Source organism: Mastigoproctus giganteus, chromosome 14 (assembly GCF_048544385.1).
Source record: "Mastigoproctus giganteus isolate SK-2022 chromosome 14, ASM4854438v1, whole genome shotgun sequence".
Classification (NCBI taxonomy): Eukaryota; Metazoa; Arthropoda; class Arachnida; order Uropygi; family Thelyphonidae; genus Mastigoproctus; species Mastigoproctus giganteus.
This window is the reverse complement of record NC_143588.1, coordinates 107,446,094-107,518,182: the sequence shown is the minus strand read 5'-3', so window position 1 is coordinate 107,518,182 and position 72,089 is coordinate 107,446,094. Positions and strand designations below refer to the sequence as shown.

At 37.3% G+C, this 72,089-nt stretch overlaps 1 protein-coding gene across 1 annotated transcript; it reads right to left on the bottom strand.

Moving 5' to 3' along the window:
• Positions 1 to 15,736: 15,736 nt before the first annotated feature.
• On the bottom strand, positions 15,737 to 46,794 carry LOC150075508 (uncharacterized). Its single transcript, XM_090388522.1, has 5 exons — positions 46,705 to 46,794; positions 41,528 to 41,742; positions 36,629 to 36,785; positions 25,781 to 26,403; positions 15,737 to 16,051 (listed from the first exon to the last, which is right to left on the bottom strand). The coding sequence occupies exons 1-5, from the start codon at positions 46,727 to 46,729 to the stop codon at positions 15,737 to 15,739; spliced, it is 1,335 nt and encodes a 444-aa protein (XP_090244648.1). The 5' UTR covers positions 46,730 to 46,794.
• Between the last annotated feature and the right edge of the window lie 25,295 nt (positions 46,795 to 72,089).

Genomic DNA, 72,089 nt, shown 5'->3' with positions numbered 1-72,089 from the left:
CAGGGTGTGTGGAGGGTGGCGATTCTACCAACTGTGTTGTTACTACGAGGGCTGTATTACCGTTAATACTTTTAATTTATAATACTATAAATTCAATAATTTTAATTTATTTTTTTTATTTAGGTACTGCTGAAGTACAAGGTACTTCAGAAGCCTATGGAGCCGTATACAGGTAAATAATAGCGTCAACATTTTATTTCTCTGTCGCGCTCTCTTTCACACCAAGTATTAGCTAAAAGAGTGCCGAACTAGCCTTCAAGTACAAGAAGACTTCATTTTTCACTGTGATGAATCGCGTGTGTTGGTATTGTGCCACGTCCCACTTACAGTTTGAGAAAAGACAAAGTTATTGCTGTTCGCGCATGCGCGCACACACTCCTAGTTTCAGTTACAATGGGATATAGATTAACATAGCCGGAACTGCAAATTATATAACTTCCGTTAAATGTTTGTATACGGGTAAGAAAACCTCTTGAGAGAGAGATTTGGGGGGGAGGGGGGAAGACTTTAAAAATTATTAAAGAATTTCGTGTCCCTTCAGCTTCCAAAAAATTAAATTTTTGCCTTTGTTTAAATCTGATTTTTTATTTATCTTTTCTTTGAGAACTTGGCGCTGTTACAGTGCCAAGTTCTGCATACAAAAATTTTTGAAATTCAATCTATTTAACTTCAACGTTAGTGTTGCTTTCATTACAGTTAACTTTCTGATTTTAAGCTGTTAATCCTAATTCATTTCATTTTATTTTATTTTTTTGTTAAAATTCAGATTAAAAAAAATGCGATTTGATGTCCTGGTGGTCATTAAAATAAATATATAAAACTTAATTTAATCGATGCGCTATCTATATTTCTGGAGAGAAAACAGTAATAAGAATTAATTAAATGAAATGATGAATTTATGTAATTACAGTACTAATTTAAATAAATGAATTTATAGTTCTCTTATAATGTTCATTAAATTATAAAATAAAATACTGTATTACTAATTTAAATACTACTAATTTAAATAAATGAATTTATAGTTCTCTTATAATGTTCATTAAATTATAAAATAAAATACTGTACTTACTAATTTAAATACTACTAATTTAAATAAATGAATTTATAGTTCTCTTATAATGTTCATTAAATTATAAAATAAAATACTGTACTTAATTAAAATTATTATCCAAAAGCCTGCACCTTTTACATAAAAGTTACATATTGCAAGACGTGGAAGATCTTCCTAGGATATACTAGGAAGATCTTCAAATCAAATAGCGAATCAATTTTAAAACTAAATATTTATTTATGATTTTTTTTTTTCAAATTAAAAAAATACTGCATGCACTTAGTACATATCCGGATCGTAAGATGCAAGGGAATTTTAGGTGACATTTTCTAGGACATAAGTGCGTCTTATGATCCAACAAATACGGTATACAACAAGATTTTTTCTGCTCCGATTGTTCACATTATTATTGTTATTATATTTGTTTAAGTTTAAATTTTATTCTGGAAAAAAAAAATATTCAAGAAACTACAGGGAGAGATGTGAAGAGGACATGATACGAAACCAGATCAATCTAGTTCAATACTCCTGGAACCAGTTTCTCCGCTATTCGTTGCATGATGAGTATGATAAATACTTTCTCAAATTACCTCGCTAAGTTATGTAAGATTTTTATCTGATTTCACCATGAATGTCCTTTTATTGAATTTCACAAAAAATTTTCTATGCTGACTAAAAATTCAGAAAGTTTTCATTTTGCTTATTGCTTACTCTCCAGAAGCCATCTTTAACATTTGTTTTAGAAGGATTTTTTTTAAAGAACTTGGTGCAAACTTGCCTTCCTTATTAATCCATTACCTCAGTAAAATACAGCAGTTGGGTATTCAGCTGCTGTTATTTGGTTTTTAGGAGCATTAGCAACTAAGGCCATACTGCTCCGGGGATATGCGGTGGTCATTCCCTGACCTTTTCGCACCCTCCGTATTTGGTGGTCACGGGCTCGAACCCCGGTCTAATCAAGAAGCGCGTGCTACGCACTGCTGTTCCTGCCCACCTGGCTATGGAGGTGCCGGGTATTCAGCACAAGCTTATTAGAAGTATGCGAAATAACACTCAAACAAGCCAATTAATAGTATTGGTAGCAACCAGTTCAACAAAAGCACACTATCATTGTCTAGTGGAAGAACTCCAAACTGCCATGCTGACACAATAAAGATACTTCAGAAGTGTCTGGACTTTCCTTACTTTGGCAACATGACATAAGTTTTTATTAAACCTTTTAACAGCTTTAAACAACTTTAAAGAAGTAATGCCGGACAATCTAGACAAGGTACATCGCAAGTACCTAGTTTCCAGCTGTTGTTAAGGCTCGATTGGATTGAGTAAGTAAACTCAATACTGATGGAATTCTTCTTCTTACTCAGACTACGCATATGAGTGAGCATAAATTCGAATTGAGGAAGGATGGTATCAGAATAGAGTGTGGAAGTTTGCCTTCAGTCAGCGGGTAGGACCTAAATAACTCATTCACACTGCGAAAAAAAACACAAAAATTCCATGTTATTGACCGTATTTGCACTCGGGCCTCCATCAATCACGGTGGGAAGAAACTAATTGATAACTAGTGCGTTATCCAAGAGAGCTTGGCTTACATGGAAGCATAATTTTTATGTCCCACATCCCTAGCTTTCAAATCACGCAACCTAATTTAGCGGACCTTTGGTTATGAAGATCTTTATGTTCACAGCAATATCTCTTCAACTCTCAGATTTAATGGACAAAATTCGTCAGGCGAAAGCGAACATTCTATCAGAAATTTTGAAGGAAGCTGTGAGGAATAATATAATGCCCCATCTTTAGCATTAGCATTAGTACAGGCATACGACGCAAGAAAACAAGCTTATGCAGTATCAGCCAAAAAAAAAAAAAAAAAAACAAAGAAACCTCCCATTTCACCCCTCCATTCGTTCCAAATTCCTGTCCAGCCCAGCCTTAAATTTATTTAGGCTATCAAATTCCACAACAAAAGACGGAAGTCTGTTTCACCAATCAACTTCCCGCTGGTTAAAGGCAAATTTCTGCACATCTATCCTACAACTGTCTTTCCTCAATTTGAATCTGTGTCCCCTCAGGTTCTTAGTCTGAGCAAGACAAAGAATCCCATCAGCATTCAGCTTGCTCAACCCATTCAAGGCCTTATACACCTCAATCAGATCACTTCGCAGATGCCTACTCTCCAGGCGCTGCAATTTGCAGAACTTAAGCCTTTTAAATTCTGTACAGTGGGATCAACTGACGATGTTACCAACAGTAAATTCTAAGTGGGAAGCATTCAAGGAATTAATTGTGGAAGCTACTAAAAGTTTCATACCTATTAAGAAATATTGTTCAAGGTTTAGGCCTAAATGGTTGTTAAATGAACTAATGAGACTCGTAACAGAGAAGAAAAATGCATGGGATGCATATATATTATCAAGCGACTCAGAAGCCTATGGCAGATATAAGTTAATCTGTAATCAGGTCACAAAGGAGGTTCGGCAGGCGAAGGCAGATTACGAGAAATCCTTGGCAAAAGATGCTAAGAAAAACAGCAAGGATTTCTTTACTTATATAAACTCTAAAAGGAAGGGGATGAATCTGATCGGTCCACTTGACATCGATGGTTCGACTGTTGATGATCCTGCTCAGATAGCAAACAAACTGAATGAGTATTTTGCATCTACATTCACACGTGAGGAATTATTAAGGTTTGAAAATGGCAGAAGGTTATCAAATTGTAGCAAGTACTTAATGATTTTGTAATAACCGAGAGCAAAGTGGAAGAGAAATTGTTGAAGTTAAACGTAAGAAAAGCACCTGGGGTGGATGGGATCTATCCAGTTATATTAAAGGAGACGGCAAAGCAACTAAGCAAACCCTTAGCCATAATTATGAAAGCATCCTTGGACTTAGGGGAGGTTCCCACGGACTGTGAAAATGTATCCCCAATTCAAAAAGGGGGATCGAAGGGTGACACGAGTAATTACAGACCAGTTAGTTTAACTTCTGTTCCGGGTAAAATAATGGAGTCGCTGATTAAAGATGCATTGCAGGATCATGTAGACAAGACTGCAGCAATAATTCAGACACAGCATGGGTTTGTTAAGGGAAAGTCTTGTCTGACAAATTTGATAGGATATTATGATGTGGTTACAAAGGAACTGGATGCAAAAAATAATTTTGATATCATATATTTGGATTTCAATAAAGCTTTTGACACTGTTGCGCATGGAAGGCTATTGTACAAATTGGAGCAGAATGGTATTAAGGGTAAGTTGCTACAATGGATAAAAGGATGGTCAAGTGGGAGAAGACAGAGGGTGGTAATCAATGGGTGCTGCTCTTCTTGGACTAATGTTATTAGTGGAGTCCCACAGGGTTCGGTGTTAGGTCCACTGTTGTTTTGTATATTTATCAATGATATTGATGAAGGTATATCAGGCTTAATGTCGAAGTTTGCAGATGATACAAAGGTTGGCAGGGTTTTTAATGACAGTAATGGCAGTGTGCTACTGCAACAGGATCTAGATAATTTGGGCAGATGGGCTAAGAAGTGGCAACTGAAGTTTAACCTTGACAAATGCAAAGTACTGCATATGGGTAGAAGTAACCCCAGAGAAACGTACCAACTGTGTGGTACTACACTTAAGGTGGTAGAAAATGAAAAAGACCTGGGAGTAATTTTGCAGGCAGATATGAAGTTTTCTGAGCAATGCAGACAGGCTGCCAGGGCATGTCATGGGGTTTTGTCAATGATATATAGGAATTTTGCTAGCAGGGAAAAGGAGGTGATTATCCCACTGTATAAGGCAATGGTCAGGCCACGGCTTGAGTACTGCGTACAGGTCTGGAGGCCTCATTTTAGGAAGGATGTAGATTTACTTGAGCGTGTACAGAGAAGGGCAACAAGATTGGTGAGGGGAATGAAGGGATCCTCTTACCAAGAGAGGCTTAAGTTCTGCAAATTGCAGTGGCTGGAGACTAGGCACCTGCGCGGTGATCTGATTGAGGTATATAAGGCCTTGAATGAGTTGAGCACGCTGAATTCTGATGGGATTCTTCCACTTGTTCAGATTACGAATCTAAGGGGGCATAAATTCAAATTAAGAAAAGACAGATGTAGAATAGATGTGCGGAAATTTTCCTTTAGCCAGCGGGTGGTTAATTGCTGGAACAAACTTCCATCTGTCGTTGTGGAAGTTGATAGGTTGAATAAATTTAAGGAGGAACTGGACAGATATTTGGAGGGAATGGTGTGATTTTTTTTTTTTTTTTTTTTTTGGCTGATGCTGCATAAGCTCATACATTTGCTTTCTTGCATCACATGCCACTACTACTACTACTACTACTACTACTTTCTTGGTAAGAGCACCCCTTTGTTCCTCTCTCCAATCTTGTTGCCCTTCTTTGCACTCGTTCTAGCAATTCTATATCCTTCCTAAACTGAGGTCTCCAGGCCTGTACACAGTACTCTAGGTGTAGCTTGACCATTACCTTGCATAACGGGATAATTACATCCCTGTCCCTGATAGCGAAATTCCTATATATTATTTACAAGACTCCATGACATGCCCTGGCTACCTGTCTGCACTGCTCAGCGAACTTCATATTTGACTGCACAATTACCCCCAGGTATTTTTCACTTTCCACTTCCCTGAGTGTAGTACCATAGAGTTGGTAGGTTTCTCCTCAGTTATTGCTACCCATATGCAGTACTTTGCATTTGTCAATGTTAAACTTCAGTTTGTCACTTCTCAGCCTATTTGCCCAACTTATCTTGATCCATTTGGAGTAGCATACTGTCTTTACTGTTGTTAACATCCCTGCCAACTTTGTATCTTCTACAAACTTCGACACTAAGCCTGATATACTTTCATCAATATCATTGATAAATATACAAAACAACAATGGGCCCAACACCGAACCCTGGAGAACTCCACTAATAACTTTTGTCCACGAACAGAAGTGTCCATTGATTATCACTCTCTGTCGTCTCCCACTCAACCATCCCTTTATCCAATGTAGCAACTTACCCTTAATGCCATACCTCTCCAATTTGTACTGCAGTCTTCCATGTGCAACAGTATCAAAAGCTTTCCTGATATCCAAGTATATGATATCAAAGTTATTTTTGGTATTCAGTTTCTTTGTGACCACATAGTAGTATCCCATCAAATTGGTCAGACAAGACCAATTTGATTGGATCCCTTTAACAAACTCATGCTGTGTCATAACTATTACTGCAGTCATGCCTAGATGATCCAGCAATACTTCTTTAAGCAGTGATTCCATTATTATCCCCGGAACACAAGTTAAACTAGCAGGTCTATAGTTACTTCTGTTACCTTTCGAATCCTCTTTGTGAATTGGTGACACATTTGCACACCTCCAGTTCATGGAGATCTTGAATGGTTATTAGGAAATAATGGTTACATGGTGAAAATACACGGAAACACTAAAGATTGGTCAAAACCTGTTATTTTTGTAAATCGCATTGTGTACTGACATTTCTTAACCTTAGATGCTTAGGCGTTTAACGCACCAACCAACCATATGTACAATTATAGCCCAGTTCATTAAATATCTTTTAAATCATTGAGCTCTGCATTTCACAATTAAGTTTAATGGATCAAAAAAAAAAAAAAAAAAAAATATATATATATATATTATCAGGAACAAAGTAGTGAGGAAGAGTTTTTTTTTAGTGTGCGCCATGCTTACTCGAAGTAATGACCTCGAATTCTAGCAATGCCTAGTCAAAATCTCCACCGGAATAATACTTTAAACCTCTCAACTCAAATAGCTTTAGATGTGAAACTCGATATATCGACACTTTTTTTTTTTGGAAGCTTTCTCACGTCACTGATGGGATTCAAACCCGAGCCATTCCCACTATGTGGAAAAATCTAGTAGGAATATATCCACTGTGCTATCTGCGAGTCTGTTTACCATTGTTATCCCGAGTATACAAATTATAAATATGAATGGACACGAGAGTGAATGTATGAGCCAAAGTACGTCTAAATGTGTATATGTTTTTGGGTACATGAGTGTCTGTTGTGCTATACTACGTGTGTAGATGAAGGAATAAATTTATATGTATATACACTTCCCTACCATTAATATCTGGACACCTGCCTTTAGACAAAAAAAGAGCTTTTATTGTATCATTTAATATTTTGTGTTGAAACCTTTTGCTTTTATGATGGCCTTTAATCTTCGCGGCATACTCTCAACTATATTTTTATAAATGTCAGGTGATATGTTCCTCCACTCGGCATTTAATGCAGCCACCAGTTCAGCCTTGTTCTTTGGGTGATCTCGATGTGCAGGTCCTAACAATCCAATACATCCCAAAGATGCTCGATAGGGTTCAGATCAGAACTCTGGGATGGCCAGTCCAACTTTTCCATACCCATGTCCTCAAACCACCCTGACCCGAGCAGAATGGCATGGCTCGTTATCTGCTGATACAGGTATGAGCTTCCCTGAAGTATTGTCATAATGTTGGAAGTGCATAATTGCCTGGGTTGTCCTGGTATTGCACAGCATTCATGGTTTTGTCGATAAAGACAAATGGGCTTAAAACAGACAATTGCAAAAGTGGGAATGCAAAGTGACACGTTCAACAGAATTAACAGACTTCTAACTTGGAATGATGGTAGGATGCCACATAAGCAAGCGTTCTGTATGAGATATCGCACCCAAACCATGAAAAGCAGTCCCATACTATGACACTGCCCCCACCAAACTTCATTGTTGGAAGGATATAATCAGAAAGGAACTGTTCCCCTGGCATTCGCCACACCCAGGAACGGCCATCAGACTGGTAGAGTGCGAACCTCGACTTATCTGTCCATAGGACTGTTTCCCACTGCTCTACAGTCCAGGATTCGCACTCCTTACACCATGTTAATTGGCATCTAGCAATTGTTGTTAGGTGATTAATGGCTTGTGAATAGCTGCACGACTATTGTAACCCATACCATGGAGTGTCCGCATTGTACTAGTGTTGACATTATTCCCAATACTCTCACATATGGTTTGTGTGACTTGAGACAATTTCAAATTACGACTTGTGCTCACAGTTCTTTACAGAATTCTCTTGTCCAGTTCTGTTAGTTTTTGGGGTTTATGAGCCGTTTTTTGTCAGATTCAGTCCTACTCCTCTTCCATTTGCATATGACGTCACTAACCATTGACCTAGGAATCACCAGAATGACTGTGATATCTCATACAGAACGCTTGCTTATGTGGCATCCTACCATCATTCCAAGTTAGAAATCTGTTAATTCTGTTGAACGTGTCACTTTGCATTCCCACTTTTGCAATTGTCTGTTTTAAGCCCAATGTGCATATTTATAGCAGGTTCTGTGTTGCATGCATAGAACCTGTTTTTCCATCCATGGAGGGATGTCCGGATATTAATAGTAGGGCAGTCTGAGTCAATGTAGGTATGTTGTACATGTCAATACTCGTGTCTTGTGCTGGGTGGGAAATGAATCCACTTAACCTGGAAAAAAAAAAAAAATTGCATGCTGTCCTAATTAGGGTATTATATTGAGTGGGATGAGTGTGGGAAGATGGGGAATGAATGAAAATATCCTACAAGTGTTAACCTGCAAAAAATTAAATTAGCTATTCTTGCAGGTTGTCATTGTAGGGTTTTCTTAGCATTATCAACTAAGGCCATATTGCTTCACATATACTGTTTGTAAATTGGATCAATTGCACTGTGATCAATTTTCTGTTCGCTTGATGAAAAACCCAAGTTTCCAGGACAAAAAACTATTATGTCCTCACTGAGACCAACTCAGCCATGTTGAAAAATGCCCATAAAAATTCCTCACGTCATCGATGGGACTCGAACGCAGGTCTTTTCCACCTGGTGTGGGGAGAACGGCGATTCTACCAACTGTGCTACCCATGAGGGTAGATTAAAGTTGTATAAACGTTAGTGAATGTCAGGTCACCTGTCTAAACTATGCACTGACCAAATGAATGTTCATGATTAGTGTAAAAAACAAATAAAAATTTAAAAAAGTAATGTTTTAATAGTTTTTTTTATGAAACCCTAAACACGAAAGGTATCAAAACCTATAGTACTTAGCATCATACGTGGGTTGAAGATGGATGGGGAAGATTGTTATATTCAGGTGGCACCTATGTCCTGTTTGTCTGTATGATGAAAGAGGATAAATGTATGAGTGTTTTGCTATTTTTCAGTCTACCCCTAAATATGTATATAAAAAAGTGGGGAGTGTAACTGTGTAAATGTATGACGGGTGTGCAACTCGACTGAGTGCACGTAGATTATATTTTTCTAACAGGCCCTCCAAAATTAGATGCAGTGGGGGGGGGAACCTAACAGGAATCACCCCCTTGCCTTGCTGACATCATGCCCCCTATTAGGCCTATAACACACTCCTACTCTCATTTTTGCTTTCCTAGTCTATCACACCACACTGGTCACCCATGTTAACTGGATACACTGCCTTACATTTAAACTTAATGACCTCCTGTCCTTCCCAGGACTGTACTTACACTTCCCGGGGCCCCCCCAGGTGCTAAGCTCTTGTGTCAGCCCCCTTTTAAAGATACCAGAGACCTAATAAAAAAAAAAAATTGCATATATAATCAGAAAAAAACCGATTATTTTTACTGATTTGTTTTGTTTTCGAATTTGATCTTTTTCTTGTTGTGTCTTTTGTTTAGATGCTCCAGATTCATATTTTCACGGCATTATTAACTGCTAAAATAAATTCGATTTCAGCTTTCGGATCTCAGCTTATATAGATTCTGAAATCTATGGGTGGTTCAATTAAGTTTCCATAGAACGAATAAAATTTTAAAATTTCCATATAACAAATGGATTTCAAGAGACCTGGGTACACATTGTTTGTACCTCTGGCATTCAGGCAAGATTCCACATTTCACAATTTAGTAGTGTCCTTAACACATTTACAACGGACTCCCACATACTGTACCGAGAAGTCGTAGAGGTCAACCAACTGCTTTCTTGTGTTCATAGCCAGTGGAAACGATTAAGGCATATTCTCATGGATAATACACCATGGTCAACCCATGTTCTACTGTTACATCCTATTAGACAATTAGGAGTGATTTTCCTAAATTTATTCTGGAAATTAATGTTCCTTCACAGCAATGAGTCATCCACACTTTTAGTTTCACCTGTCTATTTATATGGGAGGCCCTAGTTTAGATCATGGTGTTAAAAATAGAAATATTTCCACTATCCCTATATCCGCATTTTGACTTAATCAGTACATCAAAGTCAAATTTATTGCACCTCATTGTCATCATGTCCATCTGTATGTAACAACTCGACTCCCGGCGTATGGATTTTCATTTAATTCTACATTTGAGCCTTTTAAAAAGATTTCTGGAGCCATTTCAATTTCATTAAAATTGGACCAATAGAAAACTGGCAATTGTTTGTTTTCTGTCCTCATGACTACTTTACCCCCCCATACGATCAATTTTCAAGAAATTTTATTTAGTGTTACATCCTATTAGAGATTGCATTTTTGATAGAGAGATGTCCCAAATTTCATTAAAATTGGATTAATAGAAATCTGAGTTATTATTTCTTTGTCTGTCTGCATGTAATAACTCAACTCTGTGAATGGATTTTCCTGAAATTTTAAATTTCACTAAATTTCATTAAAATCAGACCAATAGAAATCCAGCGATTATTTTTTTCATACATATCATATAAGGCTAGCCATATACTTATTTTGTAGCTGAAGCACTGGATATTGTTTGCTGCCATGCACTATTTGGGGAAATGAATGGACAACGTGGCAGATGTTCAGAAACAAACTGTTTTCGGTTTGCATTTAAAAGTACTTTTTTTTGCTTTTTGTTATAAAGAATGAATTATTCTGTTTTCTGACATGCCTGAAATGTAACATACTGCATACATTAAATAATTTGTATATTATCTGTATATCTTTTATAGGATGAAAAACCCTAGTTTCCATGTGAAAAAATTTGTGCAACCTGTGCCCAAGACTCAGTCATGGTACAAAATAAGCCCATAAAAGTTCCTCCCTTCCAAATCAGTGGTGTTTTAGATCTTCAACAGTAATTCGAAGTGAGGCCTTTTCCACATTGTGAGAGAGCAGTGCTGTCCACTTCAAAACCTGTGAAGGCCTTCACACTCCACAATTAATCCACATAAGTGATGAGCAGTTTAAAAGTGCTAAAAAATAACAACATAAAAATCATTATTGCTTATGAATTGGAAAGTACCAAATTCCAGACCTCACAACAAAACTAGACAATAGGAATGGCACACATGATAACAGAAACTTTATTCAATTATATATTTATAAAATTATTACAAAAATAAAAATTCTGCACCTCATATTTAAGAATTACAGTATATGATCCTACTGAACACTTTGTAAACTCTATTTCATAAAATAACCAAGCCGCAGCTGTAAATTGGCTAACAAATCCCGTAATACATTGACCAGATATAACCAACTAATGAGATCTAAGATGGACACACACACACACACACACACACACACACACACACACACACACACACACACACACACACACACACACACACACACACACACACACACACGGCAATATTTGGTAACAAAAAATTTATTTTGGACAATTTGTATTTAGACTGCTGCAATTAACAGTATAATTGAAGTGGCCGTTTCTATACATCCCTTTGTGGAACTCAACTCAGCATCGGGAGTGTTGAAAGTCAGCACCAGTTCCAAAAAAAATAGCCACCCCAGAATTTATTTTTTTCCTTCCACTTCCTCTTTTCCAGTTTTCAAGATCACTTACATCTGAATAAATCCCTATTCTTTTTCAGTCAGCACAGGGTTGTCACCAGTGGAAGAAAAACACAAAGAATCTCAAAAATACATCACCCAGAACATTTTCAACAATTATTATAATGCTAAGGAAGTGATTTCATTCAAACTTTTTAAGAGATTAACTAAATATCTCAGATGTAAATGCAAAATCAGTCATGTCTGACGTTCCGCTATACTGATTTATAATTATAAGAGCCTTTTAGAAAATCAAAATATTTTATTGAAATCAATAAACTATTAATTTTTATTTTTTTTTCACAAGCAATGTTCAAATGTAAGGACTGGCAGGCTTCTCACATAATCAAAAGAAAAATACCCAATACATTGGGGGCGATTAAAATTCGAAAAGATATATTTTCAAAAAATCATTGAGGTAATGCTTTCACCAGTCTTATGAATAAAAATGGGACAAATTGTTGCATAAAAAAGGATTCAGTATATAAAGATATAGGAAAATACAGGACAAGTAGATAAAGATGTAGGAAATACAAGACATAAGGCAAACACACGAAATGAATGTTCAAAAAAAAAATTTTTTTCCCTTCTTTAATTTACATTGTGTTAAATTAAAATCTATTATTATACTACATTCATTAAAATCAAAATTTGAAAATTATAGGAAATACAGGATAGTCGGTTGGAGTTTTGATGCATCGGATATCGGAAAATGCATTGGAGTCTAAGGAAATATAGGATAAAACAGGAGTAGTGGGACATAGAAATGAAACTTGCCATTAATTATTGTTGGGACATTGTTAGGACAGAGAATTTCTGAGTTTTCTATGAATCATACAGGCCCTCGCTACGAGACCTCACAACAGATGTCAATTTGGTACTCCATTTTTTCTCAGCCCTTGTCCAATGTCTGCAAAATTGATGACTTTACCTCAGTGATCTTTTCACTTCAGGAATGTCTTGTGGCAATGGTGGCACAAACACAGCATCCTTTATAACAAGGATTTGTAAACGGGCAGTGAGAAGGCCTCCCATTTTTTTCTTCACTTGCTCACTTTCAAGTTGTTGAAATGCCCAGAATATGGCCTTAAATGACAAGGACTTTTTAAAATCGAATTTTCTGACCATACTCATTTGCAAATTTTGCAACTCAAATAAGGGAAGTGAAGCAGCAGGGAAAAACTGGGAGGCGACTGTACAAAAAGGTTATGAACACCTGCTTTATGCGATCCCACAAAAAAAGAAGTGAGATAATGGCAGGTCCACACCCAGGAAGGGAAGTGATACATGCAATCTTTGGTAACTCATTCCATCCATCACTGAGGTAACGTTACCAAGATTACAAGAAACAACAAAATTTACTCTATGAACATTTGGAAACAAATTTGGCATTATTTTAGGAATACTTCCGATGTTAACAGCCACACCAAACATACACAATGATTACTTGCAATGATTCAAGTTGTCACTGGTCTTTATCATAAAAGTGCTGAGAAAAAGTTATTTCAAATAAAGGAATTTTAATAATTACAAGGAAATCGAAGAGAAACACAGCTCTCACTTTCCTAGTTTTTACATTTAGTATTAATTCTTCTACAACTGAATTGTCAATAAAACTATCTAGCATCAAACAAACATTTTACATCTTGCCGTTAACATATCAGTTCTTTTATTATTCATGCACAGTATGAGACAAATTCCATACAACTTTTGTCACTATTATATTCATCTCTTAAATCAATCTCTAATTTACCAGTAAATTCTACTAAACCTGTTAATTGTTAGAATCACCACCTCACCTCCTTTATTCGAGTTTCAACCCTGTTCTAATAATTCTAATTTTCTAAAGTTAGAAAATGAATTCTCTAGTAAGGCCATATGATGCAAGGAAGCAGACTTTTTTTGTATCAGCCAAAAAAAAAAAATAATAAATAAATAAATAAATAAAACAGAATACAGAATATATTAATACTATTCCAATGCCCACAAGGTCCAATTCTACTTCAAACTCGGCCATATTCATTGCCCGTGCCACTTTGGGAGGCAATTTATTCCATTGTTCAACAACCCACTGCCCATAGGTGAACTTCATGAGATCCAATCTTTTGCTATTCCCAAAGTTTTTATATTTGTGCTCCATGGTTCTTGTCTCACCTATGAGGAGGAACTAACCTTCCTCATTCATTTTACCAATCTCTTCAGCACATTATATTTTGCAAATAATCAGGTCTCTTCTTCAATGACTAGTTGTTAAATTTTGCACTCATCTGTAATCTGATTGCCCTTCTTTATAAAGACTTTCTAGAAGTCTGGTCTTATTTTAAGGTTTTTGTTTTGTTTTGGTTTTGTTTTTTATTGGCGCATTAGCTACTGAGGCTTATTTTAAGGTGTTATCTTCAAGATGTGAATACAATATTCCATATGTGGCCTAACAATCACCTTGTAAAGAGAGATAATTATGTCCTTCTCTTTACAAAGGCTCTACAAATCATAGAAAAGATAATATGGGCCTTTCTAGTTATCTGTTTACACTGCATGGAAAGACTGAATCATAACACCTTATTAAGTCTTTTTTGTCTTGAACCTCTTTTAGCTTTTCCAAACCCCCCTAGCTTTACGCTAGGATTTCTAGTCTTTGATCAGTTGCATATATATATCCAAAGAGTTTTTGAAACGTGGCTTGGCTCGAGTTAACCACCCCACTTTCTGCCTGCTTCCCTTTGATTCCTTTGTCAATATCATTTATGAAAATTAAAAATGGGATGAACTCCCTTGTTACAATGATTCACTCTGAAGAAAGACCATTTACGACAACCCTCTGTCTCCTATCTTTTAGCCAGCCTACAATCCAGTGTAGGAGCTTACCAAAATAACTCCATCTTCCATTTTATATAGAAGTCCCTTTCATGAAGGATAGTATCAAAATGCTTTACTAAAGTGTAGATATATAATTTCCAGATTGCTATTTGCATATAACCGCTTAGTGACTACATAATCTGCCGGATTGGTCATGCACGACCTCCCCTTAACAAATCTATGCTGGGATTTGTTTAAGATACCAATCGTTGAGATGGCTCTGAATATATCCTTGACCATAGACTTTATGACCTTTCATACCATAGAAGGTAAATTCACTGGCTTATATTTCCTTCAGTCAAAGGTTGATTGACTATCGGAATAAAATCCACCAACTCTTATGGAATTTGGAATTTTAGCTAAATTTAGGAAGAGATTGGATAAATATTTAAAAGAAACAGAAAAATGAAGATAACACTGGTTACTTTATTTTGTTTTTTAATTTAATTAAAATTTTATTTATTTCCTTTATTATTATAATTTTTTTGGCCAGTGCTACATAAGCTTATTCCCTTGCATCCTTTTGCCAATACTAACAAGAGATTATGACAAATGTTAGGTTGGTCCAAATCAGTAACAATTATAATTCACCCGCATATGCAAATAAACATTTGCATATGCGTGTGAATGTATAAAAACATTCACTATGCTATATATTTACAAAATACTTATAAAGCAAAAGCAAACTTTTTGGCACTACCCATTTTATAATTCATCTTACTGAACATGTCATAAATTTAGACTTAAAAATAATAACAAATAAGTGACTAACAACTCAAAATTGCACTAACGTTCCAAACAAAAACAATATACTTTCCAAAAAAAAATTATTAAAATCTAATAAGTCTACTTTTGTACACTACACTTTACACTTTGAAAAATACTGCTGTATATACTGATTAGCACACTTTTTCAAAGTGTCATCCTTGTTTTACAGATAGATTTTGTTATTGTAATTACATTCAGTTCTTTTAGGGGCATAATTGAATGAATGTATGTGGTGTGTATGATCTAAACTAAAAATTTAAAGAGATATTTTTTGAATTTGGTTTTGCATCATCATCAGTTTTGTTTCTCTTAAAATCTTAACAAAATCATGTATTTCGGCCCAAACCTTCATGGAGTACTTCAAGATAACATACTGTTTAATATCTTTATATTCAACGCCTCTTAACCATAATGGACGAACACGATAATTCAAGCTTGCATTGCTGTGAAATTCTTCATGTATAGATGTATATATGTAGCGTACATTCAGAGCAGTGAGAGAAACATCAGTTGATGGTGTTGAAATCTCTTCCATATAGGATTTAGTAAGAAGTGGAACGATGAAATCTACCTGAAATTTGATAACAAAATATTAAATTAGATAAAATTAAATATTAAACTGATTTTATGCCAATATGTAAACACATAGTTACTTTAAATGTAATTTTTACATGTGGTGTTGTTGTTATTTGGTTTTCAGGAGCATTAGCAACTAAGGCCATATTGCTCCGGAGATATGCGGTGGTCATTCCCTGACCTTTCCGCATCCTCCGTATTTGGTGGTCACGGGCTCAAACCCCTGTCTAATCAAGAAGCGTGTGTTACACACTGCTGTTCCTGCCCACCTGGCTACAGAGGCACCTTTTACATGTGAAAGGATACACACTATGTCAACAGAATAACTCTCAAAAGAAATCGACTGAAAGTTGAGTTCAAAAGTCAATAAATGTTCAATGTAAGTTCCAAAAATTGCGATATAAATAGTTCCACATGATATTCCAATTCTTCCCCCATTTTGTAGAGTGTTATCCTGATCAACATATGCAACAACATGACAATTATTTGGATACAACATCTGCTGGAAAAAATGGACTATTGATTTTCAAAGAATTTTTCACTGTTCAGCTCTCTTTGTTAACTTTGTGAACACAGCTTCATCACTGATGCTAAGCTTGCAATTTCTGCATAATAGCAGATTTTGTTATTTGGAACAAGGCACAAAAAGCAAGCACAATGTTGCTGAATGAAAATGAAATTGACAAACAAGACAGAGTAGTCTCAGAAATTTTCTTTCAGGGTATACATAACATGCTGATTCAGAGTATGGTATATATTTTTATTGTAATAAATTTACATAGTTGATAATTTCATTTATAGTAATCTTGTGCATTGTCATACACAATATATAAAGAGAGTATCAATAAACACTTCCACATTCATACAAAAGACCGAGGAAGAAACAAACAATCTTTTTTTTTTATTATTATAGGTAAGATCAAGGGATCTGAGGGTTTTAAAAAGTTCAGAACAATGGTGAAAAAAAGTTGCAAGTTAAAACTGAAAGTGCCTGCAATCATGCCCAACCATAAGAGGGCGTACATTATGAGAGCCTTGTCAACCAATTCTGCCCTGGAGAGACCAGGCATGACAAGTGGAATAGAAATTTACTTGCCATGGTCTGTGCTTATTAATAGGAGAGAATTTCTCAAGGGAGAAATTCTCTCCTTTTAACAAGCAAGAATATTTGTGGATACTACAAGGTAGTGTTAGATGGATCAGAAAACTGCTAGCCTGGGGACAGCGCTGGACCAAGGTATTTCCACACCCCGGGCAGAATGATTTTTCGGAGCCCTTTACTAAGGATATAGATATTTTTGCCTCTTTGTTCTTCTGTTTTTGGTGCCCCAGGCAAGACCCTGCTAGCCCATACCTTAATCTGGCACTGCCTGGAGAGAGGAGAGGGATACATAGATTAATAATTAATAGTAGCCATAGGCAGAGATGAAAGTGATTTTTGCACTGCTACTATTAGAACATGCAACAGCCTGGAAAGAAAGGTGTTGGGGATTACAAAACCTGATGAGGATCATTGTGGAAAAAGTGAATACATGGGCTGTGTAAGGGTAATTAAGAGTAAGAACAGGTGCATGTATACTTGCATGTACACCAATTATAAGAGTATAGTAAATAAATTTGAATAATCTGAGGTGCTGGTCAGGTCATTAAATATAAGGGATCCTACATTTGATTACTGTACTCCACACATTCATATTCTGCAACCCTAATATCTGTCACTCAGATGTAAGATATCTGTCACTCAGATATCTGTCACTCAGATGTATACATTGTATTCCCCATATGAATATGGGGAATACAATGTATACAGAAAGGACAGACAAGGTAGGAGGTGCTATCCTCAGTTAAGAAGCACATAAATCTAAGGCAGTGCATCCAGTTTACATGGATGGACAGTGCAATGTTGGGCCAGTGGGGTATGATATTAGTACTGAAAAAGTAAAAATGAGAGCCAGAGAGTGTTATAGACCTAATGATGCTGATGAGTACAACAAACAGCTGTAGAGAGAAACAGAGTGGGCCAGTAAATCAAAATGTCTTATAATAGAGGATTTTAACTTTCTAGATATTAACTGGAACTTGCAGTTTGGTCACTCACACACTAGCAACACTTTTGTAGATTTACTGGATAACTGTTTTCTAGAGCAGTATGTTAAAGAAGCATGTTTTCTAAAGGCATGTTTACAATTTAAATTAGGAAAACCACTAATAACACAGTAACATTTTTAGGCATTGATTTAAGATATCTAACAAGAGAGTAATACTCTTGATCTGATTATCAGCAGTGATTATTCGTGCATTACAAATCTGAAAGTAAAAGAACCACTAGGTTGCAGTGATCACAGAGTATTGATGTGGGATATACTTAAAGATATAAATGCCATCAAGAGTAAAGAGAAGGGTTATTCCTTTCATAAAAGGTGACTACAGCGGTCTCTAACAGTTTTGAAATTCTATACAGTGGGACCAACTGATGTTGTTACCATCGGCAAATTCTAAATGGGCAGTATTCAAGAAATCATAGAAGCTACTAGGCTTTTTATACCAACTAAGAATTACTGTTCACGGCTTAGACTTCAACAGATGTCAGACGAATTAATGAGACTTGTGGCAGAGAAGAAAAATGCATGAGATGCATACAAATTATCATGTGATACAGAAGCCTATGGTATATATAAACTCGTCTGCAATCAAGTTACAAAGGATGTTAAGCAAGCCAAGGAAGATTATGAGAAATCTTTGGCAAAGGATGCAACAAAAAATAGCAAAGACTTCTTTTCTTATGTAAACACTAGAAGAAAGGGGGGGGGTGAATCACATTGGTTCAACTGTTGAATCCTGCTCAGGTTGCTGACAAGCTGAATAAGTATTTTGCATTTACATTCACACAAGGAATTCTTTAGGGGAGTAGATATCATAAATTTACCAATCTCTAACAGGGAGCTAAATACAGTAGAATGTCCATTATCCGGAATGATTTGAAAGGCTAATCTTTCTTCTTTTTTTAATGGTAGTACAGTAAGCCCTGGTTATAGTGATCATGTTTGCAAACTGAATTTTGATTATAATAAGTGAAAGATTGAGTTTATTATGTGTTTATAACAGATTGTATAAACAAAAAGCCCAATAAACTGAAAACTGCAAATTGTTTTTATTGTTTTATGGTTGTGACCTCTAGAATTCTATGTGACCTTTAGAAATGTGCTTTAGAAAAATATCACAGAGACTACAGGGTTTTCACGGAAACCATGACTGAATTTCAGATTAATTTAGCTCCAGATTCGGTAAGAATAATATCAGCCCGAAACTGTGCGATTTATTATTTTTCTCAATTTTTTATGGTAAAATGTGAATGAAAAGAAAATGTGGTTTTAATATTGCAACAAAAACAGAAATTATTAATAGAATTTTAGAAGGTGAAAATTTAGGAAATCTCTCCAAAGAGTTTGATGTGGGGACTGCAACAATTTATGACAAAGAAAAATTCCAATGCTATAACAGAATTTGTGTCAATTATGGATAGTGAAGGAGGATCTAGCAGGAAAAAGCTGATGTCAAAACCTGAAAATGCCGCTTTAGAGAGTGCACTTACTCTATTTTTTTGTTTTCTTCAGAGCGAAGTTTAGGTGAGCCAGTGTCTGGCCCAATGTAGTGTGAAAAAGCATTGGATTTTCATCAAAAATTAATAGGCAATGAAGATTTTAAGGCAAGCACAGGTTGGCTGAAAAACTTTAAACTGAAACATGGTATAAGTGAACTAGATATTCAAGGCAAGAATATCTAGTTATGGAAAGCATTACCGAGAAAAAAACCTAGTCACTAAAAGAGATGTGCCTGCACCAAATTTTAAGATGAGAAAAGAGCAAATTACAATTGCTATGTTTGCGAATGCCACTGGGATGCACAGATTGTATGTGCTTGTTATCGTTAAGTCGAAAAAACAGAGAGCATTTAAAAATGCCTGGATGGATGTTTCTGTTATCCAGAATGAGAATAGGTTCATAATTTTTTTTATTTAATTAATCTTATTTAATTTAATTGCAAGGTAAGATTAAATTTATTTAATCTTACCGGAAAAATTGGCTATCCAGAAGAGGTCTGACATCAATTATTCCGGATAACTGACGCTCTACTGTAATTTTGTAATAACCGAAAGGAAAGTGGAAGAGAAATTTCTGAAGTTAAATGTAAGAAAGACACCTGGGGTGGATGGGATCTATCCTATTATACTAAGGGAGGTAATGAAGTAAGCAAACCCAAAGCCATAATTATGAGAGCATCTTTGGATTAAGGTGAAGTCCCTGCGGACTGGCGAGGTATGAATGTATCTGCAATTCACAAAGGGGGGATCAAAGAGTGACACAAGTAATTACAGACCTGTTAACTTAACTTCTGTTGTGGGTAAATTAATGAAGTCACTGGTTAAAGAAGTATTGCAGGCCCATCTAGATAGGAGTGTCATTACATTTCAGCCACGGTATGGGTTTGTCATGGGGTGAATTTGTCTGACCAATTTGATTGGATATTATAATGCAGTCAAAAGGAATTGGATTCAAAAATAATTTTAATATCATATACTTGGATTTCAGGAAAACTTTTGATACTGTTACATATAATGGACTGCTGTACAAATTGGAGCAGTGTGGCATTAAGCGCAAGATGTTGCTATGGATAAAGGGATAGTTGAGTAAGAGAAGACAGAGAGTTGTTATCAATGGACACTGCTCTTCGTGGCCACATGTTATTAGTGGATACCCCCAGGGTTCAGTGCTGGGCCCACTATTGTTTTTTATATTTATTAATAACACTGATGAAGGCATATCAAGCTTAATGTCCAAGTTTGCAGATGAAATGAAGGTTAGCAGTGTAGTTAACCATGGTAAGCTACTGCAACAAGATCTAGAAAAATTAGGCAGATGGACTGAGAAATGGCAGTTGAAGTTTAACATTAACAAATGCAAGGTTATGCATATGGTTATCAGCAATCCCTGATTAATGTACCAACTGTGTGGTACTACTTCAGGGTAATGGAAAATGAATAAGACTTGGGGATAAAAGTGCAGTCAGATATGAAGTTCTCTAAACAGTGTAGATTGGCTGCCAGGGCAGCTCATAAGGTTTTGTCAATGATATACAAGAATTGTTTGTTTGTTGTTTGGTTTTTTTTTAAGGAGCATTAGCAACTAAGGCCATATTGCTCCGAGTCATGCGGTGGTCATTCCCTGACCTTTCCGCATCCTCTGTATTTGGTGGTGACGGGCTCGAACCCCGGTTTAATCAAGAAGCGTGTGCTACGCACTGCTGCTCCTTCCCACCTGGCTACGGAGGTGCCATATATACAAGAATTGGTAGGCTGCAAAAAATGAGTACTGTATACTGGTATGGAAGCCTCATTTTAGGAAGGTTTGTTTGTTTGTTATTTGGTTTTTAGGAGCATTAGCAACTAAGACCATATTGCTCAGGGGATATGCGGTGGTCATTCCCTGACCTTTCTGCATCCTCCATATTTGGTGGTCACGGGCTCGAACCCCAGTCTAATGAAGAAGTGTGTGCTACGCACTGCTGTTCCTGCCCACCTGGCTACAGAGGCGCCTTTTAGGAAGGATGTGGAGCTGTTCGAATGGATGCAGAGAAGATCGACCACATTTGTGAAGGGAGAAAAAGGGTGCTCTTACTAGGTAAGGTTTCAGTTTTGCAAATTGTTACATCTGGAAACTAGGCACCTGTGAGGAGATCTGAATGAGATGTTTAAGGCCTTGAATGGATTGTGTAAGCTCAATGCTGATGGAATCCTCCCACTTGATCAGACTACACACGAGGGGGTATAAATTCAAATTGAGGAAGAATGGTTGCTGGTCAGATGAATGGAAATTTGCCTTCATCAAGGAGTGGTTGATTGTTGGAACAAACTCCCATCTAGTGTTGGGAGGAAGAACTACATAAACTGTTAGAGGGAAAGGGCAGTTGAATGTGAAGTGTTTTTTTTTTTTTTTTTTTTTGATAATGCTGTACAAGCTTGCTTTCTTGGTTCATTTGCCACTACTACTACTACTACTACTATTACATAAGCCAGATTTTTTTATCTATATTTTGTTATTAAACTTAATAACTCCTTCTAGAGCTACATCTAATAGTTTTATGGTCTTGTAAATCAATGAGATTTTATATAATGATTGCTTTAACTACTAGAACTATCCTTTAAAAAAGTTTTTTTTTTTTTTAAGTTCAATAACAAAATATACATACAAATATAAAAGCAGTATAAATAATCCTCTCCATCTCTGATGGCAGTTTTATTCATGGACAGTATTATAAACTTTGAGAAAGAAGCATTTAATCAGCACCCTAGAAGCCACTAATCTATTCAACCTAAAGGCGCTGGTGTTCATTACCTTGATTAAGTATAAAAAATATCATTTGCATATATCCTTTGTTATTTCCATGCGTACGTTCTTATTAAAGCTGAAACAATGGCCTTTTTCAGAATATCAGTGTTGATAAAGTGAGCCTGAACTGCACTATTTGCCTCATCCTTTCCATTTATTAAGCACAACTCTTCCACCTCTTTCCACTTGTTCTTTTTAATTAAAATTTAAAAAAAAAAACCTTTTGGATTCATCCAAACAAAAATTCATGTATAATTTTTAAGTAAAAAATTTCACTGTTTTTAGACCTTTATGATTAACTGTAATTTTCACATAATTTTATTACAATACACAATTATACACAGCCAGCTATGGTCTAGTGATTAGCATGCATGGACCCAAGTGAGGGAGGGTTGTGGATTCAAGCTGAACACTTCCATGAAAAATGCATGGCCCATTATGAACTGTGAGGTTGAATACCTGGCTGCCCATAATAATTAACTCAGCATACTGCAAAAATAATGAATAGATAAACTCTTTTGGCCTTGGCTGTTTAGAGAATAAATGGAAATTTATTTATTTAGGCATTAATTTACACTTATTTTTAGTATGGTTATAACCCTTCCTCTCTCTTTTCTAAAGCCACCAGGGACTTTTTTTTGTGTGTGTGTGTGTCCTTGTATCATGGTGGCTCCTAGGCATAAGCACATCTCCACCTAGTTCATCTGTGATGGCACAGAATCTCTGCAAAACAGGCCTGATAAAAGTATTAGTGTGTGTGTGTTAGTACTGTGTTTGGTGTGAAGTGTCAGGCCACTTCACCACCAGGGTGCAGCCAACATCTGGTCAGTTACTGCCTAGTGCCCATCCCTAGGCATGAGGAGCCAGGCTAGAGTCTACTATTCTCTGTGAGTGCTGTAATGCACAACTTCCCGCACCCACCAGTAGTGCGATACCAGTGGGTGCAGCTACCAGGAACTAACTGCTTCAGCCAATAATTTCCTATCAATCAATTTTCTTTATCAGTCAGGGCGGGAGACACTATCCCTCTCACATCTCATTCAGCCATCTTTCAGAAATTTAACAGGAGAATATTTTTGTGCTTAATCAAGGCAACAATAAAAAAAATCAACCAGTGCCCATTTATTATAATGACTAGGTTTTCTTCATTTAGGAACAGGAAGGGAGAATTAAACTTTAATAATTTCATGAATAACAGAAAAATTAAAAAATTTAAATTAGAAACACCACTAATAACACAATAACATTTTTAGGTATTGAGTTAAGACATCTAACAATAAATGAATAATATAAGAATGCAGGAAGTATACTAATTCAGGTAGATATATTAACCACCAATCAAACTAACCAAATCACAAAACCAAAGGTGTGATTCAATCAATTTTCAGAGTGAATAAAATTCACTCTGAAGAGTAAATGTTAAAGTTCTATTCCAACAAAACTGGAAAATATAATTTTAAGCTTATAATGACAAGATACCCATTAATTTTAAAACTTTTTATCGTTTATTAAAAATACAAATATTTATTAATTATTTTATTTGATTTACTGTTTAGTAAAAACTACTGATTACCATTTTTTAGATATCAAAAAAGAAAACTGATAATTTATTAAGAAAAAAAAGTTTTCATACTTCTATATGTTCAAAACAATGGTGAAAGACTAAGAGAGAAAAAACATTTATCATATATTGCACCTTTCAACCCATTTACAGAATTTGCAATCACAATACGAAGTATATACCCCTAACTGGATCAATATGATCAAAATATGAATAATATATAAGCGCTTACAAATAAATAAAAATAAGTGCCGTGCAAAGAGGGGCAAAATTACGAACTAGAATACTGAAACACTTTAAAATAAGCATTTTAATAATTTTATTGTTTCATCAAAAAAGCTAAAATAAAAAATTGGAAATTGCAGAACATATAAACACATAGTTATAAGTTATCTTAAATGGTAATGAATAAAGTGCATTGTTTTTGCTTTTCCAGTGATATTCACATTGACATAACACCATATGGTCAGAGCGAAGAAGCAAAGAACTATATCTGTGAAACTTATGCATATGAATCAATTTCTTTCTTTCTAAGTTATTTATGAGGAATGTAAAATTTATTTTAAATTTGTGCTTTAATCAAGCACTTTATTCATTATTATGTACACATATGAGGTGTGGCAATAAAGTTCCCAGATTGGTGCTGTTGCACTGATGTTCGATAATTTTAAAATAAACAAAAGTGGTATGCTGTAATTCAAACTTCCTCCAACAGAAATGTATGAAATGTTAAAAACTGTTTCTGGCGATGAAATGGTAAGTCATACCACTGCATTTGAATGGTATAAATGGGTTAAAGACAGACGTGAGGATGTTCAAAATGACCAAAGAAGTGGGTGTCCGTCAACTTCTCGAAATGAGGACAGAGTTGCCAAAGTTCAGGAAATTGTGGCAAGATATTGTTGCTTGACTATCACAATGATAACTGATGGGTTGGATAGGAATAAGGAGACAATTTGTCAAATTCTACATGAAGTTTTAGGGAAAAGAAAGGTCTGTGCAAAATTTATGCTGTACAGCCTCATGAATGAGTAGAGGCAAGAAAGTCATCATATGAAGACTTCATCCAGACTTATCAAGACAATCCTAATTTCCTTGATGGTACTCTCAGTGGAGATGAGTGTTGGGTGATTTAGTATGACCCAGAGACAAAGCATCACAGCACGTAGTGGATTTCAAACTCATCACAAAAAAGGCCTAAAAAGTTCTGTTTACGGAAGTCAAAGATCAAGATGATGCTGATCACATTTTTCAACAAACAGTGTGATTCACAAGGAATTTGTATCTGAGAGAGAGAGAGAGAGAGAGAGAGAGAGAGAAAGAAAGTGTGTGTCATACTGCATTCTATGCACAGTGCCTTAAAGACTACTGAAGCATGTTTCCTGTGTGAGACCACAATTTCGTGCAACAGATGGTTCTTGTTGCATGACAATTCCCCAACCATTCAGTACTTGTTATGAAGAAACGCAACACTGTACAGATCTAAGGTGAAAACTGCCCTCAAAGGAGAGATTTTAGAATTTTGAGGACATAAAGAAAAACATAACTGCTGAACTGAACACCATCTCTTTGGATGCCTTCGATGACCCTTTTCAGAAACTTTTAGGACTATGTGATAAGTGCATTCAATCAAGTGGTGATTACTTTGAATAAAAATAAAAACATTTTTGAACTCCTTCACTTTGTGTTCTTTTATTTCACCCATCCAGGAACTTGACTACCACAACTTGTACATAAAAAACTTTACAGGAACAACTATGAACATGCTGAAACAAACCTTGCTGAGTATGATGTCTAAGTGTTGAGAGCCGTGTATACTTTCCAAAAACTGTCTGTCATGAGGGAGAATGACTGTTATATCAAAGTAGTCATGTAACACTTGAGCAATTTTCTCTGCATTATTTCTATCACATGCTGTATGTGTTAGGAAGGCCTTAATTTCTATTCTCTTTTCAAATGATGGCATTAGGAATTTTGGAACAGGAGCCTCTCTCTGTGTACTGAGCATATCTTGCATATTTCTCCTGTGTGTTTGGCAGCTGATTAATGGCAAATCATTTAAAACTTCTGAAGTAGGTCCAACAGAAAGAACTCTATTATCTGAATTTAAAGGGAAAAAATCAATAATACTGCCAGGCCTTTCCTCTTCTTCTCCCTGAATTTCAGGTGATGATGTTGACACTGATGCTGAATCACAGTCTGATTCATTTTTAAAACCAGTCCCTATTTCAGAAAAGTCTATCAATGAATTAAATGTTTCACACTGGTCAGATATGCCTAGAGAAGCTTCTGAAGAAGCTGAAGATAAATGTCGTTTTCTGCAAACAGAAGAGTAATCAAAATGTTCATCTAGCACAGGATGTTTAAAAGATTTGTCTTGTTTCCTTGACTTCAAAACTTCTGCAAAATAAATAAATTATACATCATTGCAGATATGAAATCAAAATACAGCATTAATAAGATGAAAATGTTTATTTTGTAATTTTCACAAATATATACATACACTTACAAATACACTTACAAATAACTGTATACAGGATAAATACAATACCAGTTAAAAACATAATAAAATGTTTAAAATATACAAGGTTAAAAGTGGTAAAAAAAAAAAAGTAACTAGTAACAGATCTTGAAATCATGTGCGCTATGATATTATGAGCATCATTTCATAAGGGATTATGCCCCTCCTGCAATGACAACGCATGGCTATCACTAATCGGACAAAATTAGCATTTGCAATGGAAGAAATATGGTCTTTTTAAGCAGTTCTCCAGATGACAAATGACCTCACTAATACAGATCGCATCACAGTTTTCCTACACAGCATGCAGTAAATCATCCAACTTTTTCACATTAATAGTACAATAAAATCTCATTACAATGAATACTGTTTTATGAAAATTTCATTATAACGAAAATATTTGTACGTTCAGGCTGACTTCCCTTATTAGTAGTGCTTTGTAAGTCTTGTTTGAACAAAATAGTTTTGAAAAAATTCAGTACAACTAATTATTTTAAGTCCCCTATGCATAAATTCACTGGTTAAAAAAAAAAAAAAAAAAATTATCCAAAAATTATGAATTGGCGCTGTGTTGCCACATTATGGCTATAGAAGCATTAGCTTAAAGGGGAGAGAAAAAAGAAAGTTTTAAAATAAGTGGCAAAACATTTTGTCATCACAGCCTTTACTGTTTTATATCCTTTGAATGATTCTGCTTTTTACCTCTTTGGTATTCTCATATTTTAATTGCACTAAAATTGAATTTTTGTAGTAATGCATGGAAAAAAGTTAAACATTAAAAACAAAATCTACATATTAATATGTGAAAGATAACAATTAATTGTTTCTAATGGAGTATATTTTTGAATGTATGGTATTTCTTATAAATAAAATATGCATTCTGCCTTGGGGGTTGTCTCTGTGTCACACTTGCACTTGGGCATCGAGTGACACAGAGACAACCCCCAAGGCAGAATGCGCTGGTCCCGAAGGAACTAGTAGTTGTTGGTGACTCTATTGTCAGGGAAACGGGGAACATGCTTTGTAAAAAAGATAGGTGGAACAGAACCAGGGTATGTCTGCCAGGGGCAAAGGTTGATGACGTTGTAGAGCGAATATCATCTTTTAAGGGCACAAAAGGTGATATAGTTGTACACGTTGGCACTAATAATATTAAGAGTAGGAGACCGGCAGAATTACTTAACAAGTACAGGTCACTGTTGAACAAAAGCCGAGAATTAGGGTTGAATTTGAAAGTGTCTGCAATTCTGCCCAGACACGATAGGAGGGAGTATATGATGAGAGCCTTGTCGATCAATTCGGCCCTGGAAAGATTGTGCAAGGCTCAAGGGGTAGAATTTTTTTCAGCCTGGACTGTACTTGTTAACAGGAGAGATTGCTTCTACAGGGATGGGATACACTTAAATAGAAAGGGTGCAAGAATATTTGCTGATGCTATCGAGGCAGTGTTAGGTGGGTCGGAAAACTGCTAGCTTGGGGGGAGACAAAGACCAATAGATTGACAGTAGCCACTGGCAGAGGTGAAAGAGATTCTTGCACTGCTTCTATTAGAATGAGCAGAAGCCTGAAAAACAAGATGCATGGTATTTCAGAGACTGCTGGGAGCCATTGTGGTACAAATAAACACATGGGTTGTGTTAGGGTAGCTAAGAATAGAAACAGGTGCAGGTATACTTGCGTGTACACCAATGCTAGGAGTTTAGTAAATAAATTTGATGAATTTGAGGTATTGCTCAAAACATCGAAGGCAGATATTGTTGGGATATCAGAGACGTGGTGTCACACAGATATAAGGGATGCAGAACTGCAATTTGGGGAGTACAACGTCTACAGAAAGGATAGACGGGATAGGAAGGGGGGAGGGGTTATGCTATTAGTTAAGAAACACATAAAAACCAAGGAAGTGAAGCCAGTCGACATCGCTGGACAGTGCAGTGTTGAGTCAGTTTGGTGTGACATAAGCATTGGGAGATCAAAATTGAGAGTAGGAGTGTGCTATAGGCCTAATGACTCTGATGAGTATAATAAGGAACTGTACAGGGAAATAGAGTGGGCCAGTAAATCAGAGAGTCTTATAATGGGAGATTTTAATTTCCCAGATATTGACTGGAATTTGGGGGCTGGTTACTCACACACTAGCAGGGCTTTTGTGGATTTATTGGATGATTGTTTTCTACATCAGCATGTTCAGGAGGCAACTAGAGGGAGTAATACTCTTGATTTGATTATCAGCAGTGATTCTTCATGCATTAAGAATCTGCAGATAAATGAACCACTAGGTGGCAGTGATCACAGTGTGCTGAAGTGGGATTTACTGAAAGAGGTAACTACCATTAGGGGTAAAGGGAAGGGTTATTGCTTCCGTAAAGGCGACTACGATGGACTGAGACAGTATTTAAATTCTATACAGTGGGACCAACTGATGATGTTACCAACAGCAAATTCAAAATGGGAAGCATTCAAAGAACGTATCTTGGAAGCTACTAGGCTTTACATACCAACTAAGAAATATTGTTCAAGGTTTAGGCCAAAATGGATGTCAGATGAACTAATGAGGCATATGGCAGAGAAGAAAAATGCATGGGATACTTACAAATTAACACATGACACAGAAGCCTATGAAAGATACAAGTTGTTGTTGTTGTTTGGTTTTTAGGAGCATTAGCAACTAAGGCTATATTGCTCTGGGAATATGCGGTGGTCATTCCATGACCTTTCCGCATCCTCCGTATTTGGTGGTGACGGGCTCGAACCCCGGTCTAATCAAGAAGCGTGTGCTACGCACTGCTGCTCCTTCCCACCTGGCTACGGAGGCGCCTAGAGAGAGAGAGATACAAGTTGATATGCAACCAAGTTACAAAGGAGGTTAGGCAGGCGAAGGCAGATTACGAGAAATCCTTGGCAAGGGATGCAAAGAAAAACAGCAAAGAGTTCTTTACTTATGTAAACTCTAGAAGGAAGGGGATGAATCAGATTGGTCCACTTGATATTGATGGGTCAACTGTTGATTATCCTGCTCAGGTAGCTAACAAACTAAATGAATATTTTGCATCGACATTCACACATGAGGAGTTATTCAGCAAGGGGAATGCCAGAGGTGTATTCAACTCTAGCAGTAAGCTACAGAATCTTGAAATAACTGGGAGTAAAGTGGAGGAGAAACTGTTGAAGATAAACACAAGAAAGGCACCCGGGGTGGATGGGATCTATCCAGTTATATTAAAGGAGGCAGCAAAGGAAGTAAGCAAACCCTTAGCCATAATTATGAGAGCTTCCTTGGACTCAGGGGAGGTACCCATAGACTGGAAATGTGCAAATGTGACCCCAATTCACAAAGGAGGATCAAAGGCTGACACAAGTAACTATAGACCTGTGAGCTTAACTTCTGTTCCAGGAAAATTAATGGAGGCACTGGTTAAAGAAGCACTGCAGGATCATTTAGACAAGACTTCAGTTATAGCTCAGACACAGCATGGTTTTGTTAAGGGGAAGTCTTGCCTGACCAACTTGATTGGATACTATGATGCAGTCACAAAAGAACTGGATGCAGGGAATAACTTTGATATTATATACTTGGATCTTAGAATGGCTTTTGATACTGTTGCACATGGAAGACTGCTACACAAATTGGAGCAGTGTGACATTGGAGGCAAATTGCTGCTATGGATAAAGGGGTGGTTGAGTGGGAGAAGACAGAGAGTGGTAATCAATGGACACTGCTCATCGTGGACTAATGTTATTAGTGGAGTCCCTCAGGGCTCAGTGTTGGGTCCATTATTGTTTTCTGTATTTATAAATGATATTGATGATGGTATATCACGCTTAATGTCCAAGTTTGCAGATGATACAAAGGTTGGCAGGGTTGTCAAGGACACTAATGACACTACACTGCTGCAACAGGATCTGGAAAGGTTGAGCAGATGGGCTGAGAGGTGGCAAATGAAGTTTAACATTGACAAATGTAAAGTACTACACATGGGAAACAGCAACCCCAGAGCAACGTATCAACTCTGTGGTACTACACTGACAGTGGTAGAGAATGAAAGGGACTTGGGGGTGATTGTGCAGGCAGATATGAAGTTCTCTGAGCAGTGCAGACGGGCTGCAAGAGTAGTTCATGGAGTATTGTCAATGATATACAGGAATTTTTCCAGCAGGGATAAGGCGGTGATTATTCAATTGTATAAGGCAATGGTCAGGCCACACCTAGAGTACTGTATACAGGTCTGGAGGCCTCATTTCAAGAAGGATGTAGAGCTGCTGGAACGAGTACAGAGAAGGGCAACAAGATTAGTGAATGGAACAAAGGGGTGCTCTTACGAAGAAAGGCTTAAGTTTTGCAAATTACAGTGTCTGGAGACTAGGCACCAGCGAGGTGATCTGATAGAGGTGTATAAAGCCTTGAATGGTTTAAGCATGCTCAATGCTGATGGGATTCTTCCTCTAGCTCAGAAAAATCACCTGAGAGGGCATAAATTCAAATTGAGGAAAGACAGATGTAGGATAGACGTGCGGAAATTTGCCTTTAGCCAGCGGGTGGTTGGTTGGTGGAACAGACTGCCATCCCTTGTGGTGGAGGTTGATAGCCTAAATAAGTTTAAGGCTCAGCTGGACAGGTATTTTGAACGAACAGAGGGGTGAAGTGGAAGTGGGTTTTTTTTTTTTTTTTTGGCTGATGCTGCATAAGCTTGCTTTCTTGCATCAAATGCCTCTACTAATGCTAATGCTAATGATACTCTGAACAAAATACTTTTCAGCAGCACAAGTATTTATATACCAAATAAGTGCAGCAGAATTATTTATTTAGACAAATAATGATTCTTTTAAAATAATTTTCAATGTTAATCAGAAAGAAATTTCAGTACAATGAACTTATTCATGCACCCTTGAGAAGTTTGATTTAGCATTAACATTCATTGAGGCATATGATGCAAGAAACCAAACTTAAAGGGCATCAGCCAAAAAAAAAAAAAAAAAACCCTTCCCATTTCACCCATCTGGTCACTCAAAACGTTTGTAGAGTTCAGCCTTACTGAACTAGACAAACAATCTAAACAAATTTAATGGGACTTTACCAAAAGGATTTTTAAAGGTTTGTAGATTTCTGCCAGAAATTTGCAGTGTTAGTATTAGTAATGGCAAGTGATGAGGAAACATTTATGCGGCATCAGTCAAAAAATAAATAATAAATAAATAACCCTGTACGCCACCAATAACAATTTGTCTAATCCTTTCTTAAATTTATTCAAAATATCCCTTCCACAACATCAGAATTTGCTTTCAGTTGTTCGAAGCTGTTTCAACAATTGAAAGCAAATTTCTGGACATCTATTCTGTGACCATCCTTTCCTTTTTTCAATATAAATTTCAGACACTACAATTTAAAAAAGTGAAATCATTCTTGGTAAGAGTACCTTTTGTGCCCATCTTGTTACTCTTTTCTGCACAACAGACCAACCTGCGGATCTGTTGGGTTCCTGCACAACAGCAGACACCTGTGGGTTCCTGTCTGTCTGTCTGTCCGTCCGTCCGTCCGTCCGTCCGTCCATCCATCCATCTCTCTCTCTCTCTCTCTCTCTCTCTCTCTCCATATATTCATGAATGACCCGGAGGTCACTTAATCCTACTGTAGTCCATTGGGTCTTTTAGACCACCAGATCACATTTTCATGCTATTATTTCTACTTTGTCTATACAGTTGAAACTCCCACTACCTTTCAACAAAAATGTTTCCTTTGATTTCTCCATTTAAAATTCAACAAATCTTCATTAGATATCAAGAAAACAGGAAACTATTGGATCAAGTATAAAAATGCTACTGAGCCTTTTGTCTACATGGTAGAGTGGAGAGAGCTTGTAAGAGAATGGTCATTAACCTGGCTGCCTCTTCTGATAGTCTAGGAGACTGAGAGAAAGAAGTTTGGGGACACCATCCCAGATGTGGGAACAATATTCCAATGTACAGCAGATTTTATATTGCAGAGTCAGTATCTGTTTAGAAATCTAAGCATTAATGAAGATGAGTACAGGAGAGACAGTCTTTTTTTGTGAGAAATAACACAGGAATTGGCTGTAGAGGATAGAAGTTAACTAAGTTTTCTTTGTTGTATTGAAGAATTACCCGGAGATCAACATTTAAGGAAATGGCCTGAATTTTTTCATGGAGAAGAACAAGGTATCTCAAACTGGTAGGCAGAACATAGGGTGCTATTTTCAGTAAAACTATGGATAAGATTTGCAGTCAGCAGAAGAAAGTCATTAATATTCAAGAAGAAAAGAATGGGTGGCGAAAACCAAACCTTGATATATGTAGCATTAGTTGAGAAGTTAGACAAACAACTATCTGCCATTACCCATAGTGAGTGGTCAGCAGGGAAACTGGCTACCTGTCTGCAAATAGCAGAAGGCGGATGCTGTATGCTAAACATGTCCAAAGATGAATAACATAAGCCAAGATATCACCAGTAGAATCAAGACTGATGGAACCCATGATGGTGTGATTTGATTTTGGTTTTTATGGTGCAAGGGCAACTAAGGCCATGATGCACAAAAGTCCAATCCATTATGGCAATTACTGATCAGATGAGAAAGAGAGAAATGGGATGATAAGCAGAAAGGGAAGCATTTGTTAACCTTTTCCATGCACAAGGGAAAAATGCCACTGAAATAAAAGTGTAAAAAGGTTACTAAAAAATAGGAGCAAGCTCTGAAGAACAGGTTTCTAAAACAAGTGAAAAAATGCTATCAACCCAGAGATCATCAATGCAAGATTTAAAGGAAAGTAGGATACTAAGTCAGCTTTATCTTTTGCTGAGGATGTAAAAAATATATCAGGTTGTAACAGAGGCGGATGTATAGATGGACAGAAGCTACAGCCAACAACACTGGCCAGAGACTAGAAGGCTTGACTTACATTTGAACAAGAAGCAAGTTTCTCATTCTTGGCTCATTCAAAATACAGTTTGGATTGATTACTATTTTTTTTTTTTTTAACTGTTACATGCTTTAGTGTAGACAAAAAAATGAAGCTGATCTGAAAACAAACCAACTTCTATAAGCTATGTGCTATGTTCTTATCTTAAACAGCCTTAGCATTTATTTTAGAGTAGAATGGGGAAAAAAAACAAACTTATATTCAATCTTAAAAAAAAAAAAAAAAAAAAATACACCTCTCCTCCACCTACCCACCCTTCTCTGATCAAAAATCAGTCATCAAAAATGAAACAATACTGTTTATGTACATTTTACTTCAGTAAATTTTTATTTAATAGTCTTTGGGTTTTAGGTACAGACTGTTTCATGATAATGTGCATACTACAGCACACATTTCTACTATGCACCATTTTTTTCCAGAATGTGTCTTGCATGTTATAGCAGGATCAGCCTGTATATATAAAATAAATAATTATTTCTAATTGATACTCATTAAAACAGATTTTTTTTTTTTTAGTACCTTGTCTTCATCTTTTAATTTCACTGTAATACAGTCCATTCCAGTTATTTGGGACACATCGGGACTAGTGCATTTTGGCCCGATTAAGCGGCTGCCCCAATTATCCGAAGTTTCATGTAAATAGTTAAAAATACAATGTACCCCCCCCCCCATTTTACAACTGGTTCAGTGTACAATCAAATCACGTTACGACGAACTCACCATAGGAAAGTACCGTTCACTATATGATGTGTAGTAAGCGCCGGTCATTGTGATCACAAACAGCGATTCTAATAGGAGAAAATAGGAGGAATATTATCCACAGGCTATAAAAGCAAAGATATATTAAGCACAAATTTACCATTTATTACCTTACCAATTAAAAAATTAAATGACACGTGAAAATGGGAAGAATATACGTGATAATCAGAATAATTAATACGTACTGTAATATGTATATATGAACTAGTTGACATTTCTGTTCACTGACATTTGTGGGTTGGGTTAAAATTTAAAACAGTAAAAAGATAAGCAATCAATAACAAAGAACACGGCACACACAAATTGCAAGTAACACGATACGTGCAAGTGAGAACGGAGTAACGAGTTACAAAGCTTTAAAAATAGGAATGAAGAGATCTTAAAATTAATTTTTTTTATATTTTTCCAAGCCCAATTTTTCATTAGCCCAATAAACAGGTGACTGCTAATTGTTTTTATTGATCTATGGCTGTGACCTCCAGAATTTCGACCGAACCACGTGGTACCGTCGGAGACAATCGTAGGGTAATCTCCAGTGCTGCGGTCTCCTGCCCCGATTAAACGGCATGCTGTCCCAATTAAGCGAAGTAAGCCCTGGATATTTTCTCGATTGGTTTCTGTTTTTTTAAGATTTACCCCAAATAAATGGCTGCTCCGATTAATCAGTGGCCCAAATAACCGGAATCCACTGTAATATGATGTACAGCAGGCCCTCATTATAATGCGGTTTGCACTATGCTGATTTGCTATAACGCAGTTCTTATATTATAACCCGTATCTCACTCTAATGCTGTCACAACTCACTATAACGCTCTTTTACCAGCGTACAGATTGAATTTTTAGCATGTTTAACAAAAACGTTTCATCTGTTGTAGTTGATAGCTTTAAAACAAATAGCAAAACAGCATTAAACTGTTTCCCACATTGACCTGAGAAATTTTAGCACGCTCAGTGAAAATTTCTCCCACGCTAATTTAATTGCAGTACAGTGACTTGTTACGTAGTTCCGAGACCAAAATTTTAAAAAAAGATCAAGTATATTGCTTGTAATATTTGTGCATTTATATTCGGATATGCATTTATCCGAAGTCTAGTTATCACTCAGTACAGTGTTAGCCATCGTCTATAATGGAGTTCACTTGAACATTGTATCATAATTAACGCAACCCAGTTACATTTTCGAAGAGTTAATAATGGCAGATAAGAATTAAAAAGCAACAAAGTCGGGACACAGTACAAAGACTACAAATGTAAGAAAAAGACTGAATTTGAAAATTAAATTAGATGTTTTGAAGTGAATTGATTCCGTTCAACATCAAGTGGATGTGTGCAAAAATTTAGAACTGGCAGGTTTAACTGTAAGAACAATTATGAAAACTAAAGAATTAATTTTGGCAGTAGGAAAGACAGCTGTTCCACTGCAAGCAACTAATGGAGAGCCTTCTAAATAATTTTATTGAAGATAATATCCAACGCAGAATTCCATTAAGTTAAACATTATTAAAGAAAAAGCGATTAGCTCACCTCAAAAAAAAAAGAAAAGAAAAAAATGGAACCATTTAAAGCTAGTAAGGGCTGGTTTGAAAGATTTAAAATCTAGGGAGAAGCCGGTAGTGCAGATCAAGAAGCAGCCAAAACTTTAAAAAAAAAACTTGTTAAAATTATCGAAGAGGGGTGTTATCCTTTCTTTTGATATGAAACTTCTTTTAGGCATTCGTTTCCAAAAAAGTTCTGTTTCACCTATGTTAAAATCTTGTTGAGAAGTATAGCAAGCAGCTGATAATTTGTTCTGAAAAAAACATGCCAGGCTTCAAAGTGGCAAAGGATTGGTTGACTTTATTGTTGGGTGGTAACGCTTCGGGGATTTTGAAGTTAAAACCCCTTTTAGTTTATTAGGAAGAGGGCCAAAGTACAACCCAAAACTGACCCAAGATACAAAAACTCAATGGCCCAGGGCCATCGGATTAATAAATTCATGATTTTAATTGGCATATTAAGTTTCATTTTGATAGGTAATGTAGTTACTTACCACATAATTATATAAGTATGTAATGGAGAATATTTTATATATACAAATTTTTGAATATTAAATATTTTGACTGACATTTGTGCATCTTTTCACTACCGTTTATTATTGATTAGGAAATATCCTATGGCATAGACTGCAACTTACAAATACATGTGTTACACTACGGGAATATGGTGCTCGCTTAGCACTGATTCTTAGCGCTCTGTTTTTCTGGAACAAATTATCAGCATTAAGCAGGGGTCACCTGTAATTATAAATCTCATATCTTTTACTTGTGTTTAAGTGAGAGGTCCTAAATGTAAAAACTAGCTGAAAATACATCTGTATCTTTAAATATTTTTATCAAAATAAGTAGACAAAATGAAATAATGACTGGTGTTTACTTTCTACTGTATTCCTTAAAAGGTGAAGCGTAGCAACCATCTCCTTCTTAATTAAAATCTCTATCAGATCTCCAAGGCTTCCTCTTTCTGCAAAAGTTCCATTTAAAAATACTTCCATTGGGGATCTATTTTGGTCATGAGCAGACTGATCAATTCTCTGTATAAAACATAAGTAAAAAAATTATTCAATAAAAATGTATGCATACCATACAATCTTTGTTATGAGCATATTTCCCCACCTCCATATTCAAAGAATTCTCTAAAGTTTATTATATGATACTTATGTATACCATTAAAAAAGAAGAAACTAATTTTTTCAAAATGAAGGCTTTATGTTATACTTTTATAACATATCTGGCTATCTAGGTTGTTGCATGGGGAGAAATAAAGAGAAAACTTTCTAAAACAGAACATTTATAGAGGTGACACTTAGCGAGTTGACACGGAAAATCATAAATAATGGTAATAAAATTATATACTTGTGAAAGCAAATTAACTTTGGAACATTTGTACATAGCTCGACATCTTGGCATATATTATTCTCCACATTACAAATTGCCATAAATAAATGTAAAATCAGTTACCAAACTTATTCAGATACACTCCATGCTCACAAGAAGTAAAGCGTTTTTTGCTAATGATACCCTCCCTTTCTTATATCTAAACCTATTGACTACCTGATATGAGAATATTTTTACTAACCAATGTGTGAATTACCAATGCGCATGAAACTCCAAGAGTCTGAAATAGTATAAGGCCTACGAACATTTACAGAATTTGCATTTAACCTCATTTCAAGGGTTTCAGCAATCAATAATTTAATATATTCATGTTGCATATTTAAAACTTTTGCTTCACTAAAAAGGAAAACATGGCTATCATTGATAGAATGGAAAGCAAGTTCCAAGGCACATGTCCTTCTTGCCCTAACTGATGCCACACATACGTTATTGCATCCTCATTGAAAGATAATTTTGTGTTGAACCAATATACGAGGAATTACATTCGCTGCAAGTCATATTGTAAACTACATTGTGTGAATCCATGGTTGCAATGGAGCCCGCCGCTCTACGTTTCAGAACAACATGGAGTTTACTAGTCGGTTGGGCAACTATTTTAAATTCAGTGTTCTCAAAGATATTAACAAATTGCTTGTACCAATACTGTACATATGGAACTTTAATAAAATGTTTATTTTCAGACCTGTTGTTCATTATATCAGTGTCTAGTTTATTTTTTGCTTGTTGTCTTATCTTCATAATGTTTTTGCAAGTTCCATAAGTTCATGTAGTAATGACTCCTGAGTAGAGCTATATTTATATGCATTATAAAACTGATTAAAAATAATACTCCATTCATATGTGAATGGATGATACCTAAAACAGTGTAAGAATTTGCCAGTATTTGTTGGTTTCCTATAAATTTTAAAATGTATATTCTCATTAACTCTAGTTAAAGTGAAATTTAGGAAGTTTAGAGCTTTTTTCTGTGGATTTTCCATTTCTAAAGTAAAATTAAGTCTGGTATGTATCTTACTAAATAAAACCAAAACATTATTTATTACATCATCATTCATAATGATTAAGATAAGTATCTACCATAAAATGTTAGACTTGGAAGAAATGGTGTTAAATATAACTGTCTGATTTTATTAAGATAAATTTTGGATTGGAAATAAATATAATTGGCTTGAACAAGAAACTTAATTAGGTAAAATATTTCAGTTATTGGTAAATTAGACTTATTTAAAATTACTGAATAATTGTTAATTAGATCCCACGTTGTGTCTAATGCATACTCGACATGTAGATTTGTGTACAAAGAAACTACATCTAGGGAAAATAATTTATCATCTGTATTTAACTTTTTCTTTTAACTGATTAAACAATATATCTGAATTCTTTATACTAAATGCTAGAATGTCAGACGTAAAGGTTTAATAATCCCATATAAATATGTCGCAAGTGATGAAAAAGCTGAATTTTTATAAGAGACAATGGGTCTAATTCGATGTCCCATTTTGTGCAACTTAACCTGCCCAAAAAGAGTGGGTACATTATTAGTTCTATCTTTTAAATTTTTTAACAGTGCCATTGAAAATAATCTTTTTTCCTATATTCAGTTAACATTCTATTAAACTGTTTAATTAAGTCATCAAACATTGTTTTTTCTACCAATCAGTAAGTGGAACTATTGGATACAATATTCATAAGTTTGTCTATGTAATCACTTTTATTTAAAACAACTACTATATCTCCTTTATCTGTTTTCTGTATAATTATATTGATATTCTGTCTTAATTTTCGTAGACCAACACTCTCTTCTTTAGATAATTTAGGTATATAAGGGTCCCTAGGCCCTCCCTATTTTTTGCATTTCTTAACCCTCGTATTGGTTTGACACAAAATTATCTTTCAATGAGGATACAACGTGTGTGTGGCATCAGTTAGGGCAAGAAGGACATGTGCCTCGGAACTTGCTTTCCATGCTATCAATGATAGCCATGTTTTCCTTTTTACTGAAGCGAAAGTTTTAAATAAGCAACATGAATATATTAAATTATTGATTGCTGAAACTCTTGAAATGAGGTTAAATGCAAATTCCATAAATGTTCGTAGGCCTTATACTATTTCGGACTCTTGGACTTTCATGTGCATTTGTGAATGGTAATTCACACATTGGTTACTAAAAATAATCTCGTATCAGGTAGTAGATAGGTTTAGATATAAAAAGGGGAAGGTATCATTCACAAAAAACACTTTACTTCTTGTGAGCATGGAGTGTATGTATCCGAATAAGTTTGGTTCCTTATAAGAAGTTTAGACAATTTTATGATTTTAGATATTTTAACTTGATGTATATTTATTTTATGTTTCTTAAGGATAAATCTGACAATTGTTTTCAGTTCTCATGTTAACATGTGGTATTGGTTTGGTTTGGTTTTTGGGGGTGTTGATAGCTGTGGACTTCTCCTGGCTTTTCTTGATGCGTTGTGTTGGGGATGAGAATTGAATGCATGACAATCTTTTAATGTCTTTATTTATAAAATTTTAATGTATTTTTTGTAACTGATTTTAATTAATATTAATTATGGGACATTTATTCGTATAATTATATAATCACATAATCGTTCTAACGTGAGTATTGAGAGAATTCTGTTCCTATAAAGGTATGAGGTTTCCTTTTATAGTTTATAATAATAATATTAGAAAGACATATTGAGCTTTATCGCTCTTACGATTTTAATTAGTAATCTGGTAATTACTATATATATTGTTTATGAATATAATTAAAAATGCACAAAAAATTATTTTCACATTAACTTTTGTTATAGGTGAATGGTCTAACACCCATATCTGACATAAAAAACTGAAATATTCATAGTAATTTAATTTATTTTATAGCTGTAATTTCTTTTTATAAATTGAATTAACACATTCACATCCACCTAAAATATGAGAACTCGTCTAATATGCAGTAATTTTCAGAATGAAAAAAAATCAACATTCCAACATCCCCAGCATTCCAAAAATTTGTACATAATGGTTGGAAATTAAAGTTTGGAATTCATTGCTAAAACTGAACACTTATTTTTGTGCTGAGATGTAAATCAGAAAAAATCTTAAAATTTTATAACAACATGAGCAAAAAACAAAAACCATGTGCCGAGTCTATAAACAAAAGCCAAACTTTACTACAAAGCATTTAGCTAGTATGCCAATACTGAGTAGTTGTTAATTTCATGTGCCTTTAAGCTTACAACACACCGTTTGGGTGTATTTCAAATGCAAATGTGTGTTGCAGTTAATGTGTCAATAATAAATTATTTATGGTTACAGGAAAGATTAGTGGATTTAAAAATGTTATCTACTGAATAAACAGCATCACAATAGTGGTCCATTTATTAGATACACTTCCTCGACATCCAAGGAATTGGCCATTCTGTCAAAGACAGCCATGCACCTGTACCTGTACAGCAGTTGGATATTTAGAGGACGGGGGTGCTGTTGTTGTTGTTATTTGGTTTTTAGGAGCATTAGCAACTAAGGCCATATTGCTCCGGGGATATGCGGTGGTCATCCCCTGACCTTTCCACATCCTCCGTATTTGGTGGTCACGGGCTCGAACGCCGGTCTAATCAAGAAGCGTGTGCTATGCACTGGGGACGGGGGGGGGTGCATGCACACTTGCAACTCAGTAAGAGAATGGGTCAACAACACAATCTAAGTGAATCTGAGCTTAGTATGATAGTACAGCAGGAATATTATTAATCAATATTCAATGATCATGGATGCTGCTGACCTACTTGGGGTTTTCATACATAATGGTATCTAAAGTGTACTGAGAACAGTCCTGTGGTTGGAGACAATTTGTTGATGTTAAAGGCCAATGAAGAATAAAAGAGAATCAATTATATGCAGTCTCACAGACTATCCATTGGTTGACAACAATGTTTAGGAACACCTTTTATGTTACTAATCTTCAGTATTGTCAAGAGCACCATTGGCATACTGGCAAAATATCAGTTTCAAAGGAACAAGTTTAAACCACCTAGTTCCTTTCAGGTGAATTTTAAGCTGGAATGAGTTCATATCTTTACAAAGAAACTATTTTGTAATTAAGTTCCTTCACATCCATGTATGTTACCCTGGACTACAGCTGTAATATATGTATCCCAGATAAAAAAAGTAGTTGCATTATTAAGATGGTCTGTAATGTTCTGAAAGGAAAATGTATGAATAGAGTACACTTTTCATAATTTATCACACATCATGTACTGTCAAATATGCATTCTAAAGAAGAAGAGAGGGTGAATAACTAGCACGGTGTCTAATGTTCCAGTAGGATAGTATGTGAACAGGGTATGCTTTTGTAATTAAAGAAGCAAAAAACACAAACCTTAAGTTCTTCAACACTTAAAGATGGTGTTAAATCGGCCGCAATATCCTGCCAGTCTGATCGACGAATTGTTGTAGCATCCACCCTCTGTGCTACGATTTGAGAAATGGAACCTGGAACTATATAGTATGGTATATTTTTACATTCTGGAATGATGTTTTGATAATAATTCAACAATTCGTCAGAGGTTGGTGAATTCCATAATGTACCACCACCTGAAAAAAATACAAATAAATAAATTTCTTATCAACAGTGGTTAGTAGAAATTTGAAGTTCAATCTGTGATTATGTTGTTTTAAAGAATTTTAACCTTATATGAAGAAGGTTAGAATCTTTTGCCTTGGATAACAGATTTGAATTAGAGCAAAAAAAAAAAAAAAAACTCAGGTCATTATTTGTAAACATAAGTCTACAAAGCACATTTCAAAAATTGGTTTACCTGTTTTATAAGTGAAAAACAGAGACTGGTAGGGAATCTTTAACAACCTCTAATAAACCTCTGTTTATTTTAGCATCTTTTGGCAAAAGATGCTAAAATAAACAGCAAGGATTTCTTTACTTATATAAACTCTAAAAGGAAGGGGATGAATCTGATCGGTCCACTTGACATCGATGGTTCGACTGTTGATGATCCTGCTCAGATAGCAAACAAACTGAATGAGTATTTTGCATCTACATTCACACGTGAGGAATTATTAAGGTTTGAAAATGGCAGCAGGTTATCAAATTGTAGCAAGATACTTAATGATTTTGTAATAACCGAGAGCAAAGTGGAAGAGAAATTGTTGAAGTTAAACGTAAGAAAAGCACCTGGGGTGGATGGGATCTATCCAGTTATATTAAAGGAGGCGGCAAGGCAACTAAGCAAACCCTTAGCCATAATTATGAGAGCATCCTTGGTCTCAGGGGAGGTTCCCACAGACTGGAGATGTGCAAATGTATCCCCAATTCACAAAGGGGGATCGAAGGGTGACACGAGTAACTACAGACCAGTTAGTTTAACTTCTGTTCCGGGTAAAATAATGGAGTCGCTGGTTAAGGATGCATTGCAGGATCATCTAGACAAGACTGCAGCAATAATTCAGACACAGCATGGGTTTGTTAAGGGAAAGTCTTGTCTGACAAATTTGATAGGATATTATGATGTGGTTACAAAGGAACTGGATGCGAAAAATAATTTTGATATCATATATTTGGATTTCAGGAAAGCTTTTGACACTGTTGCGCATGGAAGACTATTGTACAAATTGGAGCAGAATGGTATTAAGGGTAAGTTGCTACAATGGATAAAAGGATGGTTAAGTGCTAGAAGACAGAGGGTGGTAATCAATGGGTGCTGCTCTTCTTGGACTAATGTTATTAGTGGAGTCCCACAGGATTCGGTGTTGGGTCCACTGTTGTTTTGTATATTTATCAATGATATTGATGAAGGTATATCAGGCTTAATGTCGAAGTTTGCAGATGATACAAAGGTTGGCAGGGTTGTTAATGATAGTAATGGCAGTGTGCTACTGCAACAGGATCTAGATAATTTGGGCAGATGGGCTAAGAAGTGGCAACTGAAGTTTAATCTTGACAAATGCAAAGTACTACATATGGGTAGAAGTAACCCCAGAGAAACGTACCAACTATGTGGTACTACACTTAAGGTGGTAGAAAATGAAAAAGACCTGGGAGTAATTGTGCAGGCAAATATGAAGTTTTCTGAGCAATGCAGACAGGCTGCCAGGGCAGGTCATGGGGTTTTGTCAATGATATATAGGAATTTTGCTAGCAGGGAAAAGGAGGTGATTATCCCTCTGTATAAGGCAATGGTCAGGCCACGGCTTGAGTACTGCGTACAGGTCTGGAGGCCTCATTTTAGGAAGGATGTAGATTTACTTGAGCGTGTACAGAGAAGAGCAACACGATTGGTGAGGGGAATGAAGGGATCCTCTTACCAAGAGAGGCTTAAGTTCTGCAAATTGCAGTGGCTGGAGACTAGGCACCTGCGCGGTGATCTGATTGAGGTATATAAGGCCTTGAATGGGTTGAGCACACTGAATTCTGATGGGATCCTTTCACTTGTTCAGATTACGAATCTAAGGGGGCATAAATTCAAATTAAGAAAAGACAGATGTAGAATAGATGTGCGGAAATTTTCCTTTAGCCAGCGGGTGGTTAATTGCTGGAACAAACTTCCATCTGTCGTTGTGGAAGTTGATAGGTTGAATAAATTTAAGGAGGAACTGGACAGGCATTTGGAGGGAATGTTGTGATTTTTTTTTTTTTTTTTTTTTTGGTTGATGCTGCATAAGCTCATACATTTGCTTTCTTGCATCACATGCCACTACTACTACTACTACTACTACTACCTGGTACTCACTCGGTATTAGTCAAAATAACCTCAGGAAAAATTCCTCCAGTACATTAAAAGTACTTCATAACAATATGGTAGTTTCTTCACCATATTGTCATACTGGTTTTGAGAGAACTGTGTTCAAATCTCAGCGGTAAATGGAGGAAATTCTTAAAAGGTTGCTTCAAACCGGGTTGCAGTCTTAGCTTTTCTTTGGGTACAACAATTTGCATCAGTGTAACTGAAAGGGTTTACAATGAAATGATGTAAATCAGCTTATGAATACATGCAGTGTATATATAGCACACAATATGATGCATCTCAGCAAACCATTTGATTAGGAGACCAAATAACAATTTTTTTTTTTTTGTTAGTTGTTGGCACATCGGCCATCTGTGGCCATAATGCACATCCCAAGGTTTTTCCACTACTCTGATCCAAGCCCGAGGCGGAAGTCGAACCCGCGACCTTTGGGTTGCCAGGCAGGCACTTTACCCACCCGGCAAGCCCAGTCAGCACCAAATAACAATATGAGATGTGAGTCAATAAGCAAAACACAAAAGATAGATTAATGGAGAAATCCACTAGCAGCTAACATGTACATTGTTATGCTCCTTGCCATTAATAAATATGAATTCTATCATTTGCAATTGATGCATAATCCCCTTTCTTATGTCATACATATACATCTATACACAAATGACATATGAAAAGTTCTGTTATTCATGATTCTGAATAGGTTGGCATTAAAGTTTCTTAAGTAAGCAGCTCTTCCATCTCATCTTATGGCCTAACTTCTATTTTTTGCAATTCTTATAATATTGATGGATAGCTCTTTATCCTTATACTTTTCAACTCCTTAGAGGTTCTGTTTATTCACCCACTCTCTTCCTACTCAATACTGATCTTTTTTCCCCACTGACTTACAAATTCTATTTACATTTTAGTGCCAGTACAACATGCTCCTCTTTCTCAATTGACATTTTATTTGTACAAATGAATTTTTACACCCATGCTTATATTTAGCAATGCTCAACTATCCATAAACAACATGGAACATATTTAGTCTCTAACCTTTCTAACTACAAAGAGATTGTATCAATAACTTTACTAAGAAAACAAAAAAAAAACCAACTCATATTCAAAAAACCATTAATTGCATTGATAATCTAAAATCTAGCCTACTACGCAAAACATCATTCTCATACCAAGATGATTCTTCCAAAAATATACCTAAAAATCCTTGATTCTGTGAAATTTCATAGTTTAATTGGTGACTATTGTCAGAGGAGCATTTTATGAAATAAAGATAGGTGGCTTAGAACCAGAGTATGTCTCCCAGGAGTTAACACATGAAATGAAGCCTTGTTAACACTTTTGCTACTGGCTTTTCCAATGACTTTTATGACCTGGGATTGAAAACCACGAGATTGAGTTAATCTGGATTGGAAAGAGCAGAAACATTTTTGGGCTTTCTTCTCACTACGACTGAATTAATCAGCCTCCAGTAAAGGTTTGCTTCACAAAATATCTGGGGTTTTTTTTCTGTAAAATTGGAAGAAAATGTTCTAAAAGTAGGGTGGCATGAAAAATTAAAAAAACATTATGAAAAAACACAATGAAAATCATTATGAATTAGGATAATGTATTTGTGTCTGCAATTCTGCCTGGGCATGATGGAGGGGGGGACTTGATGCTGAAAAATGTCTTGTAGATTAATTAAAGGCTAGAGGGATTCTGCAAGGCTTTGGTGGGGAGGGGGAATATTTATCAGCATGGCCTGCAAATGTAGGTGGAAGGAACTTACTTTGTAGAGATGGAATACATTTGAACAAATTCAATGAAAGGATCTTTGTCAGTATCACTGAGGAGACCTCAAGGGGTTCAGGGAAACTGCTACTTAGGAAGGGAGCCAGTGGTAATACAGATATGTGCTTATCTGATGATAGGGCTAAATGTAACACTTGTACACATCTCAAGGGCTATTATATAAGGCATGAAAGGCCAGAGAGCTAAATGATCGTTTGGAAGAGGCCTTGAGGGCAGCAGTGTTTTAAATGACAGGGAACTAATGCTAGGATAACAAACTTTCATGCCTTCAGAGGATTTATTAGGATAGTAAACAACACAAGGCCACTTAGTCTAAATTGTGTGTACAGTAATATCAGGAGTGCTGTCAATAAAATTAATGTGACTGACCTCTTTGTTAGGAAAACTAGAGCTGATATTATTAGTGTTAACAGAAAACACACAATTTTCTGTGCTCAGAAATAGGATATTGATGTTTTGTTTAATTATGGAATTTGTAATGTATTTAGGTAATATAGACAAAACAGGAGGGATAGTGGATCACGGTCATTGTCAAAAGTAGCCTGAGTGCAACTAAAGCATTCCCAGATTCGGAACTTATGCACACTACCACAGAATCTGTGTGGTGTGAGATAGCTGAAAGCAAAGAGAAAATGAGGGTGGAGTATGCTACAGACCAAAATACTTTGAATAGTATGATGATAGCCTTTATATAGGAGTAGGTTTGCACCACATCTCTTATGTAAATCTACAAATAAGTCTCTCTCTCTATTTATTCTTTGGCAAAAGAATTCTCTTTCTCCTCAGGACATAATTTAGTGTTTGGTGACTTTACTCATTCTTTCTTTATGTTTCAAATATCTTTTGTATTTCACTGAATAATACATAAATTTAAATCTAAAAATTTAATCCTATTGTTACTTAAATAATTTTTTTCAAGCCTGGAAAAAGTTATCTAAATACATAAACAGTGACAATGACAGCAATATTAAAAAATACATTATAATGAAAAGTAAAGAACATAGCTTACCTAGGTTCTGTCCTCCACTTGCCATTTTTTTCTCTTGCCTCTCCTTTTCATTTATTGTTTCATTCTTTTATAACAAACAATTTACTCTTCCTAAAATAACAAGCATTTGTGAATCTTTCATTGCTGCAAATTAGCTGAGTTTATTAAGAATTTATTAGTAATTAAGAAATACTAATATTTCAATGAAACTTAGATCAATATTATAAATCAAATCAATTTCAGAAAACAATAATTACAGTAACTTTCTTCAATGTGTATTTGACCAAACACTATGTGGTACATAACTTAGAGCAATATTAAGAACTTTGCTTTTAACACAGGCTTAACTTCTCCATAAGTATGCAGATCTATTTTTTCATGGATTTTGAATACACTTCAAATAGTATGTCTGTTTATGTATGTATTGTCTTGAAAATCCTGTATACATAAGCTGCTAGCTTTTATCTGCATTTCCAACTAATAGTATGCAGTTTTAATAGGTAGCAGCAGCATAGCTTTGAAAATCAGATTAGGACATTGCACCTGTTGGCCATTATTATCCAGTTTTAACTTACAAAAGTCAAAATAATAGTAATTTTCTGGAATTCAGATCAAGATGTTGAAGAAATCGAATTAAGTGATGCAAAATAGATGTGGAGGATATTACTGGTTCAAAAATAATAAAAAAAAGGTATTTATTTTTGAATCAGTTTTCAAAATTTTTTTGTATTTTTTAAAATTTTTGTTCGATTTTTCACCATAATTTTACTTTAATGCCGAGTAATCAAGTTTCGTTTGGTTTGGATTTTATTGGCGCATTGGCAACTATGGCTATAATGTGCCAAAAACAGGTCATATATAAAAAATTTAAGCTTACGGTGACCTAATAAATTAGGTCACCGTAATATATATATAAATATATATATTACAGTGACATAGTAATATATATATTTATATAATGATAAAAATATATAATGACATAGGTATAAAAGGTACAAAAGATTTATCAATAAATAAATAACAATAAAAGGTAAAAAATAGCAGACGTGGTCATTGTCGGATAAAATCTGACTGAGTGTATCAGCCAGATGACTAAAAGCAGTAAAATATAAATCAAAGTTCGTGTCTAAAAAGTGGACACTCGGTTGAAATCGCGCCACAGTTCTCCCACATAGGAGAGTCATCTGCCCTCAGCAGAAATGCATGCGTAAGATGACTGTGTTCTATACGGAGGAAAGCTAGAACAACTTCCTCACTGCAGTTCATGCAAATGTCGGATTACAGGCTTTATCTGATAGAGCTTGTTAGTGACTTGCTCATGCCAAGATTGTTGCCATTGTGAGAGTAATTTAGCATGTATTAGCTGCCTGTAGTCTGTATAGAGGAGTACCAGGCAGAGCAATTAAGTCAAAATAAAAAGAAAGTGGTCAGGCGTACAGGTGCATAAGTACAAGTGCCTTGAGTGACTGGGGTTCAAGCCTGTGACTACTAAATATGGTGCAGTTTCTTGTATTCTGTCTATCTTGTGAACTCCTCTGACCATTTAGTTGTCCCGGAGTATAAACAGAAAACTCTGTTTAATGGCATTAGAAAACTATTTAATGGCATAAACTCTGGCATTAAATAGTTTTCCAATATCTGCAAAAATCTGTACTAATTCACTGGTATAAAGGAATGTAGTACAATGAAGTGATAAGCTGAAAGTACAGCCCAAAACATAACATGCAGGATGGGCACAAATTTTTTTCACATAATGTGGGTTTACATCACTCTGAAATTAAACATTTAAAAGGCGCAAAATATAGGTACATAGGTATTCATCACTGAAGAGAATCTGAGATCTCTTTAGAAGTGTGATAAAGTGCTGAGCACTGCTTCACAAGCAGCAAACCTTTCATGGCCTGTGTCTGACAACATAGAAATAACAGCAAGCTTGCATGGACTCAGTTTCAAGTCTTCTGTCATAGCAAAACATAAGTTGCACTGGTCCCAAAGGAACTAGTTATAAAAAAAGTCGTTTGTTTGTTTGTTTGTTATTTGGTTTTTAGGAGCATTAGCAACTAAGGCCATATTGCTCCGGGGATATGCGGTGGACATTCCCTGACCTTTCCGCATCATCCGTATTTGATGGTGACGGGCTCGAACCCCGGTCTAAATCAAGAAGCGTATGCTACGCACTGCTGCTCCTTCCCACCTGGCTACGGAGGCGCCATAAAAAAAAAAAAAAAAAAAAAAGTCGTGAGTTAGGGTTGAATGTGCAAGTGTCTGCAATTCTGCCCAGACACGATAGGAGGGAGTATATAATGAGAGCCTTGTCAATCAATTCGGCCCTGGAGAGATTGTGCAAGGCTCAAGGGGTAGAATTTTTTTCAGCCTGGTCTGTGCTTGTTGACAGGAGAGACTGTTTCTACAGGGATGGGATACACATAAATAGAAAGGGTGCAAGAATATTTGCTGATGCTATTGAGGCAGTGTTACGTGGGTCGGAAACTGCAGCGTTGGGGGGATACACAGACTAAAAGGTTAACAGTGGCCGCAGGCAGAGGCAAAAGTGATTCTTGCACTGCTTCTATTAGAATGGGCAGCAGACTGGAAAGCAAGGTAATGGAGATTTCCAGGACTGTTGGGAGTCATAGTGGAACAAGTAAATACATGGGCTGTGTTAGGATGGTTAGGAACAGGTGCATGTATACTTGCATGTACACCGATGCTAGGAGTATAGTTAATAAATTTGATGAGCTTGAAGTGCTAGTGAAGACATTAAAGGCAGATATTGTTGGGATATCAGAGATGTGGTGCCACACAGATATAGGAGTGCAGAGTTGGAATTTGAGGAGTAAAATGTGTATAGGAAGGATAGACAGGGAGGAGGAGTTATGCTGTTAGTTAAGAAACACATACAATCTAAGGAAGTGCATCCAATTGATGTTGGTGGACAATGCAGTGTTGAGTCTGTTTGGTGTGAAATAAGCACTGGGAAAGGAAAAATGAGAGTAGGTGTGTGTTATAGGCCTAATGAATCTGATGAGTATAATGAGCAGATGTACAGAGAAATAGAGTGGGCCTGTAAATCAGAATGTCTTACACAATGGGAGATTTTAAATTTTCCAGACATTGACTGGAACTTGTGGGTTGGTCACTCACACACTGGCAAGACTTTTGTGGATTTGTTGGATGACTGTTTTCTACACTAACATGTTTGAGAGGCAACCAGAGGGAGTAACACTCTTGATCTGATTAACAGTAGCGATTCTTCATGCATTAAGAATCTGCAGATAAAGGAACCACTGGGCGAGAGTGATTACAATGTATTGATGTGGGAATTATTTAAGGATGTAACCACCATCAAGGCTAAAGGGAAGGGCTTTTGCTTTCGTAAAGGTGACTGACTACAGAGGTCTCAGACAGTTTTTAAATTCAGTACAGTGGGATCAACTGATGATGTTACCAACAGTGAATTCTAAATGGGAAGCTTTCAGGGACTTAATTTTGGAGGCTACTAGGCTTTTCATTCCAACTAAGAAATACTGTTCAAGGATGTCAGATGAATTAATGAGGCTAGTGGCAGAGAAGAAGAATGTATGGGATGAATATAAAGTATCAGGCAATACAGGCCTATGGCAAGTATAAACTAGTCTGTAATCAAGTCATAAAGGAGGTTGCAATAACTAAAGAGAAACGTACCAACTGGGTGGTACTACACTCAGGGAAGTGAAAAAAACCTAGGGGTAATTGTGCAGCCAAATATGAAGTTCGCTGAGCAGTGCAGATGGGCTGCCAGGTCAAATCATGGAGTCTTGTCAATGATATATAGGTTCTAGCAACTCTACATCCTTCCTAAAATGAGGCCTTCAGACCTGTACACAGTACTCTAGGTGTGGCCTGACCATTGCCTTGTATAATGGGATTATCATCTCGTTTTCAACAAGATTGGTGAGGGGAACAAAGGGGGGGGCTCTTACCAAGAAAGGCTTAAGTTCTGTAAATTGCAGTGCCTGGAGAGTAGGCACCTGCAAGGTGATCTGATTGAGGTGTATAAGGCCTTGAATGGGTTGAGCAAGCTGAATGCTGATGGGATTCTTTGTCTTGTTCAGACTAAGAACCTGAGGGGGCACAGTTTCAAATTGAGGAAAGATAGTTGTAGAATAGATGTGCGGAAATTTGCCTTTAGCCAGCGGATAGTTGATTGGTGGAACAGGCTTCTATCTTTTGCTGTGGAAGCTAATAGCCTAAATAAATTTAAGGCTGAGCTGGACAGGCATTTGGAACGAATGGAGGGATGAAATGGGAAGGTTTTTTTTTTTTTGGCTGACGCTGCATAAGCTTGCTTTCTTGCATCGTATTCCTCTGCTAATGCTAAGTTGCATGGCTCATTTGTAATTCATCTGATGGTTTTTCTGGCGATTGCAAGACAGATTCTTCAATGTGTTGCGTGTGCCAAAGATGATCTCTGAATTCACCATTCTAGTTCACAGTTCTGGATCCAGTAGGAAATGCTTTCTTCACTCACCCTCCAGGTTAGATTTATCAAGGTGTAGCAGTGTAGTTGCTCAAGTCCCCAAGGCACTGCGATGGCAGATAACAATTCAATTATTATTGGTCCAGTGTCTGCCTCTAACCTTATTTTTAGAGCCTCTAAAAATATGTGCATCTAAGCCTCAGCCTATTTAAATAAATCTGGCATTGCCCACACATGAAAACTTGATTGCAGTACTTTACCAAACCATTTTCTAAACTCATTTTGCATCTCCATAACTGTTTGGCAAGTGTGAACCCATGCTACAGCAAAAATTCATTCTGGGACTTAGGAGGCAAACTATAAATGATAAATTTTACCAGGATTATACTGCATTGAGTGTCCCGGGGTTTATAAGACATCTTGTAAATTAGTTAGCAAGTACCGCAACTGACTTAATAATCTTAAAGTTATCAATTAGTTAATATACAACTGCATCTAAATCATAATGTTTAATGTTCATTTAAAAATTCAAACTCTTACTAAACTGGATTTGCGTTGTGACTACAAGTTCTGCCAGTACAAGTGTCATTTTTATATAAGCCCTATTTTCATTATATTATAAGTACCGGGTAGCACAGTTGGTAGGATTGCTGTCCTCCCAACAACGGGTAGAAAACACCCGAGTTTGAGTCCCATCGGTGATGTGAAGAAATTTTATGGGCCTTTTTCATAACGTGGCTGAGTTAGTCAGTCTCTGGTGAGGGTACTATCGTTTTTTTCTCCTGGAAACTCTGGTTTTTCGTCCAGCAAAGAGCAAATCGACCTCAGAACATATGCAATTTACAGACAATATACATGGAGCAATATGGCCTTATGGGACATATTCTAAGCGGAAAAAAGTCATAAATGTGTCTAAAAATGGCTATTGACTTCTCAATGGCTAAAAATAATAAAAGAATAAATAACAATAATTAGACATGTATTTTAATTTTATTCAGTCCAAGTGAGCTTATTCTTATTTATTTTTATTAATTTTACCACTGAAAACTCCATAGCCATTTTTTCAAACAGCCATGGCTTTGTAATCATTCCCAATTGGATATAGGTTTATAGTTCTTATTTTTGATACTACAGGTCAAAATTTTTTTTCGAATACAGTACTTTAAAAATACTTTGTATAGAGATAGACCACTGTCATCATGACAAGGTCTATACAATACACTGACATTTCGTTTTTAACTACTGCCATTCTATAACAAAATGCAGTCTACAAAAATGACAACAGCCTAGTCTTTTACTATAACTTGATCACTCAGAAAAGAACTCTGTGGGTATGATGGCTTATTTAAAAGACTGACCAAGTATGTAAGCTAGCATGTAAAAGGCTGACCAAGTATGTATGCTTTAAAAAAACCAGTTTGTTTACTTTTATTTTGGATTTTGTAAATAACGCTTATATGTTTCTACTACTACAGAATGCCCCTAAAATTTCAATGGGGGATTATTGTGTGAGGTTATCGTACTGTGAAAATTATTTTGTAAGCAATCAAAATATAAATTGCAAGAAGCCATGACATCTCGTGACTTACACAAATAAAAAAGTATATGCAGTACTTTCACCTGAAAGTTATATTTTTCTTTCAACTTTACCTTCAATAGTGGATCACTTGTAAAATTTTTATTAAGCTGATTTGTGACACAATTAAATACAAATTCATTCTTCGTTGTAAAATGCTACACTAAACAGCTTTATTTCACATGACTTCCTCCTTTTAGTACCAACACTGTACAATAGGGGGTGCTCTTATCATTTAATACAATTAAGAGTCAATCATTTAAAAATAATAATCTATTTTACACGTGGAAGTTGTTGTTGTTGTTGTTCTAGGGTTTAGGAGCATTAGCGAATAAGGCCATATTGCTCCGTGTATACTGTCTGTAAATTGCGTGTGTTCTGAGGTCGATATTCTATTTGCTGGATGAAAAAACCTGTTTCTGGGAGAAAAAACCGGAAACCGTGGCTGAGTTAGTCAGCCCTAGACTGACTAACTCAGCCACGGTGTGAAAAGGCCCATAAATATTCCCAACGTCATTGACGAGACTCGAACTCAGGTTTTTTCCCACCCGGTGTGGGCAGAACGGCGATTCTACCAAATGTACTACCCAAGAAGGCAGTACATTTGATACTGCCCTCTTGTGTAGTACATTTGGTGGAATCGCCGGATTCCAAGTCACGAGGTGGAATCCATTGGAGATTCCACCCCGTGACAGGTATTGTTACCAAGTACACAGGGTGGTTGTTGTTATGTCTGGTGTTACTGTTGGTCGAGGAACTCTCTGGATTGCGACTTTCCGGATTTCCTTGTAGGTGTTGGCTGGGAGACCTATTGCTGCTAGGCTGTTATGCAGGGTCTTTGGCACCATACCTGTGGTTGACACCATGATCGGGATGGTCGATACTTATTGCATATGCTACATTTCTTTGATCTCCTGTCTTAGGTTCGTGTACTTCCTGATTTTTTCCCCGTGGGTTTTCTGCAGGTTGCCAGTGTTGGGTACTGCTATGTCAATCAGATAGGTAGCCTTTTCCTTCTTGTCCACAAGGGTTATGTCCGATCTGTTGTGCGGGACTGTACTATCCGTTATTATGAGGTGGTCCCAGTACAGTTTGTGTGTGTCCGGGTCTCTAGGAGTTCCCGGGGTTCGCACTTGTAGTATGGTACACTTTCTTTGATCAACTGGTATTTCCTTGCTAGCTTCTGATGTATCATCCTGACTACCTGGTCGTGTCTATGAGTGTACTCAGTCTGAGTGATCACCTTGCATTATTATTATTGTTGTTATTAGCCATATGGTGCAAGAAAGCGTGAGGCTTATGCTACACTAGCCAAAAAAATTTCTGAGTTACACTGAGAGACAGAGAGAGAGAGAGAGAGAGAGAGAGAGAGAGAGAACGGCCGACTTAGTGGTATTGCCTACTATATTTTCTAATCTGAGATATTGTATATATTTATACTTGCATGTTTATTAAACATAAACTTTACTACAAATTTAATTAATTAATCGAAAGAGGACTTCAACTCTGTGACAACTTTGCGTGTTTACTAGCCAATTCTGGAGAGAAAAAAAAAAGATGAATTGTTAGTCATGGACAGCGCACAGTATGATCGATCATGTAGAAAATTTTGAATTCATGATCAAACAAGCCTGAAAAATCCAAAAAGGGATCATATGTATATATTAAGCCACAGTACAAGCTATCGGAGAGAAAGACGAGTTCAAATATTATATATTTATATGACTTCTTATTTGACAGAAGATGGCAGCACAGAAGAAGACGGCGCTTGGCAGAAGATTATCAGTGCTTATAATTATGGTCCTCCCTACAACAGATGGAAAAGGCCGGGTTCGAATCCTATGAATGACGAGAGGAATTTTTATTAGTCTTTTTCACAAATTGGCTGAATTAGTCGCAGAGTCGTGCCGAGGGTAGGGTGAACGAATCTTTTGCCTCGGGTTAAAAGCTGAAAGGGGCGCCAGAAGAAGGATAAAATAATTGCCAACGTTGGCATCATTAACAGTAGGGCACAATCTTCCATTCTTGCCTCAGGTACTAAAATGGCTTGGCACGGCCCTGGTTCGTCGGTCTCAGAGAAGGCTAGGTTGATTTTTCCATCCTAGAACACACCATAGAACACACGCAATTCACAGATATATATTACATACAGAGTAACATGGAGTAAGTTGCTGATGCGCTTAAAACCCTACTGCAAATCGAGGCAAGGAACTTCTAGGATTTTATTTATTTATTCAGTATATGGATGAGTAAGTCACTCTCAGCTGAGGATAACAGGGTTTCTCTCTCAGAAACTCCAGTGATTCATCCAGAAAAACAGGTAATCCGACCACAGACTATAAAGTTCCCGCACTAGTGCTGTTGCGGTAATTATTATTATTATTATTAGTAGTAGTAGTGTTAGCTATATGGTACAAGCAAGGAAACCTGAGGCTTATGCTGCACCAGACACAAAAAAAAAAAAAAAAAAAAAAATCTGAATTACCCTGAGAGAGAAAACAAATTATATTATATTAGGGTCACCCATAAATGATTATATCTCCCCATTTATTTATTGCGTCTGCATTTGCGTGTGTTCTCTGGTCGACTTGCCTGTTTTGCTGGACGAAACCCCTCCCAATTTCTGGGGGGGGGACGAACCTTGCTATCTAAGCCTGAGACCGACTAAATATATTTAGCATCGACATTCACACATGAGGAGTTATTCAGCGAGGGGAATGCCAGAGGTGTATTCAACTCTAGCAGTAAGCTACAGAATCTTGAAATCACTGGGAGTAAAGTGGAGGAGAAACTGTTGAAGATAAACACAAGAAAGGCACCCGGGGTGGATGGGATCTATCCAGTTATATTAAATGAGGCAGCAAAGGAAGTAAGCAAACCCCTAGTCATAATTATGAGAGCTTCCTTGGACTCAGGGGAGGTACCCACAGACTGGAAATGTGCAAATGTGACCCCAATTTACAAGGGAGGATCAAAGGCTGACACAAGTAATTATAGACCTGTGAGTTTAACTTCTGTTCCTGGAAAATTAATGGAGGCACTGGTTAAAGAAGCGCTGCAGGATCATCAAGACAAGACTTCAGTTATAGCTCAGACACAGCATGATTTTGTTAAGGGGAAGTCTTCCCTGACCAATTTGATTGGATACTATGATACAGTCACAAAAGAACTGGATGCAGGGAATAACTTTGATATTATATACTTGGATCTTAGAAAGGCTTTTGAGACTGTTGCACATGGAAGACTGCTGCACAAATTGGAGCAGAGTGGCATTGAAGGCAAATTGCTGCTATGGATAAAGGGGTGGTTGAGGGGGAGAAGACAGAGAGTGGGAATCAACGGACACTGCTCATCGTGGACTAATGTTATTAGTGGAGTCCCTCAGGGTTCAGTGTTGTTTCTGTATTTATAAATGATATTGATGATGGTATATCAAGCTTAATGTCCAAGTTTGCAGATGATATGGAGGTTGGCAGGGTTGTCAAGGATACTACTGACACTATGTTGCTGCAATAGGATCTGGAAAGGTTGAGCAGACGGGCTGAGAGGTGGCAAATGAAGTTTAACATTGACAAATGTAAAGGACTACATATGGGAAACAGCAACCCCAGAGCAACGTATCAACTCTGTGGTACTGACAACACTGACAGTGCTAGAGAATGAAAAGAACCTGGGGGTAATTGTGCAGGCAGATATGAAGTTCTCTGAGCAGTGCAGACGGGCGGCAAGAGTAGCTCATGGTGTTTTGTCAATGATATACAGGAATGTTTCTAGCAGGGATAAGGAGGTGATTATTCCCTTGTATAAGGCAATGGTCAGGCTACACTTGAGTACTGTATATAGGTCTGGAAGCCTCATTTCAAGAAGGATGAAGAGCTGCTGGAACGAGTACAGAGAAGGGTAACAAGATTAGTGAATGGAACAAAGGGTTGCTCTTACGAAGAAAGGCTTAAGTTTTGCAAATTACAGTGTCTGTAGACTAGGCACCAGCCAGGTGATCTAATAGAGGTGTATAAAGCCTTGAATGGTTTGAGCATGCTCAATGCTGATGGGATTCTTCCTCTTACTCAGAATAATCACCTGAGAGGGCATAAATTCAAATTGAGAAAAGACAGATGTGGGATAGATGTGGGGAAATTTGCCTTTAGCCAGCGGGTAGTTGGTTGGTGGAAGAGACTTCCATCCCTTGTTGTGGAAGTTGATAGCCTAAAGAAATTTAAGGCTCAGCTGGACAGTATTTCGAACGAACGGAGGGGTGAAGCGGAAGTGGGTTTTTTTTTTTTTTTTTTGGCTGATACTGCATGAGCTTGCTTTTTTCCATCAAATGCCTCTACTAATGCTAATGTTAATGCTAACTTAACCACGGAGTGTGTGAGAGAGAGAGAGAGAGAGAGAGAGAGAGAGAGAGAGAGAGAGAGAGAGAGAGAGAGAGAGAGAGAGAGAGAGAGAGAAAAGCAATGGTCAGAAACAGAAGGAAATCACCAACAGATAAGAATGATATCCAGTTCAGGACTCTGGGTGTGCCAAGCCCATACTCACCAGAATGTGAATCCCTGAGGTGTGTTCGATGAGTTTGAAAATAAAATGTTTGTAAATTGCGTGTGTTCTCGTGATCGTTCAAACTTCCTCCAAAAGATAAGCCTACCCATGAAAGCTTTTATCTCCGAGATGTATGTGCAGAAAATGCAATATATTGGCCGTGTATGCTGTTTTTAAAGTTATATGCATTGATGCGCCTACAACAACAACAAAGCATTATGGTTTGAGAATATTTTTATTAATCTTAAAAACTGCTATTTAAACGAACACCAGTAATTGGCGTAAACATCGATACATTTGGAAGCACCTGTCTCCCAAGAGTTCGTCACCAAAGTTAGCATTTATCATTATCGGAGTACCGAAATTACACATTTTCGATAGTGTATAGTTGAGTTTAATACATTGTACCAAACAAGAATTTTAATTCGAAATACTTTTCTTTATTTTGTGTAAACATGTGTATTTAAGTGAATACATCTTGGAGGATTTTATGTCCGTTTTTCTTATTTGGAATGTGTTTCTAAATCATTCTGCTCATTGTAGGTTTGTTTTTACTTCTGTAGTTCATGTATATTTTAAATTGAAGTGTAAATTGTGATATGACCCCTCCAACCAGCCCCATTTCTCCTCCAGATTACCCCTCCAAACCAGCCCCGTTTCTCCTCCTGCCTACGGTTCTCAAGAAACATGATTGGCTCAAGAAACCAAGAGACATGGTTAGTTCCATGAGACAACCTTGATTCTAGAAAACTGACGGCCATTCAGCCCCTCCACCAGCCCACAATTCCGGCAGCTAGCTCTTGCCAACTGCGAATCTCTCAATTGATCAAAAGATCAACTGTCTGGACTGGCCTTGCAACTCTTTATATACACAGCCAACAGTTGAATAGCAACAATCCTACAGTTCATTGTTCATACAACACTTAATCGGCACAGTAGCAGTATGGTTGGTTCCTTACTCTTGATATCTTATAGTTGAGATTTACACAATGAAGACAATGGAAAAGAGATAATTACTTCGTTGTGTGGATATTGGAATTATCATTTAGCAATAGACAGTAGAACCCTGCCCCTCGCATGTAGCACAGTTGGCATGATGGGCATCCTCCCCACACAATCTGAAAAAGACTTGAGTTCGACTTCCTTCGATGATGTGAGGAATTTATATGAGCCTGTTTCAAAGCGGTGCTCAGTTAGTCGGGATCAAGCTCGGGTGCCATATTTTTTTCTCCCGGACAATCGGGTTTTTCTTCCAGCAAAACAGAAAATCAACCAGAGAAAATGGAATTTACAGACAATATACACGAAATAATATGGCCTTAGTGGCTGATGCTCCGAAACGAAAACCCTAGGACAACAACAGCAGAACCTCAAAAGTTCGGCATTCAGTAGTAAGTAACTTTCAAGGAAAATTTTTTTTCCCTTAAGGTACTCCACCATATCGATCTACCACTTTTCAGTGCAGCACATTATGCGAATTATTCATGCCTATAAAAACTCGGGTTGCGACAACATCATTTCAATCCCGTTTTTTTTTTTTTTTTTTTTTGATTTCTCAGTGGGATAGCCACATCTTCACTACCCAAAATGGCACGTCAGTTGATACTTGACAGCTGGAACCGTTGATAGCTTAAATAAATTCAAGGAAGACACGTTTCGAGCGAATTCATGGGGAAAAGGGAAAGGGGAAAAGCTGGGCAAGGTCTCCCGAGAGCTACATCTACCAAACCAAAACAACTATCTGGCTCTAAAAGAAGACGGAACCCTACAATATCCAGTCATCAATTGTCTTTTGAGACTGCTGTGAGCACAGGCGAAAATATTTTCAACCGGAATGTGTTAAGGAATTCAAGTAGACTTTATGCAAAGAAGCCAATGGTTTGTATCATGTTAACCCCAATCCACCGCAGAGCTCATTGAAACTGGTGCATGACCAAGTGACATGCAGCGCTGACAAATGGGGTACAATTCTCTTTTCTGATGACTCCCGTTTTAGCCTACAAAACGTTTTAGCCGATTATAGACGTTAATTCATCTGGAGACAACCAGGAATGCGGTACCATCCCTCCAACTTCTTAGAAAGGGATGCTTGCAATGCAGGTGTATTCTCGTGTGTGGTGGAGTAATAATCAACAGCTGTACCTCTCTTCATGTGTTGAATGGGGTACCGAAACTGCCCAGAGTTACCGAGAACAGATTCTCCACCCCTATGTGCGACTATTTATTGGTGCAGTTAGCCCAGATTTTCTTTTCACGCTCGACAACACCACTGTATACAGAGTTCAATTGCTGGAGAAATGTTGAAGCTGAAAATAACCAACGACTGGCGAGGCCAGCACAATCATCAGACTTAAATACAATCGAACATGTTTGGGACTCCCTTGGGTGTCACTTTGCACACTTACAGCTAACTCCTCGGTCACTTGATGAGCTAAGTTTTGCACTGGTGGAAGAATGGCATTTAAGTAAAACTTAAATAAAAAATTATTTAAGTAAAACTGCAATTTTGAAATATGCGGCACTTGTACTCCAAGGATATTTATGATAGTCTTCCATACTTTTAATTAATGGCTACAAAATTAAATTGATGAACCACAAGGATTACTGAGCTAACCGAATCATGTACTACAACCTGTATCGAGCCCAAAAAATATAATGCTGTTTCCTACAGATTCAATGACGACTGACAGCTCAAACGAGCTACAGTACGTCTTCCTAGATGACTTAGACATCCGCAGTAGGCTCCAGATATGGCGCGAGGCAGAATAATTTCCAAGGCCGATTACTTAGTGTTCCTTTCCATTGATGACGAACTGTGCCATAAGGGTTTGAAGGTTTTCAATCATTGAGATGAACTCTTCTTTTACAGCCTCAGCAGAGGAAAGGGTCATTGAACCCAAGGTCACAACCGTGTTAAGTCAAGGATCCATTAACCACCAGGAAAACACCATATGCTGTGTTCCTGTAAGAAAACAATGTTGTTTTGTTTGATTTGGTAATCTGTGAAGAATTAATGACTGCTTTGCTGATCGTTCCAATTGCAATGTTCCAGTAACGATCTGGTCATACCATGGTGGGCAGTCTATAGAAGAAACACTATTTGCCTTTTCGCATAAAGTCCACATTTTTTATTAATCATTTTAAAATTTTCAGCAAAATATATTGAAATGATTAATTAACATTAGCATTAGCATTAGTAGAGGCATTTGATGCAAGAAAGCAAGCTTATACAGCATCAGCCAAAAAAAAAAAATAAATAAATAAAGTAAAATAAATAAATAAAAAATAACCACTTCCACTTCACCCCTCTGTTCGTTCGAAATACCTGTCCAGCTGAGCCTTAAACTTATTTAGGCTATCAACTTCCACGACAAGGGATGGAAGTCTGTTCCACCATCCAACCACCCGCTGGCCAAAGGCAAATTTCCGCACATCTATCCTACATCTGTCTTTTCTCAATTTGAATTTATGCTCTCTCAGGTGATTATTCTGAGCGAGAGGAAGAATCTCATCAGCATTGAGCATGCTCAAACCATAAAGGCTTTATACACCTCTATCAGATCACCTCGCTGGTGCCTAGTCTCCAGACACAGTAATTCGCAAAACTTAAGCCTTTCTGCGTAAGAGCACCCCTTTGTTCCATTCACTAATCTTGTTGCCCTTCTCTGTACTCGTTCCAGCAGCTCTACATCCTTCTTGAAATGAGGCCTATAGACCTGTATACAGTACTCTAGGTGTGGCCTGACCATTGCCTTATACAAGGGAATAATCACCTCCTTATCCCTCCTAGAAAAATTCCTATATATCATTGAAAATACACCATGAGCTACTTTTGCAGCCCGACTGCACTGTTCAGAGAACTTCATATCTGCCTGCACAACCAACCCCAGGTCCCTTTCATTCTCTACCATGTCAGTGTAGTTCCACAGAGTTGATACGTTGCTCTGCTGTTGCTGTTTCCCATGTGTAGTACTTTACATTTGTCAATGTTAAACTTCATTTGCCACCTCTCAGCCCATCTGCTCAACCTTTCCAGATCCTGTTGCAGCAGTATAGTGTCAGTAGTGTCCTTGACAACTCTGCCAACCTTTGTATCGTCTGAAAACTTGGACATTAAACTTGATATACCATCATAAATAACATTTATAAATACAGAAAACAATAAAGGACCCAATACTGAACCCTGAGGGACTCCACTAATAACATTAGTCCACGATGAGCAGTGTCCATTGATTACCACTCTCTGTCTTCTCCCCCTCAACCACCCCTTTATCCATAGCAGCAATTTGCCTCCAATGCCACACTGCTCCAATTTGTGCAGTAGTCTTCCATGAGCAACAGTATCAAAAGCCTTTCTAAGATCCAAGTATATAATATCAAAGTTATTCCCTGCATCCAGTTCTTTTGTGACTGCATCATAGTATCCAATCAAATTGGTCAGGCAAGACTTCCCCTTAACAAAACCATGCTGTGTCCGAGCTATAACTGAAGTTTTGTCTAGATGATCCTGCAGTGCTTCTTTAACCTGTGCCTCCATTAATTTTCCGGGAACAGAAGTTAAACTCACAGGTCTATAATTACTTGTGTCAGCCTTTGATCCTCCCTTGTAAATCATTAGACTCTGGGGAGATTCCCTTGGATTGGAAAAGTGCAAATGTATCTCCCATACATAAGGGTGGCTCTAAAAGTGAAGTTGGAAATTATCGACCTGTCAGTCTGACTTCAGTAGTAGGGAAAATCATGGAGGCAATGATCAAGGGTGGAATTCAGGATCATTTGGATCGAATTGAAATTCTCAAGGATACTCAGCATGGTTTCGTAAAGGGAAAATCATGTTTAACAAATCTGGTTCGCTATTTCGAAAGGGTCACTCACGAGCTGGATTTAGGGAATAATTTCGACATTGTTTATTTAGATTTCAGCAAAGCTTTTGACTCAGTCCCACATGAGCGGTTGCTTTATAAGCTGGAACAGGTTGGAATCACTGGGAAAATCCTTAGATGGATAGAAGGATGGCTTCAGGGCAGGAGGCAGAGGGTTGTGATAAATGGCTATTCCTCAGATTGGGTTGATGTAAGAAGTGGGGTTCCCCAAGGATCAGTATTAGGACCACTGTTGTTTTTAATTTTCATAAACGACATTGATGAAGGGATAGAGGGCGTGATGTCTAAATTTGCAGATGATGTTAAAATTGGGAGAGTAGTTAATGATCACTGTCAAGCTGAGCTTCTTCAGAGAGACCTAGATAGACTTCAGGAATGGTCAGAAAAATGGCAGCTGTGCTTTAATCCAACAAAGTGTAAGGTATTACACCTGGGAAACAGTAATCCCAAAAAAACTTATTCACTTGGTGGAGTTCAACTAAAGCCAGTACTGGAGGAAAGGGACTTGGGTGTTACGATAGGGTCAGACATGAAATTCTCTGAGCATTGTAAACAGGTTGCAAGGAAGGCCCATGGTGTCCTATCAATGATCTATCGAACTTTTGCAAGTAGAGATAGGGACGTGATAATCCCATTATATAAGGCTTATGTTAGACCACACTTGGAATACTGTGTTCAAGTATGGAGACCGCACCTGAAGAAAGACATCGAGCTTCTTGAAAGGGTGCAAAGAAGGGTAACTCGCCTGGTGAGATCGGCAAAAGGGCGTCCTTATGAAGAAAGACTTCGAATATGTGGGTTGCAGAGTTTGGAAACTAGACACCTTAGAGGAGATTTGATTGAGGTGTTTAAGGCTCTGAGAGGCATCAGTAAAATGAATGAGGACAAAATTTTCAAGATTACAAATGATGCTAGAACTAGGGGACATAAATTCAAGTTACGGGGGGAAATGTTTAGATTGGATTGCAGGAAGTTCTATTTTAGCCAGCGAGTTATAAATTACTGGAATAAGTTGCCTTCATGGGTGGTAGAGGCCGACAGTTTGGGGAAATTCAAAGGTCATCTGGATAGTACTTTCGGGTAAGGGAAGCACATAGGATGATAGGTTTAATTTCCTTTTTATTTTATTTTTTTATTTATTAATTATTATTATTTAGTTATTTATTTATTATTATTATTTTTTTTTTGTTTTTATCATTGTTTTGTTCGGATTTTTTTTTTTTTTTTTTTTTTTTTTGGCTGGTGCAGCATAAGCCGTGGGCTTTCTTGCACCATGCGGCCGTTACTAATACTAATACTAAAATTGGGGTCACATTTGCACATCTCCAGTCCATGGTACCTCCCCTGAGTCCAAGGAAGCTGTCATAATTATGGCTAAGAGTTTGCCTACTTCCTTTGCTGCCTGCTTTAATATAAATGGATAGATCCCATCCACCCCAGGTTCCTTTCTTGTGTTTATCTTCAACAATTTCTCCTCCCCTTTACTCTCAGTTATTACAAGATTCTGTAGCTTACTGCTAGAGTTGAATACACCTCTGGCATTCCCCTCGCTGAATAACTCCTCATGTGTGAATGTCGATGCAAAATATTCATTTAGTTTGTTGGCTACCTGAGTAGGATCATCAACACTTGACCCATCAATATCAAGTGGACCAATCTGATTCATCCCCTTCCTTCTAGAGTTTACATAGGTAAAGAACTCTTTGCTCTTTTTCTTTGCATCCCTTGCCAAAGATTTCTCGTAATCTGCCTTCGCCTGCCTAACCTCCTTTGTAACTTGGTTGCATATCAACTTGTATCTATCATAGGCTTCTGTGTCATGTGTTAATTTATATGTATCCCATTCATTTTTCTTCTCTGCCATATTCCTCATTAGTTCATCTGACATCCATTTTGGCCTAAACCTTGAACAATATTTCTTAGTTGGTATGTAAAGCCTAGTTGCTTCCAAGATAAGTTCCCTGAATGCTTCCCATTTTGAATTTGCTGTTGGTAACATCATCAGTTGGTCCCACTGTATAGAATTTAAATACTGTCTCAGTCCATCGTAGTCGCCTTTACGAAAGCAATACCCCTTCCCTTTACCCCTAATGGTAGTTACCTCTTTGAGTAAATCCCACTTCAGCACACTGTGATCACTGCCACCTAGTGGTTCATTTATCTGCAGATTCTTAATGCATGAAGAATCACTACTGATAATCAAATCAAGAGTATTACTCCCTCTAGTTGCCTCCCGAACATGCTGATGTAGAAAACAATCATCCAATAAATCCACAAAAGCCCTGCTAGTGTGTGAGTGACCAGCCCCCAAATTCCAGTCAGTATCTGGGAAATTAAAATCCCCCATAATAAGACTCTCTGATTTACTGGCCCACTCTATTTCTCTGCACAGTTTCTTATTATACTCATCAGAGTCATTAGGTCTATAGCACACTGCTACTCTCAATTTTGATCTCCCAATGCTTATGTCACACCAAACGGACTCGACACTGCACTGTCCAGCGATGTCGACTGGCTTCACTTCCTTGGATTTTATGTGTTTCTTAACTAATAACATAACCCCTCCTCCCTTCCTATCCAGTCTATCCTTTCTGTAGACGTTGTACTCCCCAAGTTCCAGTTCTGCATCCCTTATATCTGTGTGACACCACGTCTCTGAAATCCCAACAATATCTGCCTTTGATGTTTTGAGCAGTACCTCAAATTCATCAAATTTATTTACTAAACTCCTAGCATTGGTGTACATGCAAGTATACATGCACCTGTCCTTCCTCTTAGCCACCCTCACTTGTACCCCAATGATTCCCAGCAGTCTCTGAACTATCCTGCATCTTATTTTCCAGGCTGCGGCTCATTCCAATAGAAGCAGTGCAAGAATCACTTTCTCCTCTGCCAGTGGCTACTGTTAATCTATTAGTCCTTGTATCCCCCCAAGCTAGCAGTTTTCCGATCCACCTAACACTGCTTCGATAGCATCAGCAAACATTCTTGCACCCTTTCTATTTAAGTGTATCCCATCACTGTAGAAGCAATCTCTCCTGTTAACAAGTACAGACCAGGCTGAAAAAAAATTGAACCCCATGAGCCCTGCACAATCTTTCCAGGGCCGAATTGATCGACAAGGCTCTCATCATATACTCCCTCCTATCGTGTCTGGGCAGAATTGCAGACACTTTCAAATTCAACCCTAATTCACGGCTTTTTTTCATCAGTGACCTGTACTTGTTAAGTAATTCCGCCGGTCTCCTACTCTTAATATTAGCAACCATACTGATTTTTCATCAAAGTGTCCTCTATGAGATTTTATCACTGCCTTATATAGACGTGGCTTTCTGGAGATTAGTTTTATAATAGTGTCTTGGCTAACATTATTCGAACCGAGCTGCAAGGTTTCTCAAAAACGTTTTTGAGGACGGGCAGATTTCACGGAATTGATAGCCTAGTTGATCGATAAAAACTCTATTGGGTTTATGTTTTCACGAAACAAAACCCCCTCCCCTTACCCTTGATGGTAGTTACATCTTTAAGTAAATCCCACTTCGGCACACTGTGGTCACTCTCACCCAGTGGTTCCTTTATCTGAGAATTCTTAATGCACGAATAATCATTGCTGATAAACAGATCAAGAGTATTACTCCTACTGGTTGCCACTCGAACATGCTGCTGTAGAAAACAGTAATCCAATGAATCCCCAAAAGTATTGCTAGCGTACGAGTGACCAAACCACAAGTTCCAGTCAATATCTGGAAATTTAAAATCCCCCATTATAAATACTCTGATTTATGGTCCACTCCATTTCTCTGTACAATTGTTCTTTGTATTGATCAGAGTCGTTAGAGCTAGAACACACTCCCACTCTCATTTTTACTTTCCCAGACTTATGACTCTCCATATATGTTATTTGGATGCGCTTCTATGCCAATTGGATCTCCATATGTTGATCACATCACCAATTATCGGCCGACCGGGCTAGCCGAGTGGGTAAAGTACCTGCCCGGCAACCCAAAGGTCGCGGGTTCGATTCCCGCCTCGGGCTTGGATCAAAGTACTGCAAAAACCTTGGGAGGTGCAATATGGCCACAGAAGCCGATGCGCCAACAACTACCAAATCAAAAAAAAAAAAAAAAAACCAATTATCGAACTAGGGTTCTTCACTGACTTTGAATAGTTGTGTCTGATATGTGGTGCTTAGGAAGGATGTGAACAACTATAATGGGGAGTATCGGCTTATTAATTGCTAAAAATATATTAGAGCCACCGAGAAAATGCTCTTCTCTGCTCATGTACTCTGTTCTGTTCAACTGTCCATCAATTGCTTATCTTCTCTGGTCGATTTGCTTGTTTTGCTACATGAGATACCCGCGTTAACTCTCTACTCCTGAGTCTGACTAACTCAGCCACTTTGACAAAAGTGCATAAAATTTCTAGTAGTCTCTGTTGGGATTCGAACCGACAGATATTATACCAAGTGTGGTACCCAAGAAGGCTTTATAAAACAATATATACGATGCAATATGACCTAAGTCGCTCATATGCCAACGACAACAAAAAATCATTAATATAAAAACTTCAAGGGTTTTTCTCCATAAACTGGGGTTTTCATCCAGCTAAACAGACAACCCGACTAGAAAACACATGCAATTTACAGATACAATAGACATGAGTGTACGTAAGAAATTGCCAAGTGACTCTAATAGAGTAGTTTGGTTTTTGGTTGAAAGCATCGATTCCAAAGTGCGTTTAGAATCTACCAGGAAGTAGTGTTGAATCCATTTTTTGCACTGTATAATATCTTTATTGCAATCATCGAAAATAAGTAAATGTTACATGTATGCCTGATACAATGCCCATAACAGCAAAAATGCTAGGGGGTTTAACATAGAAACGAATTTTTTTTTTTTTACAATATGAACAAACCAATCAAAGAAAAATAGTGACAGTCACTCGGTTGAAGATGACAGCTGCTCCCTGATGATACGTCTTCTGTAGACTTTGTCCTCATTGAATTTCTTTTAGTCAGCATCCATATCATGGACATTTTGGAGCATCTCCATTGGCAGGAATCTGTCGCCCTTCTTGAGCCTCCAGGCCACGGACTGTAAAGAAGGGAGGGCCCTTAAGGGTCTCGGGGATTCTCCAACTACAAACCTGCCAAAAACTTGGTGTGTTGATTTCACCCGCTATCATTTTAATGGTGACGAGTAAGTGGAGGGTGAAGATCCGTTCTGAGATCTTTCTGTAGTTTAGAAGTTTGGTCATTTCTAAAGTATGTGTGAGGGGCGGAAGCTTGTGCTTGAAGAGCACCCATCGAAGAAGCCAGTACTCATCAGATGAGATGGTTTTTAGCAGGGTGTTTGCTGTCGACGCCCAGATTTCAGATCCGTAGGCAATGACTGGCTGAAGAAACCGATAAATACAAATATTGAATAGTGTACTGGGACTCTATGACATGAAGGAGGTGTTGTTTGGCAAGCCATCTGAATCTGCAGACCTTGTTGTGAATATCTGCTACGTTCAGGGTTAAAGATCACTCAGAGATCTCTGTGCTTGGTTACTGGAGGGATGGAGGTTCCATGGATTTTCAGGTTTAGTGGAGTTGGGTGTGATTTGAGTGAGAACACCATTTGTGCCGATTTATTTGGGTTAATCTGGAGAGAGAACTGTGCTAAGTACGTAACTAGAGCTTTTAGGCTGTTGTTGATGGTGTCGGAAGCAGTCTCAAGTTGGTCGGTCCCATGGATCCAATAGAGGAGCTTCAAATCATCTGCATAGCTGAGAAAATCCATTTCCTGACATAGGAATGGGTGGATGGCAGCAGTAAAGAAGAGCCCAGACAAAACTCCGCCCTGGGGAACACCTACACTGACTTTCCTAGTGAAGGGTTTTTTATTCACTGTCAGGTGAAGAACCCTGGTAGTAAGAAGCGACTTTAAGAATTCAAGGATGTTTCCTTTAATCTGGTATCCCTCCTCACAAAGCTGAATGAGAGGCTGGATGTCAATGCAGTCGAAGGCAGACTGGATATCTAGATAAACAATTGCCATCTCCTCCCTGTCTTGCAGGGCCTCCAGAATGGTGCTAGTGGTTGCCAGCAGGTTGGTGATGGTAGACCTGCGTTTCAGTGCATAATGGATAAATTGTGAATTGCATGGAAGAACCTGGTAGATTAAGATGGGAAGAAGGCACTTCTTCATAACTTTGAGGATGCATGACGCTTTCATAATTGGCCTGAACTGTGATAATGAGGTTTTTGGAATTGCCCGAACTATATATTGGTTCCAGGCTGTTGGGAAACTTTGAGTTGTGAGAATGCCATTTAGGATTCCTAGAAGCGCATCTATGATGAAAACGCTTACACTCTTAAGGATAAATTGTGGGATCCCATCATATCCAGCGCATGATGTTGGTGGGATACTATTGATGGCCTGGATGAGCTCTCCTTTTGTAATGATGATGATGTGAGGGCATCTCGCTGACAACTGTTGTGAAGGCTCTTGTGGTCTGATGCAGACTTGGGCTTGAATCTTGAAATATAATTAAGCCATTCGATCGGATTAATTTGCTGAGGGAAATCATCATGTCCTGCCTTAAACGGTGTCTTCCCTATCTTGAATGTTTTATGAATGTAGGCTTTCATGGCTTTAGATTTCCATCTGTTAAACTGAGCACGGGTTCTTGAGTATGCTATCCTGTCTATTGGGTCTAATGTGGCTTTCCATTTTGCATTAAGCCTTTGCTTATTCTGAAATTCGAGGCTGAGCTGTTGGTTCCACCATGCTTTGCTCCGGCGAGAAACTGACACTGTTTTTGACGCTGCACATCGAGCAATGGAATTCAGCCAGCAGGTAAGAAAGTGCAGCCTCAGCTGTGGATCACATTGGTTTAGGGCATCCCAAGGAAAGATGGATGCTGCAAAGCAGCATTTCTGTGGATCGAGGAGTGAAGTACTAATCTCAGTTTTATCTGATGTTGCCCTAGTGACTTGGAAGCAACTGGGAGACAGGACTATTTGGTAAGTGGTGAAGGCTGTTTCAGGCTGGCTGTCTAGGGTGAGGCAGTCTGTTGCAAAGATTAGGTCTAACTGGCTAATCTCTCTAGTGGGGGAAAAGTTTTGAAGGGTCAGTCCTACTGCAGCCAGATTAGAGGACAACAATCTGTGAAGATTGTGTTGGTCTGAGCTAATATTGAAGTCTCCACAAGTAAAGTTGCTTTTGCGTGGCATTGATTAATGATCCAGTTAGAGGCCTCTTGTATAGAGTTCTTAACTGAAGGTGGTGGGATATATACTGTGCACACGTCAAGTCTGTTGTCTTGGACACTGAGTGAGACTCTTACAGTTTCAAACAGTTCTGTCTTCAAAGTGGCTGAGCTGTCAGTAAGAATTTCTGTGTGTTGAAGATAATGCCTACACCACCATCAGTCCTCCGCTCTCTTGAGGCAAAAATGCCAGAGAAACATGCAGGTTGAAAGAAGGCGAAGTCCTCTTGATTATGGGAGAGCCAAGTCTCTGTAATGCAAATCACGTCATACAACCTTGATAGGAGAAGAATTTCCATTGTCTGAAGCTTATTTCTCAGGCTTCTAGCGTTTCGGTAGAAAATAGTGTACATCATAGAAGTTTTGATGTCCTTGTTGGAGCTCTGGCAGCCTTCGAATATTGGCTTTGATTCGTTCTGGAGGTAATCCCCACTTTAATCTTCATATGTCCTTCAGCAGTTGGTGGCAGGTGTTCTTGTTGCTGACTTGATTCTATGAGGCTGTTCAGACCTTTGGAGAGGTTCGTAACAGTATAACCTGAATGCTTCTCCTTTTTCTTGGACTTGATGGCGGGTCTGAGTCAGCTCTTCCTTTCCTTCTTCGTGGTTTCATACCTTTCAGGAAACTGCATGTCGGTAGAGAGACGCTTGGAAGGGTAGAAAAGTTTCACAAGTGCCCCGGCAGGCCAAGATGATGCAAAACTGATTAGTTTATAGATAGATTCTGCAGAAGTGATTTTGAATGATGCATGCACTGGGGGAAAATGTAAAATTCGGGGGTTTATGTTAGATGTGTTTTTGTTGTTTATACTAATAGACAGTTCACAAAAACCACATTACTGACAATCACAGTTTAATAACATGAAAATCACTGATTAAAAATCACACAAATTATAATCAAACATGCAAGTATCATAATCTTATTTTTCTTTGTCTTTTCTTTGCATCAAACACTTCATTTATTAATTTTTCAGATAATTCATTCGGGCCCTCTTTTTTTTTTTTTTTTTTTTTTTATGAGAACCCCAAACACGAAAGGTATCAAAACCTATAGTACTTAGTACCGTGCATGGGTTGAAGGAGAAGTATGGGGAGAGGGAAGGGGGATGCCGGAAACTTTGCTCTAGAGACTAAACATGGGTTTCACCACTTCAAGCCTCCAATAAGCAAAGGGGTGGTATTTCACCGGTTGATGAAAGTCATCTACCACCTATTGTACCTTCATGCAATCCTGCAATATTACACTACAGATCATATATGTATTATAGGTTGCGAACAAATCTTGTTTGTGGTATACAATGGAAGAATTAGCCACAAGTACACTCTTACTGTGAAAAAAAAAAAACAAAGGGAATGTGAAAACCATAAAGCGAAACTGCCGGTGATTGAAATAGTGGCTGCAGCAGACTCCCCTCTCTGCTCAGACATCGTTTAGTCCTTCCCTTGAAATCCGTGGGATATTTTCTAATTACAATAGCATCCGTCACTGAGGTACCAATTTAGGCTAACCCATTCATGGCCAGTGGAAGAATTAGTTGCAAGTTGATTGTGTGAAACACTACCAAGAGATGGTTTGTGTGAAAATAAAGGGACCCCGAAAACCATAAAACGAAAATGCAGACACTTGAAATAGTGGCTTTTAGTTACAATTTGCGCAACTAGAATTACAGCCCATTTATTGGGAAAATTTCGTGTCTTTTAAATTTTAGTAATTTATTTTAGCCGTACGAGTGCTTGGAGACATCTTGGAGGATTTTATGTCCGTTTTTCTTCTTTGGAATGAGTTTCTAAATCTTTCTACGCATTGTAGGTTATTTGCTTTTAATTCTGTTGTGCATGTATATTCTAAATTGAAGTGTACATTGTGATATGACCCCTCCAACCAGCCCCATTTCTCCTCCAGATTACCCCTCCAACCAGCCCCGTTTCTCCTCCTGCCTTCTGTTCTCAAGAAACACGATTGGCTCAAGAAACCAAGAAACATGGTTGGTTCCATGAGGCAACCTTGATTCCAGAAAACAGTAGACCGTTCAGCCCCTCCAACCAGCCCACAATTCCGGCAGCCAGCTCAATGCCAACTGCGAATCTCTCAACTGATCAAAAGATCAACTGAGTGGACTGGACTGGCAACTCTTTATATACACATTCAACAGTTTAATAGGAACAGTACTACAGTTCATCATCCAGACAACACTTAATCGCCGCACTAGCAACAATATGTAATGGTCCCTTACTGTTTATATCATGTACTCAGATGTACACAATGGGCAAGTGTTGTCATTGTCTTTGTTGGGTGGACAATGGAAAAGAGTTATCATGTAGCAAATTAAAGAAGTCACAGCCCTCACGGATAGCGCAGTTTGTAAAATCGCCGACCTCACCACTGCGGGTTGAAAAGATCTGACTGAGTCCCCTTGATGACTGCAGGAATTTTTATGAGCCTGTTTCACAACGAGGCTGAGTTAATCAGTCTCAGGCGAGGATAGTAGGGATTTTTCTTGCAGGAAAACAGAAAATAGATGGCAGAGATTCAATAAAAGCAACACAGGTAGATGGTTTTTGCATTACGTTCCATCAATAATTTCCAAATAACGTATAAAGTCATTCATTATGTAAAACATTCAGTACCACTTCACACTATAATAATACACTGCTCGACAAAATTAACAGAACATAATTTTTCATTGATATGT

Bases quoted from the DNA above. Each gene is read 5' to 3' on its own strand.
- LOC150075508 (XM_090388522.1), bottom strand. From the start codon at position 46,729: ATGGCAAGTGGAGGACAGAACCTAG. The intron at 36,786-41,527 runs GTTTGTGTTTTT...TGTTTTATACAG, and splicing joins TAAGTGTTGAAGAACTTAAG to AGAATTGATCAGTCTGCTCA. The intron at 16,052-25,780 runs GTTTGTTTCAGC...ATCAAATTTCAG, and splicing joins TAGACATCATACTCAGCAAG to GTAGATTTCATCGTTCCACT.